The following is a 72089-nucleotide window of genomic DNA, read 5'->3' on the forward strand; positions in this document are numbered from 1 at the left end:
ATCAGGTCATCTAAGTCAATCGAACGGCTCGGATCGCCACCGAGAGATAGAAACGAAAAATTGCAATGCTCATGCAGGTTACACCAGCCCCGTCGCAAACGTCGGACCCGAACCCCGCATGGACATGTCCGGTAAGAACTTCCAGTCACTCATGCCAACAAGGTAACATCACCAACCCTCGCTTTTGTTTCCATTATATCATACATTCATTCCATATATTCAAGCATTAGCTATGCAATTGCTGCATCTCAACGCTTCGTGTCGCGTCACGAAGCGGTAGTCGCCTCATTCGATATGAGCGGCAACTAACTGAGGTTCAAAGGCCGGCCCACGAAGGGCTCAAGGTTGCCTCACACCAAACAGAGCCAGGGCAGAAAAACCAAGATGAGCCCCAGTGGCCTTGCCCGACCCCGCTAAGAAGCGAACAGGGATGTCTTGACCTTTCTCGTTTGATTCTAACCTCGAGCTAAACCCATAGAATCTCCATCGAGGAGAGGCCAATGGGCCACCTGAGCCTATCAAACGGCTCAGGCATCTATCGGGAGATGGGTTAAGAAGTAATGGAATGCCACATGAGGGTTGTACCGACTCCATCAGCGAATGACGGACCTAGATTCTACACAATCATGCCCGTTAGCGAGATCATTGAGCGCGACACTCAAGCCATCGAGGCAAGCATTGTTAGCTTAGCCCCTCTGGTTGCAAAAACTGAGGATGGGGTGACGCGTGAAACACGGCTGACCCCTATCAGACCCCAAGGGGCTCAGGGGCTCATGCCGCCCGATCCTAGATCAAGAGACCGAGGTTTGAAGGCTAACCCGCGAAGGGGCCGAGGCCTCCTCACGTCGAACAAGAGCCAGGGGAGGAAATGCAGATGAGCCCCAGCGACCTTCGCCCAACCCGTATAGAGGCGGTTAGGGTCATCTCAACCTTCAAGTTCAATCTAGCCTCTAGCCAAGCCCATAGAATCCCCATTGAGGGGAATCTATTGGAAGGTGGGTTAAGGAGCAACAGAATGCCACCCGAGGGCTTTGCCGACCCTATCACGGGCGACGGGACTGGATTTTGTTCGAACATCCCCATTAGCGAGCTCATCAAATGCGTCACTCGAGCCATCAAGGCAAGTGACGTCGCCTCAACCCCTCCAGTTGCAAAAACCGCAGACGAGGCGACAGTCACAAAAATGAGCCAACCATTGACCGAATCCTCGCCACGCGTGGGGGCTCAGGGAAGGCCGGACTTGCAATGAGACTGAACACATGGTCATAGAATGATATCTAAATCCTAAGGAAGGGGTACATGCGAATACAAGAGTAGTTCCGCTATCCTCTTTTTGGTCTCCAGTGACATCCGACCCCTGCAACCACAAGGGGTTGGACCTCACTCGGGGGCTGATAAAAGTATAAATACCTCCTTTTTCAAAACAGTCGCTGCGTTGGACCTCTTCCTCACGTTATGCGGTAAGGTTTGTGGGAACAAATAACCGAGCATGCCTGGTAAGACTACAAAAAACCCATGCCCCGACGGCTATGGTAACTTTGCTCACTTGCATAATCAAAATTCCCCTCTTATACACCTCGGGCCCTATGGCCTTAACAAACAGAAGGGTCGGATTGCATGAGCACCTTTTTTTTGAATGCACAAGGGGAAGAAAGCAAGTTCAATCAAACAAAATGAAATTGTGAATTTATTTAACAAAACAAAGTTGTGAATCTATTTTCAAAAGATGAAAGTGTCGACACTTGTCCACATATTACAAATAAATGTCCATCAGACTCATTTGACTAACTACCCCCTCTCCATGAGAACCATATCTTCAATCTTGCTCACTAGGGTTTCCGCAAAAGGAGTCACCGTCGCTTCTATGTCATCCAGCACGAAGGGTTGATAACTAGGCGCAAAACCGAGGCTCATTGCCTCAAAATCGATGTTGTCATCATAATGCGAGCGGCGATGGCAAATGCTTGGGTGGTCCCTAAGCGAAGAGCTTCCTTCTCTAGCTGGTGCACCCGTGCCATGATATCTGCGGCATGGGCCACGAGCGAGTTGGTCCCCTCCGCCTGCACCACCTGCAGGTTGTAGTAGACTACGCTAGGAGCAACCTTCAGGATATCGAGCTTGTCGCTCTCCGCTTGAAGAAGACTCCTCGCCTCGGTGAGATCCTTAGCTAGTCCGGTAGCAGCACCCTCAGCCTCTAGCTTCTAGGCTCTCGCGGTCTCCAGCTCGGCTTGGAGGGTGCTGATCCTCTATTGCGCCTCGTTGCTCTCTTAGACGGCCCGGGCGCGCTCCCCGTAGGCCACGCTATGCTCCAAGAGGAGCCTCTCTGCAGTATGGCATAGCTTGTCTCACTCCATGCGTAGCCAGGCGACCATCTCAGCGTCTAGTTTTGCCCTCTGCTCTAGGGCCATGGACCTCTCCTCGACTACTAGCCTAAGATCCCGCTCCTTCTCGGCCTCGACTAGGTGGTCGATGATCTGCTGGTAGGCCTCGGCGTCCCACTGGAGCAGCTCATCCCACTCCTGCACTCTAGCGGCCTCCTCCTGATCTCGTTGTGCCCTCTCCGTCAGTTCATCAAAAGACTTCTCGCCCGCCGCCAAAGATCGTCCGCCTCCACGGCAAAGGGAGTCATCTCGGCCACCATCTGGCAAAGCTGGGTGGTCATGTCCCTATGTAGCCATGCCTCATTGATGAGGTAGTCCCAATCCTCCTTGTGTTCATGAAGGAATTAGGATTTCTCCTGGCTATGAGCAATAAGAGACTGAAAAAAGGCGGTGGTTAGAAAACAAAAATAGATGAAGAAAAAAGAGATCGAGAGGAAAGACCAAGTGAATACCCGACCGGTAGGAACAATTACGTCTCGAAGGGTGCCACTAGCCTAATTTAGAGCTTCCAGCGTGGCCATGAACCCCTCGCTGAGCTTCTCCCGCTCTATGCCCTCGGCGGCATCGTCGAGGGTGAAAAGATCCGACGATGGGTCCCACGAACTCACCCACCAGAGCGGGGGCTCATCCCGCATGGGCAGGTGGTAGCCCTCCAATGGCAGGACCAGGGACAACTCCCTACCAGTCTCCTTGGCAACCGATGCAGTGTCCGAGGGTCCCTGGGCCATGACCCCCTCGGTCCCACCCATGACGGGTGTCGTCTCTAAGGCCACCGGTGGCACGGGACGTGCCGCTGCATCGAGCACCTCCACCATAGCTTCTAGCTGTGACCCATTCATCATAGCCACCATGACCTCTGCCTCTGTCAGTGGGACCTCGTCCGACTGCGATGCGCCTGCCGTGGTCGAAGCAACGGGTGAGGCCGACAGCTCCACCCGGCCCGACGTCGGCAGCGGCATCTCTTCTATCGCCAGTTGAGCAGTGACCTCCGAGGGTGCCTCCTCTACCTCACCGATAGCTTGACCTGCCAAGGACACGAGCACCACTACAGGTAGCGCTAGACCAGCCGATGAGGCTATGATGTCGGCTCCGCTCTCGCCCAAAACGGGAGCGACATTAGGTGGCGACCCCAAGTTCCATGCTCCACCTCATCGAGGCGGGACCATTTTGAGCCCGTCCCTGACTCCCAGGCCAAGGGGCTTGCCTCCCTCATATCTGGGGGCACGGCGATGGAGCCACCCCCTCTCTCGGTGCCGTGGGCACGGCGGTGGATCCGCCCGCTCCCGCCGGCTCTTGGGGCGTGGCCATAGATCCGCCTGCCCCTGATGGTGCTAATGATGGGTCGGTGGTCTGACCCACCTCCTCTAGCCTCATGGCCTCACCTTCCCCTGCGTGGAATGGGAAGGGTCCCTGCATTGACGAGTGGGTGCCTGTCAGTGCATCCACGCTTCCTAGGTCATCCCACTCAATGTCGGCGACTACCTCATCATATTCCTCATCGTCGTCGTCATCGTTGTCATTGTCTGTCTCCTCTCCTCGCTCCTGTGCTTGCTATTTTTGCTGCTTCTTCCTCCTCTCGACCTCCTTCATCTTCTTCTGCAACTTGGCCGCGGTGCGATTTGTCGTCGCCATGAGCGGTTCCTTCGGCAGCAGAGCCGCGTGGTCCATAAGGACGAGCCTCTTTGGCTGGTCCCGCTATCTCAATGTCAGCAGCAAGAAGTCAGGAGATCAATTAAAAAGGAGGCATGGGGAAAGAGAACTTATGAAGTCGATGTACCACGGTTTCGGCCGCATTGGGGGGGTGCCCCGGCACCGAATACACAAAATCAAGAATGACGCCGGCGTCATCCTTCGAAGGCTCCATCACCTCCTTGATGCGTTGTGTGTCACTTCGGAGGGGAGAGTGCTTCATCGACAAGCGTCGTCCCCTCAAGTGATGCCCGAGCGCTATTAGGTATAGGGGAAGCGCGCGACTCATCAGTAGCGACACCCTCAGCGTGTGGTAGGCGCCAATGATCCCTGACCCCTTCACGCCCCTCTCCTTCAGAATTTGGAGGGCGGTGAGATGGTCCTAGATTTTCTTCTTATCTTTATCTGGGACCCCACATCCTCCATGATTCCAAGAACTCTTCGATGAGGCGTCCGGTGAACGCTGGCAAGGGGGCGGCTACGTGTTCTTGATGTAGAACCAATGCAAATGCCACCCCTTGTTGGAGGTTGATAGACGCATTGACGGGTACTCGTTGACCCGATTGTTGCGGAGCGAGATGCTAGCGCATCCCATCAGCATGCTCAGCTCTCGCTTCTTCTCCTGCTTCTTCAAGAGGGAGACGGCAAAGAGATGCCACCACAGGTCGAAGTGGGGACTAATCCCCAAGAACCCCTCACATAGGGCGACAAACGCTGCAATGTGCTGGACCCCATTGGGAGTAAGGTGCTGCAGCTGCACCTTGTAGTAATTCAGCAGCCCCCGAAGAAACTTATGGGTGGGGGTGGTGAATCCCCGCTCGTGAAAGTGAACAAAGGACACAACATAGCCATCAGGAGGTGATGGCGCATCCTCATTGCCAGGCAGCCGCCACTCATCGGTGGTGGTCCACATGCAAAGAAGGCCGTGACAAAGAAGGCCCTTTGGCGCTGGACGGTGACATCGGATCTGCACCACTGCTCCATTAGATGATGGGGGTGGTTGGATGCAAGCTTGACGGTGGCTACGATGCGGGTGTGGGAGGCTCAGTCGATTGGTGGCAGAGGTTGTAGATGCAAAGGCGAGGAGGCAAAGTACAAAACCCTGGGGGCAAACCCCTTGGTTTTATAGGGGTGACGGATGCGAGGAAGGCAACCATCTACCTAGATCTCCACGCCTGCCACGATACACCACCTCGTCACGTCACGAGATATGCGTCCACAATCCTTATTCTTTCCCACTAAAGTCGCGCTGGACGTTTTGCCTTCTCGAGTAGACCAGGACTCTTTTCCTGTAGAGGGGATATGGGTCAAAAAGCGTTTTCTCCGGCCTGCCTAGGCCCAGGAGTTCGAGAGCTAGCCTAATGATTTCAACGGCCGTCCCAATGAGGGATGGGCCCATGAACGGCCAAAACTTAGGCACACGAGCCTCAAGGGAGTCTCGATCCATAATCGAGTCCCAACCGGGCTGACCCTAGACAAATCCCCGTGAACAGGATACTAGGGTTCCCTTTAAACTATCCAGTTGTTGAAACACCGAATCTCACAGCCATACCCGCGAGGGGTCTGAATTATCCCCTGGGAGATTCTATCTGAATCACCGGGGGCTACACCCGATGGGTGCGCTCGTGCGCACCCTCTGGCGAATCAAAATACCCCTGGGCGATTCTATCTGAATCACCGGGGCTACACCCGATGGGTGCGCTCGCACGCACCCTCTAGCAAATCGAAATACCCCCGGACGATTCTATCTGAATCACCTGAGGGATCGAGGGCTACACCCATCGAGTGCGCCTGCGTGCACCATCTAGCAAGTCAAATCACCCCCCGGGCGATTCTATCCGAATCACCCAGGGGCTCGGGGGCTATTGTCGAGGACCTAATACTGGGGTACCTAATGTGGTGGAGCTAATAACCATCAAACATTGATGCTTCTAAACAGACAAGAACACAGCTACATTTCTTGCCCGAACGACTAAAGATTGGCTCCGCCTCGCTCGACGTCTGGGAGCAAGCTCCGCATCGCCTAATGTCCCGGGCTGACTCCGCCTCGCCTAACATCTGGGAGCAAGGTCCACCTTGCCCGATGTCCGAGGGCAAGGCTCCGCCTCGCATGATGCCCTGGGCTGACTCCGCCTCACGTCGACGCCTCGTTCTGGCTCCGCCTCGCCCAACGTCTGAGGGCAGGCTCCGCCTCACCCAATGTCTGGGGGCAAGCTCCGCCTCACCCGACGTCCGAGGCTGGCTCGGCCTCTTCTGATGTCCGAGGGCTAGGCTCTGCCTCACCCGACCCCCGAGGCTTGGGCTCCGCTTCGCTCGACGATCGAGGGTAGGCTCCGCTTTGCCCGAAGACCGAGGGCTGGCTCCGCCTCACCCAACGTCTATGTCGTGCTCCTTCATAATGATGAGCACATGGTAAGACAGGACACTCAATCAACCGCAGTACCGAGGACCATACCCTATACGCCTGCAAGCAAGTACCATCAAGATATGATGGGACGGGCGCTTTAAGCCCTTCTAGGCATGATAGAGCCCGAACAGTGTTGTAGGCGCTAACTTTCATCTTACAGTGTTGCGGGTGCCGCCATTAGCCCTTGGTCGCGGATCCTGACATAAGCATACGACAACCACTACAATCTAGGAGGAATCTCACATCATCTATAGAAATGGACGTATGGTCACTTCCCCGTCTGCTCCCCGTAGGGTCATGGCTCGGCACCCTAGCACACCACACCATCCGCCATAGTAGGATGGGACGTAACCACTTGCTGAACAAAGCCAGAGCATGGCCCTATCAGGATCAACAAACATGCTATCCCTAGCACCATCTGCCATGTCAGTAGGGCAGGCTCAAGGGAAAAGGAAGACCCAGCACCTTCGAAGGACCTTCTCTACCTCTGGTTTTTTTCTCTTTCTCCCATCTGTAATCCCTACTCCCCCTTGGTTTATAAGAGGGAGGGCAAGGCACCCCACTAAGGGGACGGATCAATCATACACACAACACACACCTGAGCAGCAACCGAGCTCTTGGCATCCTTTCGACCTTTCCATCAGAGACTTGGGACCTGTCTCTCTCTCGACCCTTTGTACCCCCTACTACGAACCTTTTTTAGTGCTAATAACACGAGCAGCAGCAAACTGGACGTAGGGACATTCTGCCTGAACCAGTATAAACCTTGTGTCCTTTAGCACACCATCTGGTCCTAACGTGCAACAAATACAAATGTACTAGTTGATGTTTACTCGAAACACTGACAGTAGCGTTGTTATTGAGCATTGTTAGTGAGCTTAGGAGCTTTGTGCTTTTTGCTTCACTAGTTTGTGTAGGAGCTCTCCCGATTGCCAAAGTACTAGTTGCATAGGTTTGTGTGATCTTGCTACTAGAATTGATTATGTGAGCTCTAACTAGCCTGATATTTTTGTTGCCTAACTAGGATATTTGTAAGGTGCTAAAGAACTTAGATAGAGTAATGTAATCTTGACTAGACCGATAGTTTAAATTCCGCATTTGTTTTGGTTAGCCGGCATGATTATTTTTAAAAAGGACTATTCAACCCTTTAGTCCGCCGTCTCGACCCTACAGCTACTGTCATAGAACCATCCAATTTATAAGAGCACAAGTACAATAGCAATCACCGAAGCGATCAAACCATCATACTTGAGCCCATATAAACCCGGTAGTCCAACAAAATCACGAAGGATCTCAAACAACCAACATACAAACTAAGATCATAGAGATTCAACACAACCCATCACATGTTACATCATCACAGTTCATAAATATGTCTCATACATCAAAGTTCGAATAATTATTACAAACCGAGTTTGAAAGTAGCGGAAGCAAAGTAGTTTAACATCAACATCACACATAGTTTAATACAAAGCCAGTGTCATAGTCATCTCCAACCAAAAGCACAAAGGTGAGAAGAAATACAGAATGACCATTGCCCATGGTCCTAGTCCTCATCCACTAGCAGGAGCAAGGCAGTTCTTGCAGTAGCCATGATACATAACGTTATCTGCAACAATGGGAATAAAACCCTAAGTATGAGAAGGTACTCAGCTAGACTTACTCCGTCCAACTAATATACTAAGACACCAAGGAGTAATGCAAGGCTTTATAAGTAGAGCTGGTAGACATTATTTGCAGAAATAAGCATAAGTTATCCAACATATCCTTTAATTGTGAATCACCAGTTATTAATCCTATCTCATACTAGATTAGCAACTATCCTATGCCAAACATGTTGGTACCATTAAGTCATCACAATAATAACCATATCTAGTTGAGTTCTTGCATAATCTCATAACCAACATTTCCATCAATTACTACGATGAAAGGAACTCAAGTCAAGTTCTCACTATCCAGGAGAGACGGCGATTCGAATTGATTCCTACCTAGCTGGGGAATTATTCCTAACACACATCCCAAGCATACCGCACGAAGGTAGCCTTAGGTCACCTTTGGTACAACTCAGGAACCAAATTCGGGGGTACGACCAGCGCCGCACAATCAGAGAACCACTCTGCCAAGGGTGATCGGGACTCTAACCCACCCTTGGGCTTATGCCAATGGCTCTCCGCACATCCTTACTACCATCCAGAGTGCGCACTTTTACCGCTCAGTGGTCCATGGCCTGAATTGAGCTACTCGGCTTCGTGGTCGGAACGACTTATCTGGCCAACTATGTGAGAGGCTACGTTCAACATGACAAGATGACCTCCAACGTCCGGTCCTTAAATGACACAGACGGAATCACTACAATACCACATATAAGACTCTGCCCGGTCTCCATTTATTCCACAATACTAGGTTATGTTCCACGATAGCACAATATAGCCAACCGTGATTAAGTTATCACCTATAGCTCGCAGGTGACAGGAAATTCACCTGACTTCTACCGGTCTAAGCATAGCTAAGCATGATAAATGTTCCTAGACCTAAATAGGATTCATGGTAGATATTTTTGGTCAAGGAAAGGTATATGCAGCAATTGTTTCCAAACAACTCCTGTCACGTAATGCATCAATACGAATAACTTTAAGGTGACATTAATAAAGTAGGGAGGACTTATAATGCTCTGGGGCTTGCCTTTCTCGAACGTTGAAGGCTGGTGATCCAGGCACTCGGGAAGGTGATCAACTTCAGGCTCTCCTTCTCCGGGAACCTCCTGGTGCTACACTTCCTGATGCTCCTCCTGCGGATCGACGTCGAGCTCCACTAGCGTGATCTCCTCGGTGGCACCTATTGCATGCATATGCATAAGTCCTATGAATGCATAAGAAGGATCACTGGAGGATGTGATAGAGGAATGTATGTGCTACAACAATGATGTTAAGTAGCAAAATGATAACAATGCTAACTCCTTACTAACTGAGTAGGTGCATATCTCTTCTCTATCTACTTACAAATTTCACCCAATGCAATATCTAAGCTACACATGACAGTTACAAGTTTACATCATAACTGAAGTTCTACTTATCCAAATGCTGTGATCTTGGACTTTCTGGAAAGATTATAAAATTTTCTACAACTCTTATTTAATCACCAAAAGCTAATTCACACTCTATCCTAACCAAAACAGGAAATCAATCCAGTGCTGTCCAGAAATTCCAGAGAGCAAGCATTTCGGGAGACTAACTTTAAACAGCTATAACTCCTAAACCCTTTGGCCTATTGCCCTGAAATTTTAACACAAGGTAGATGAAGAAGTTCTCTACAACTTTGTTATTAACCATTTCTACAGCAAACATCAGTTTTGCCCTATGCAACATACCAAACCACATAATCTGTCCGAAACCCTTCTAACTCGAATTATAAAGCAACTAATATTTCTACTAGCATATAAGCATTCCAAATTTGACAACACCAAGTATACCAACAGTTAAAGAACATCAAATACACTCAAGAAAACATAATGGTCAAGCCCAAACTATTTATTTAAATGCCTTTATTCAATTTAATTTAGATACTTAGGTGAAATAACAAACATATACCAAATGTGCACCTAATAAATTCTCAGAAAATTACAGTGGACTTCTAAGTGCTACCAATAGATTACTAGTAAAAGTTTCATGCCATTTGACCATGTATAACATCCTTTACAAAAATGACAATCTAGCAATGCCTATTTTAGTGAAAATAGTAAACCCTACTAGAAAAGTGTCAAATAATAGATTATATATTTTCCTAGCATTCTATTAGTGCCATACTACTGTACAAAAATTGCATATCAATATGTTACATATTTTTATCCCTACAATTTTCCTCAGAAAATGCCATTTATTACTAGATAAATAGAAACACCCTACTCCAAACAAGTTTACAGCAAGTTTAATATTTTTCCTAGCTAGAGCATATCAACACAAGACCAACAAAATTGGAATCACAATTTTATCACTTTTCTAGCTCAAGATATCTATTTTACAAGTTTACTAACATTCAAAAAGCATTTATTTAAATACATTTTAATCACCAAGAAAAATACAAGAAACTGATACATTTCATATTTTTATAAAAAACTACACTTACTAAGGAACACAACAAAATTTGGTTCCCCAAAATTGGACCTCTAAAACTCCACTTATGGTTTTCCAAAGTAGGCATTCAAATCTGAATAAATGAACTATCTTTCTAATCCACAGTCACTGACAGACGGGGTCCACGCATCAGACGGGCCCACGCGTCAGTGACCGAAAAACAGGGGAGGCGGCAGCTGCTCGACGCGGATCGGCCGAAGTTCGCCGACGGCAAGCTTTTTCAGCGACGGCACCAACACAACAGTGACCACCATGACCTTCCGCACCTATTGAGCTAACTAACTAGACCAATCACCAGAGCTAACGACGACGGTGACGTCAATGGCGGCACGGCGGTGCGGATCAACGTGAGACGCTGGAGGTGACCGTGATAGTTCGATCTACTGCTACATAGAGCTCCTACATACTACGGCGAAGCTAACGCACCCACTGTCACAGCTAGAGGTGGTCGGAGACATCCCGGCCACGGCGTCGTGGCACGGCGGCGAAACTCCAGCGAGGCTGTGCGTGGTGCTGAGACCTTACCAAGCATGGATAGCGAGCAATGTAGGCGCGGTGGTGCGGTAGGAGTACGATGACGCTGCTGTGGTGGCGAAGGAATGATGCAGTGTGAGCTTGTGCTGGCAATGGTGTCGGTGGAGCTGCTGCGCTGCTGCAGAAAGGCGAAGAGGAGGCAGGAAATGGAAATGCGAACGCAGAGGGGTCACGGGCTAGTGCGGGCGGGTGAAGGCGTGCAACAGCCTGACGTGGCCTGGCCAGTCAGGCCAGCGGCGACGCATGGTGCCATGTGACTTTCAAACTCTGAACTGGTCGGTTCACTGTAGACGCGATCAGTTAAGCCATAGAGCGACACTCGAGCCTGACAGCGCAAGTTGGTGACGCTCGATATCCTAAACCGTGAAAGCAATAGCGCAAACAATCTAAATCAAAGTTATAGTCCTTCATACCGTCTACAATTTCTATTAAAGGATCGAGTTCTAATTCACAACCAATACCGAGTAATATCAATCTCAAAGTTTGAGCCAGCGCAACTGTAACAGGCTGAAGAGACTTAGAAATTTTCTAAGTGTTGGAATCAGTGAAATGTTGATTTTTGTGAGCTCAAAAAGACCAAGCTATGCACTTAATTAGGCTCATGACCCAAAAATAAAGTTGTTCATCTACTCAAACACTACACTTTGCTTAAAGGTTCACTGCCATGCAAAGAATCTATGACATAATTCAAACTAGGTCAAACATAGCACTTTAAAAAGATGTCATACACCATATGAATGACTTAGAGACTAAACTAGACTTAGTCATGAATACCAAAGTGGTTCCTTATGCTATTCTAAACATGTTGAAAGAATTCCCAAGGTTTCACACACATTTCATACTTTTGTTCCATGAAAACCCTAACTTAAGTAAGGTAATTAAGTAATACACATGAAATATAAGCTAACAAAGGTATAGCAATTGAAATGCTCATGCACATGCATGCTCATGGATGCTTATGATCATGCAATGTCAAGGTTAAATGCATGCTTAACACCCAGGGTGTTGCAACCCTTCCCCCCTAAAAGAAATTTTGTCCCAAGATTGCAGACCTACCATTCCTTGTAGAAACTCAGATAAACCTCATGAAGATAGTCCTCACATTCCCACGTAGCATCTTGCTCACTATGATTATTCCAAACCACCTTGTAGAACTTAGTGACTTTGCTACGGGTCACTCTTTCCATTTCTTCAAGCACTCGAATGGGTCTTTCTTCATAGGTCAAATCCGACTGAATCTTGATACTAGTAGGTTCAATAGCTTCTTTGGGCACACTGAAGACATTTCTTGAGTTGGGAGACATGAAAAACACTAAATATTGCTTTCATTTCTAGAGGTAACTGGAGTTGGTAGGCTACTGGTCCTTTTTGTGCAATGATCTTGTATGGTCCAATATACCTAGGAGCAAGTTTTCGCTTAACTCCAAACCTTTGTACTCTCCTCATTGGGGATACCTTTAGATACACATAATCTCCAACATGGAATATAATAGGACTTCTCCTCTTATCTGCATAACTCTTTTGTCTTGATTGAGCGAGCTTCTATATGTTGTTGAATGATTTGAACTCGTTCTTCAGCTTCTTTGACAAAGTCAATTCCATAATATCTTCTTTCACCAGGCTCAATCCAATTTAGAGGGGTCCTACACTTGCGACCATATAAAGCTTCAAATGGAGCCATCTTGATACTCTCTTGATAACTATTATTGTAGGAGAATTCAACCAAAGGTAACCAATCCTCCCATGAACCCTTGGAAGAAATCACACATGCTCTCAACATATCTTCCAAGATTTGATTTACACGCTTAGTTTGACCTGTGGTCTGAGGGTGATAAGCAGAGCTGCGAATCAATGTGGTACCTAAGTACTTGTGCAGATGTTCCCAAAAATGATTAACAAATTGGGGTCCTCGATCTAATACAATACTCTTAGGTACACCATGCAATCTGACCATTTGTTTAATGTATAAATTTGCATATTGATGAGGTCGATACTGGACATTGATAGAAATAAAATGTGCAGACTTGGTAAGATGGTCAACAATTACCCATATAGAATCATGACCCTTTTGGGTATTCGGAAGTCTGACAATGAAATTCATACTAATGTCATCCCATTTCCAACTTGGAATGGATAGTGGCTGAAGTAACCCTGCTGGTTTCATATGAATGGCCTTAACTCGGCAACAGTTATCACATCTTGCCACATATGCCACAATTTCTTTCTTCATTTTAGTCCACCAAAACCTAGTCTTCAAATCTTGGTACATCTTGCTGCTACCCAGATGAATGGATAGCTTGGAAGAATGAGCTTCCTCTAGGATTTGGTTCCTCAACTCTCCTATCTTTTGGCACTACAAGTCGATCTTTAAACCATAGAACACTCATTCTCATCCAATCGAAAATGCTTGCTCTCTTCTTCTTTCATCTTTCTCTTGATATGGAATATACCAACATCAGTCTTTTGCAGCTCAATGATCTTGACTCTAGAGAACAACTAACTATGATACTAGTGTAGGACTGCCGGATGCAATAAGTTGAAACCATCTTCCAACAAAGAATTACCATGATACTTGCTGACTTAAGGCATCGAGCAACTACATTGGCCTTTCCCGGATGATAATGCACTTCTAGTTGTAGTCCTTGATTAACTTCTAACCATCTTCGTTGCCTCATGTTCAACTCAGGTTGAGTGAAGATGTACTTAAGGCTCTTGTGATCAGTGTAGATATGGCAAACATTACCAAGCAAGATAATGTCTCCAAATCTTCAAGCATGGACAACTGCTGCAAGCTCTAAATCATGTGTTGGATAGTTGACTTCATGCTTTCTCAACTGGCGCGAGGCATAAGCAATGACTCGGCCTTCCTGCATTAAAACACATCCTAAACCGGTACCTGAGGCATCACAAAATACATCAAATGGTTTCTCAATGTCAGGCTAGTGCTAACACAGGAGCAGTAGTTAGCAAAGTCCGCAAAGTGTGAAAAGCTGCTTCACACTCCGGTGTCCATACAAACTTCTCATCCTTCTGAAGTAACCTTGTCATAGGCTTGGATATCTTGGAGAAATCTAGGGATAAATCGACGATAATATCCAGCTAAACCAAGAAAACTTCGAACTTCATGAACTGAGGTTGGGGCTTTCCAATCCATCACTTCTTGCACTTTGGATGGGTCTATAGAAATTCCATCCTCAGATAATACGTGACCTAAGAAAGGCACCTTCTTCAACCAAAACTCACATTTACTAAACTTTGCATACAACTTATGCTCTCTGAGTCTTGACAATACCACTCTCAAGTGCTCTTCATGTGCTTCTGCCGTCTCAGAATAAATCAAGATATCATCGATGAACACAACCACAAACTTGTCAAGTTCAGGCATGAACACCGAGTTCATCAAATACATGAAGTAGGCAGGAGCATTGGTCAATCCAAAGGACATGACTAAATACTCATAAAGGCCATACCTAGTGGAAAAAGCTCATCTTAGGTACGTCTTCCGGCCTAATCTTGATTTGGTGATAACCTGACCTCAAATCAATCTTAGAGAACACTTTTGCTTTTGACAATTGATCAAACAAGATATCAATGCGAGGCAAAGGATACTTGTTCTTGATGGTAACAGCATTAAGTGGTTGATAGTCCACACACATCCGTAAAGACTTGTCCTTCTTTTTCATGAATATGGCTGGACAACCCCAAGGTGACGAACTGGGGCGAATAAGACCCTTCTCTAAAAGTTCATGCAATTGAATCTTCAATTCAGCTAACTCATTGGGAGGCATTCTATATGGTCTTCGAGAAATAGGTGCGGTACCAGGTAACAATTCTATCTTGAACTCTATCTCTCTGTCCGGTGGTAACCCTGGCAATTCCTCAGGAAAGACATCCAGAAATTCACATACTACTAGAATATCAGCAAGGGTCACAGGCTGTATAGCATTGGCCACATTATGGAGATCAAACTCCCTAGGAAGGGGTACTAGAAAAGCCTCATTATTCTTGGGATCCCTCAACATAATAGGTTCTAGTCGAGGTATCAATAAGAACACCATGGTTCTTCATCCAATTCATCCCCAAGATCACATCAATACCCAATCCCGGTAATATCACTAAGTTTGCAGTATATTCCCGTTTACTTATTTGGATGCGTACATCTCTAACTATCTGATTGGTAGAAATGTTACTCCCAGCAGCACTTATACAATAACCACCCTTGTCTACTACAACTATTTTCTGATCATACTTGGATGCAAATGTTGGACTCATGAAAGAATGCGAAGCTCTAAAATCAAATAAAACAACGGCAGGATGATGATTCACAAGAAACATACCAGCCGTGACTACTTCACTAGAGGGAATCTCTTCCATGGTGGTATAGTGCACATGTCCCTAACGTCCATTAGAATTGTCCTGCTTCGGGTTGTTGTTCTTCTTGGGATTAGGACAATTTCTTGCCCAATGGCCAGTCTTGTTACAATTCCAGCATGGCATACTGTTAGGTGGAACGTTGGAGCTACCTTATCTAGTGCTACCCTTAGGTAGGACAATGGAGTAGGCCTTGGGATAAACCTTCTGGTTCTGACTAGGCCGCGCCTTCGTTTGAGGTGGCCTATACTTTGGAGCGGGAGGCGGAACTAGGGTCTCACATTGGTAGGAGCTTTGGACTGAGATACTCCTGCTTTAAAAGCTCGCTTGCAATTCTTGGATGTTGTATAGATGTTGTTCTGATTCTCTTGGGTTAGTGCATCACTAACAAACTCATTGAATGTAGCACTTTGTTGTTAGCTAGCGTCTTCATCAGCTTCAGGCTAAGTCCTCGCTTGAAACTAGCAATCTTTTTGGCATCTGTATCCACAAACTCTATGGCATACCTTGATAGATTGTTAAAGGCATGCAGATACTCAGTTAAACTTTTAGTACCCTACGTCAGCCTCATGAATTCTGTATGCTTCATACTCATCAGACCTGGGGGAATATAATGTCCCCTAAATGCAACCTTGAATTGATTCCAGGTGATTTGTGCATCTTCAGGCAAAGTGGATCGATGATGACTCCACCATATGCCCGCAGGTTCATGCAGCTGGTGCGATGCATATTCTGTCTTTAGGTGCTCGGTCAGCCTCAAAAGACAGAACTTCTATTGAATTGTATTTAGCCACTCATCTGACTGCAATAGTTCTTCAGCTTCCTTAAAGACAGGAGGCTTGGTGTCGAGGAAGTCCTTAAAAGTGCTGAACTGGTTAGGTTCAGGTCCTTGCTGCTGATCTCTTCCACGTCCTTGTCCAGCATTCTGCGTGAGACCACGCAGCACTTCACCCATGGAACGTTGAGTCTCCATGAGCTGAGCCATCATCTCAACTGGGGTAGGATGCGGTGGTGGGGGAAGATCCTCATGGCCATTGCCACGGCCATCACTACCACTTGCATCATCACCAAAAGTTCCCCTACGAGTGCGCGTCATCTGCGAAATTGCAACAACAAGTGATTATTGGATGATGTCAAGAGATTGCAGAAGAATTATATAATCATGCCATACTGTAATTACTAGAGAGAATAGTAAATTCATACAATAACACAGAGGCACAATAATTCAATTCCACAACATAACATCACCAAATGATCGCTTATCGTGCTCGCAACGCGTTCCATACATGCCAAATTTTTATGTCAAACACAACTAGAAATCCATTAAATAGTGCAATTGTCACAAGTAGTACATGCTTAGTTCCAATACATCACAAGGGTACATCATGCGATTGAGACCTACGTTACGAGTCTGTTACATAATGATCGAGAATAAAGAGCTAAGACATCAAGCTCGCACTACTATAGCTAAACTACTCTAGGGAGTGGTCGCTGTCGACGTCAGACACACCATCACCATGGTCGTCCTCCCAAGGCTCCACCTCTTCCTCTTCAGGATCCTCTTCTTCAGCATCCATCTCTATGCCATCATCTTCAGCAATCAACACATTAGGCTCTTCTTCCACCGCTAGGGGCTGGAGGAATAATTGGGTTGATTATGCCATTGAGGCGATGAACATCAATCTGAAGCTCCTCGATCTGGCGAACGAGCTCCTGCTCCCTTTGCTCAAACTCTAGTGGCCTGCCTAGCAGCCTAGAATATTGTCCTGATCCTAGCTGCCTCTCTATTTTTCAGCAAGACGAATAACCTCGTCCCTCTCAGCACGGACGCCATGTAATTCATCCTGCGCTGCATCTCTTTCTCTCACTGCAAGGTCAAACTGCCTCCGCAAGCTTCTAAGGCCTATCTGTGAAGTTATCAATCTCATGTTGAGCTGCCCGGAGTGCCCTTCGGTGCCTGCGCACACGTGCTCTCATCCTACGCTATGCGGCCTGTGCTCTTTGGAGCTCTAGCATGCAGTTGACAGTAGCTATCTTGGCGTGAATAAAACATCCTCATGACTGCATACATAGCACTCATTGCCAGCACTGCTACTTCTAGCTCTTTCATCCCTGTCTCTGACTAAAGCATTACCACCTGGCTGGGTCCAAGTAGTTGTGATCGATCAACACGGGGAAAAGATCCAACTAGTCCATTCACAAGTTCATCCCCAAATTCCTTACAAATCTCACTTAGAACCTCAAATGCTGCCACTTGGGCACCTTCCCATGGGGTCTGTCCATCTGACTCAACACACCACCCCTGCCACTGAGGATTAGTCCTCATGGGCTGCGACAGTGACTCGTACATCATACCACCTCTGTCCTTTGGTTACCACTTCTCTCCAAAAGTATTGAGGCGGTTTCGCATATCTGACAGAGTTCAGCACTCACACAGTAAGGTGGGAGTCCCAAACAGTGCTAGAAAGGTGTCACTAGCAACCGGGGCTCCAGGGGCTACCATCTGTAACAAAGGTTACACTTGAGTGAGACAACGCGAGGATAGCTACGAGTTACATAACGATAAGGTCAATTAAGGGGGAAATAATGCAGGAACATGAATGAATGGTGTATCATGATGTATGCTCGTTCCGTACGTCCTCACAAACATAGAAAATAATTCCTAATGACATACGCGGTGGCATACATACGTTCGCTCGATATAATCGTAGCTAAACGAACTACATGTTTCATTGTTAGTGTACCTGCAGACAATTCATTTCAGCCCAACCCAATAAATATAAGTACAGAAATGTAAATCTAGGCTCTAGGTTGCAACTAAATATTTCCATATATGTATATCCATAGATATATTTCTGTATCAAAGCTACCCGATGATAATTTATACCCACAATTAAATACACACCATATACACATGCAAGCATGCATACATAGTCGTATCAAAACTAACTCTCCCCGACCGCACGCTCACATCTTGTGGTCATGCCACTCATCAACTTACCTTCTTACCTTGACGTAGAGGCATTTGATCCATACATTACCATTCAAGTGAATGGCATCCATACAATAGCACGCCGTATGGACGATGAAAGTAAAAACCCCCATGTTAGTACTTAAATAGCCACCTAAAAGTCCTTAACTGGGCATAAAGGAGATGACCACTGGCACACTTTAGATTTTTATAACACAAAACCTTTGTTTTTAAATACACATATGACAAGTTTTAATGTTGAATCCTTGCTCTGATACCAGCTGTCATAGAACCGTCCAATTTATAAGAGCACAAGTACAATAGCAATCACCGAAGCGATCAAACCGTCATACTTGAGCCCATATAAACCCGGTAGTCCAATGAAATCATGAAGGATCTCAAACAACCAACATACAAACCAAGATCGTAGAGATTCAACACAACCCATCACATGTTACATCACAGTTCACAAATATTTCTCATACATCAGAGTTCGAATAATTATTACAAACCAAGTTTGAAAGTAGCGGAAGCAAAGTAGTTTAACATCAACATCACACATAGTTTAATACAAAGCCAGTGTCATAGTCATCTCCAACCAAAAGCACAAAGGGTGAGATGATATACAGAATGACCATTGCCCATGGTCCTAGTCCTCATCCACTACAGGAGCAAGGCAGTTCTTGCAGTAGCCATGATACATAACGTTATCTGCAACAATGGGAATAAAACCCTAAGTACAAGAAGGTACTCAGCTAGACTTACCCATCCAACTAATATACTAAGACACCAAGGAGTATGCAAGGCTTTATAAGTAGAGCTGGTAGACATTATTTGCAGAAAAAGCATAAGTTATCCAACATATCTTTAATTGTGAATCACCAGTTATTAATCCTATCTCATACTAGATTAGCAACTATCCTATGCCAAACATGTTGGTACCATTAAGTCATCACAATAATAACCATATCCAGTTGAGTTCTTGCATAATCTCATAACCAACATTTCCATCAATTACTACGATGAAGGAACTCAAGTCAAGTTCTTACTATCCGGGAGAGACGGCGATTCGAATCGATTCCTACCCAGCTGGGAAATTATTCCTAACACACACCCAAGCATACCGCGCGAAGGTAGCCTTAGGTCACCTTTGGTACAACTCAGGAACCAAATTCGTGGGTACGACCAGTGCCGCACATCAGAGAACCACTCTACCAAGGGTGATTGGGACTCTAACCCGCCCTTGGGCTTACGCCAATGGCTCTTCGCACATCCTTACTACCATCTAGAGTGCTCACTTTTACCAATCGTGGTCTTGGCCTGAATTGAGCTACTCAGATTCGCGGTCGGAACAACTTATCCAGGCCAACTATGTGAGAGGCTGCGTTCAACATGACAAGATGACCTCCAACGTCTGGTCCTTAAACGACACAGATGGAATCACTACAATACCACATATAAGACTCCGCCCGGTCTCCATTTATTCCACAATACCAGGTTATGTTCCACGATAGCACAATATAGCCAACCGTGATTAAGTTATCACCTATAGCTCGCAGGTGATAGAAAATCACCCCACTTCTACCGGTCTAAGCATAGCTAAGCATGATAAACGTTCCTGGACTTAAATAGGATTCATGGTAGATATTTCTGATCAAGGAAGGTATTATGTAGCAATTGTTTCCAAACAACTCCTGTCACGTAATGCAGCAACATAATAACTTTAAGTGACATTAATAAAATAGGGAGACTTATAATGCTCCGGGGCTTGCCTTTCACGAACATTGAAGGCTGGTGATCCGGGCACTCGGGAAGGTGATCAACTTTAGGCTCTCCTTCTCCGGGAACCTCCTGGTGCTGCACTTCCTGATGCTCCTCCTATGGATCGACGTCGAGCTCCACTAGTGTGATCTCCTCGGTGGCACCTATTGCATGCATATGCATAAGTAAGTCCCATGAATGCATAAGAAGGATCATGGAGGATGTGATAGAGGAATGTATGTGCTACAACAATGATGTTAAGTAGCAAAATTATAACAATGCTAACTCCTTACTAATGAGTAGGTGCATATCTCTTCTCTATCTACTTACAAATTTCACACAATGCAATATCTAAGCTACACATGACAGTTACAAGTTTAGCATCATAACTGAAGTTCTACTTATCCAAATGCTATGATCCTTGACTTTCTGGAAAGGCTTATAAAATTTCCTACAACTCTTATTTAATCACCAAAAACTAATTCACACTCTATCCTAACCAAAACAGAAATCTATCCAGTGCTGTCCAGAAATTCCAGAGAACAAGCATTTCGGGAGACTAACTTTAAACAGCTATAACTCCTAAACCCTTTGTCCTATTGCCCTAAAATTTTAACACAAGATATATGAATAAGTTCCCTACAACTTTGTTATTAACCATTTCTACAGAAAACATCATTTTCCCTATGCAACATAACAAACCACAGAATCTATCTGAAAACCCTTCTAACTCGAATTATAAAGCAACAATATTTCTACTACATGTAAGCATTCCAAATTTGACAACACCAAGTCTACCAACAGTTCAAGAATATCAATTACACTCAAGAAAACATAATGGTAAAGCCCAAACTATTTATTTAAATGCTTTTATTAATTTATTTAGATAATTAGGTTAAATAATAAACCTAGACCAAATTTGCATAATAAATTCTCATGAAAATTACAGTGACCTCCCAGTACTACCAAAAGACTACTGTAAAAGTTTCATACCATTTGACTATGTATAACATCCTTTACAAAAATGACAAGCTAGCAATGCCTATTTTAGTGAAAATAGTAAACCCTATAGAAAAGTGTCAAGCAATAGATTATATATTTTTCCTAGCATCATATAGTTCCATACTACTGTACAAAAATTTCATATCAATATGTTATATATTTTTATCCCTAACAATTTTCCTCAGAAAATACCATTTATTACTAGATAAGTAGAAACACCCTACTCCAATACAAGTTTACAGTAAATTTAATATTTTTCCTAGCTAGAGCATGTCAACACAAGACCAACAAAATTAGAATCACAATTTTATCACTTTTCTAGCTCAAGATATCTATTTTACAAGTTTACTAACATTCAAAAAGCATTTATTTAAATACATTTTAATCACCAAGAAAAATATAAGAAACTGTACATTTCATATTTTTATAAAAAACTACACTTACTAAGGAACACAACAAAATTTGGTTCCCCAAAATTGGACCTCTAAAACTCCGCTTATGGTTTTCCAAAGTAGGCATTCAAATCTAAATAAATGAACTATCTTTCTAATCCACAGTCGCTGACGGACGGGGTCCACGCATCAGACGGGCCTGTGCGTTAGTGACCGAAAAATAGGGGAGGCGGCGCTGCTCGATGCGGATCGGCCAGAGTTCGCCGACAGCGAGCTTTTCCGGTGACGGCACCGACACAACAGTGACCACCATGACCTTCCACACCTATTGAGCTAACTAACTCGACCAATCGCCGGAGCTAACGACGACGGTGGCTTCAATGGTGGCACGGTGGTGCGGATCAACGGTGAGTCGCCGAAGGTGACCGTGATAGTTCGATCTACTGCTACGTAGAGCTCCTACATACTACGGCGAAGCTAACACACCCACTGTCACAGCTAGAGGCGGTCGGAGACGTCTCGGCCATGACGTCGTGGCACGGCGACGAAACTCCGGTGAGGTCGTGCGCGGCGCTGAGACCTTACCAAGCGCGGATAGCGAGCAATGCAGGCGCGGTGGTGCGGTAGGAGTACGACGACGCTGCTGTGGTGGCGAAGGAACGACGCGGTGCGAGCTTGTGCCGGCAATGGCGTCGGCAGAGCTGCTGTGGCTGCTGCACTGCTGCAGGAAGGCGAAGAGGAGGCAGGAAATGGAAATGCGGGCGCAGAGGGGTCACGGGTGAGTGCGGGCGGGTGAAGGCGTGCAACGGCCCGACGTGGCCTGGCCGGTCAGGCCGGCGGCGACGCGCGGCGCCACGCGGCTTTTAAACTCTGAAACCGGTCGGATCACTGTAGACGCGATCAGTTAAGCCATCAGAGCGACACCCGAGCCTGACAGCGTAAGTTGGTGACGCTCGATATCCTAAACCGTGAAGCAATAGCGCAAACAATCTAAATCAAAGTTGTAGCCCTTCATACCGTCTACAATTTCTATTAAAGGATCGAGTTCTAATTCACAACCAATACTGAGTAATATCATCTCAAAGTTGAGCAAGCGAAACTGTAACACGCTAAAGACTTAGAAATTTTGTAAGTGTTGGAAATCAGTGAAATGTTAATTTTTGTGAGCTCAAAAAGACCAAGCTATGCACTTAATTAGCTCATGACCCAAAAATAAAAGTTGTTCATCTACTCAAACACTACAACTTTGCTTAAAGGTTCACTGCCATGCAAAGACTCTATGACATAATTCAAACTAGGTCAAACATAGCACTTTAAAAAGATGTCATACACCATATCAATGACTTAGAGACTAAACTACACTTAGTCATGAATACCAAAGTGGTTCCTTATGCTATTCTAAACATGTTTAAAACATTCCCAAGGTCCCACACACCTGTCATACTTTGGTTCCATGAAAACCCTAACTTAAGTAAGGTAATTAAGTAGTACATATGAAATATAAGCTAACAAAGGTATAGCAATTGAGATGCTCATGCACATGCATGCTCATGGATGCTTATGATCCTGCAATGTCAAGGTTAAATGCATGCTTAACACCCAGGGTGTTACAGCTGTCACCAAACCCGTCGGGCGCAGCCACGGGAAGGCACGGCCGTCGAGTCTCGCAGCTTTCTGCGCGACGTGACTGCATGCGGATGCCACGGGGAAGAAGATGCGCCATGGAAAAAAATCCCGTGACAAAAAATAGAAAAAAATAAGCAGAGGTCATTATAGTTATTTTATTTATTTGGTCTATCATGTGATTCTGTTCTGTCAAACACGTTTTTTAAAACAGCTTAGCTTCACCTAGAAAGTGAATTGTGAACCTATTTTGAAAAAAAAAGTAAGAGCTTTATTGGTGAAGCTTATGCTAAACGAGGCCTAAATAGTCTAGATTTTAAAGAGATTTTATTAATTCTTAGATTTTGGGAATCCTGAAATCTAATAAAACTATTATAATTCCTTTTTATTCTGATCATCAGGATCCAATCAAACGGCACCGTAGGACTTCTAGCAGCTTCCTTGGGTAAAGAGAACGCCGAGAAAACATTCCGCAGACCAAGGGTCACCGGAGCACCCGACTCGAGACGCCGTGCGCCGATTCCGAGACGGCGAAGGGGTCAGCCAGCCATCCATCAACGTTCAACGGGCGTTGGCCTGGGCCGGAAACTTTTGGGCGAGAAAAGCCAAAAGCCGCGGCTAATTAATCCGCCACCCACCAATGGAAGACCTCTTGTAATCCCCACCGCACCTCACAGTCTCCCGCGGACCCACACTCCCGCTCCGCTGCTCTCAGTCCCAGGCCCAGCCGACCAGCCCAGCGCGCGGTGGCAGCGCGCACACGGCAATGCGGAAGGACGCTGCCGCCGCCGGCATTGCGCCGGGTTCGGCGCCCGCACTACTCTGCTTCGACCTCAAGCCCTTCCTCGCTGCGCTCACCGTGCTCACGCTCCTCGCCGCCGCCTGGCAGCTCCGCCCGTACCACTCCCTCCTCGCTTCCCCATTCTCCGCCGCGTGCCCGCAACCCACCGCCGGCGCCTCGCTCCCCCGCGCGCTCGCCGTCCACGCCAAGAAGGCCTCCTCCGCCGCCACCAACTCCACCGCTTCCTCCTCGCCGCCGCCGCCCGGCCCCGAGCGGCGGGAGTTCCGCGCCGTGGGCAGCGCGGCGGCGCTGTTCGTGCAGATGGGCGCGTACCGCGGGGGGCCCTACACCTTCGCGGTCGTCGGGCTCGCGTCCAAGCCCACGCACGTCTACGGCAAGCCCTGGTTCCGCTGCGAGTGGGAGCCCAACGGCGCGTCCTCCTCGCCGCCGATGCGCGCGGCCAAGACGTACCACATGCTCCCGGACTGGGGCTACGGCCGCGTCTACACCGTCGTCGTCGTCAACTGCACGTTCCCGCGCGTCCCCAACGCCGACAACGCTGGCGGCAGGCTCATCCTATACGCGCACTACGGGCCGTCGCGGTCCCCGGCCTCCCGCCACGAGCGGATCGTCGCGCTGGAGGAAAGCCCCGGCGCCTACGACGCCGCCGCGTTCCGGGGGACGCCGCCGCACAGGTACGACTACCTCTACTGCGGCTCCTCGCTGTACGGCAACCTCAGCGCGGCGCGGGTGCGGGAGTGGATGGCGTACCACGCGCGCTTCTTCGGCGCCCGCTCCCACTTCGTGTTCCACGACGCCGGCGGCGTCAGCCCCGACGTGCGCGCCGCGCTCGAGCCGTGGGTGCGCGCCGGCCGGGCCACGCTGCAGAACGTGCGCGCGCAGGCCGAGTACGACGGGTGGTACTACAACCAGTTCCTCGTCGTCAATGACTGCCTGCACCGGTACCGGCACTCGGCCAAGTGGACCTTCTTCTTCGATGTCGACGAGTACATCTTCCTGCCCGACGGCCGCACGCTCGAGGATGTACTCGCCGAGCTTGAACCGTACACGCAGTTCACCATCGAACAGAACCCAATGTCGAGCAAGTTGTGCGTCGATAATCCGGAGGCCGACTATTCCAAGTAGGTGACTCCTTATTTCCCCCAAACCGATCTGAATTTGAATTGCCGAACTATTCCAAGTATGGAATTGCAATGTAGGAGTAGCTTCTTGTGTAGAGTAACACTGGTTGACTAAAAGGCCCAATTGTTTGTGGGTTTGCTTCTAAAGTTGCTGCCTTCTTGCAATGCCACTCTCATAGAAGCAATATAGAAGTGGATTTATGCAATGCAGCTTCATTTTCCCTGTCTAGTTTATGTTTTTCAGATGTCCAGAGAATAGACAAGTCAGATTACATGATTAGGAGTCACCAATTCAGTAATCTAGTCACATTTCGATTGGCAATTGCTGCTTACAATGCAATCTTAGTTTCATGAGGCCGTTTTATTGCTCAAAGAAGTGATGGAATTGATTCTTCTTCACCTCAAACTTGTGCAGCCAATTGGGATTTGAGAAGCTGGTTTTCCGGAACTCGATCACTGGGGTGAGGAGAGACAGGAAGTACGCGATTCAGGCCAAGAACGCATACGCCACGGGTGTTCATATGTCTGAGAACGTCATCGGCAACACCACGCACAAGACGGAGCACCTCATCCGATACTACCACTACCACAACACCATCAACGTCCTCGGTGAGGTGTGCCGCGAGTTCGTCTCCATTCCGCCAAAGGGTGGCCTAACATGGTCCGAGAAGACACCCTGGTACTACGACGACAGCATGAAGCGCGTCGCCGATGCCGTGCGTGAGTTCGAGAGGGAGACCATCGGCGATGTGCGGCTATGACTGACCTGACCACAGAGATAAAAGAGCTGATCTCCAAGTACAGTGTGTATTGCTGTGAGCCATTCAGGAGGGGCTTGGCGACTGCATTACTGTCTTCCGGATGTTATGAAGCAGACGTTAACTGTGGTTTGGGGCTATCTGAGCTGACAGAGATGCAACGAAAGCGAAGCTGCAACCTCAAGGGGAAAATGGCAGATTGTGTGCCGGTGATGGCCCTGTGACTCTGATATGAGGCGAAGGTGAGGGTTCTTGTAAACAGATAGTATGTCATCAGTGTAAATTCCATTGTTTTATTGCTCAAATATACACATTGTATTCTCTTCTCGAAGTTTCAGCAATGTAGAAACCATTCAGAACCGTGCTGCATCAATGTAGATATGATTATTTACGGCATTATATTTTATTGGAACCATAAGATGGAGAGCCTAAGATGTCCGCTGTTTTTTTTCTTTCTGGCGGCTCATTTTGGAATAATAATCTGGAGTAGTAGAGGCCTAGCCTTGTTTAGCTGGCGAAAATTTTTGGAAAACGGTACAGTAGCACTTTCGTTGTTATTTAGTAATTAGTGTCCAATTATAGTCTAATTAGGCTTAAAAGATTCGTCTCGTGAATTTCGTATAAACTGTGTAATTAGTTTTATTTTTTATGTATATTTAATGTGTCATGCATGCGTTCAAAGATTCGATGTGAAGAGAAATCTTGAAAAATTTTGCAAACTAAACAGGCACTAGATGGTTTTGGAATTCTTGGAGCCATAAAGGCCTGCAGCTAGGAGAGCCTAGGAATGCAGAGAGAAAAAAGAAAAAGTAGGGACCGGAGGGTGGGCACGGCGTCATGGACTGTAGCGTTGTATGATTGGGCAAGGTTGGTTTTTGCTGGTCCATTGCAAGAGGCCGTGGTACGCAGAGCTGCTGCTGCTGCCTTCCTTGTCATGGCATTCCTAGTGTTTGCTTAGTTTCTAAAAAGTTTTCCAAAAAGTGCTACAGTAGTTATCACATTGAATCGTGCGATACGTGCATGAAACATTAAATGTAGACGAAAAAAAACTAATTGCACAGTTTGATTGAAAATTACGAGATGAACGTTTTGAACCTAATTAGTCCATAATTAAACACTAATTACTAAATAAAAACGAAAATATTACGGTAGCTAAATTTTCAAAATTCGTGAACTAAACACAGCCGTACATGTTCCTTCCTGCTCGTTGCGTGGTGGGCCAAATGCCCCATGCCACATTTGTTGGCGCGTTAAGGGTGACTAAGGGTCTCCATAAGATCAACTCAAGGCACTGTGTCATTTCGGTTCGATGTCACGTCATCATTTTTGCGGTGGATTATTAATTGGTTAGTGTCCTATCAATCACCTGTAGATTCTTCAAAGTTGTTGAATTTGGCTCCATTCGCGTGTCCTTAAATCCGGCTTAATCTGTTTATTTTTTCATCCAAAACAGTATTTTTCTCTCACAAATTCCTTCAGTATTTCTCCAAACCATTCAGATTCCTTTTCTGTTCAGATTTAGGATCATTTCTTCTTTTTCAAGATTGGAAAATAATTTTTTTTTTAGGAAAGATTGGATATTAATTAGTACTCCGTACTCTGAATATGGCAAGAGGCACGTACTCCGTACTCTGAAAGAGCTGGTGAGAGTGACACGTACTCCGTACTCTGAATATGGCAAGAGGTAATCCCCACAATTACTAGCACAACTGTTTTTATTCTTGCAGAAGCAGGGACAGTTGCGTGCTTGTAAACTCCCGTTTTAGATTTCTGAAGAGCAACGTTTGGTTCCGGACTGGAAAATGGGAGATTCTTCAGAAATCTCCTGCTGTAAACTCATGTTCTATAAACAATATGTAATCCAGCAGGACATTCTTCTGTGCTAGGTCTACATAGTCATATTCGTTTAGCTAAAATTTGGCTTATACTGTGAGAAAAAAATACTGGTCGTTGAAAAATAAGATACGCCGGTCATAACTGTACGATTAAAGTAGGACGCCCACCCGGTGCGCTGGATTCGGTTCCAGGCAGGCTCCCAGGCCCAGGCTTCCAGCACATGAAGAGAAGAGACCTGTCTATCCATCCACACGCAAAAAAGGAGCGAACGTTCGGCACAGACTGAAAAATAAACTAAAATACTGTTTCAGCTAATTATTATAAGAGAAAAATATTATTCTGAAAACACTGTTCACGTAAACAGTGAAAGTGTGACTGCGCTGGCCAGCGCAGGCCCAGCCGGCCAGCCAGCCGAACGCAGCATTGGTGATCCGTGGCCCGTGGCCCGTGGGGATCCACGGACGCCGGGAGCCGTTGTGGACTCACAGCGCGCCGGGAACTTGACAGTGTTTTTTCTGACTCTCCGAAAAAACACAGAGTTTTTACGCTTGCGTACGAGCGTGGCCAGGAGCACTCCAGACTTTCAGAGAGTCAGAACAAGTGTTTCAGAGGATTGAGGTCCCGGGACCCGGGAGCTGCACAGTTGCTGCTTGTCAGTCATCTGTGCACCTCGTTACATAAGGGCATGATGTGGTGCTACAGTTGCTTCTTAACCTTGGCAACGTGGTTTCAGGGTTGGTACAGGGATGCATATGACTGGACGAAATTGTTAGGAGCTGCCAACAACAAATGCGTACTCCTCGGCAAGAAAGATCATGTGGAACCCGTATCTGCTTCCCTAGATCGGGGCTCTATGATAAGAGCTTTTTTTTCTGGATCGGACATCTTGCCCGTATTTCATTAAGAAGAAGATTTAGAAGTCATACAAACGAACAGACCTAGAACGCGTACGCGGGCGAGGGGCCAGCACACAACCACCAGGGGCAGCCCTAAACTACCAGGTTTACATTGATCAATTACATATTTATCTGTTGTCGCCACCACAAAGGGCAAAGTGCCGCTAAAGAGATAGACGACGTAGAAACTATGTTTCTAGGCGGGGCGAACGGGCCTGCGAGCCCGCTCCTTCATGCCCGGGAAGAGCACCTCCATGGCTTCCCTGGTCGTCGGCGAAAGCGGGAGCTTGAACGCCGTCTAGAACTCGTCAAACGAGGCCTCGTTGGGCAGCTGTGTCTCCACTTTGACACCAATGCGTCTCATCATTACCTTGCGTGCATGTGCCTCCGGCTCTTTGCAGCGAGGCGGGCGCTTCTCTTCGGGGGCAGGCCGCCCGCGCCTTCTCCGCCCTTGTCACATGAGCACGCGGCGGTGCGGAGCGTAGTGGCTGCAGCAAAGTCTTCTTGAAGATGTTGATGAAGCCATCAACAGGCAACGTATGTGGTTCCTCAGTTCCCCCGGTGACAACGGGTGAAGCTGCATCGGCCTGTTCACCGTCTGGCACGTCCAGGAAGTCATGGGCCAGGGGTGTTATGCAGCCACGTGACAGCGAGCTGCGGCCCAAGATGTACTCCTCCGGCCCAGAGAGGCAAAGATCCTCCTCATGAGCCAGCCCGCTGAAGAAAGTCGCAGCATCCGCACGGTAGTCCCGAGCACCAAACAGAAAGTCCAGCCCATCAGCCGGCCCATCCGGAACGAAGGCATTGTGGCCTGAGAGCAGCTCCATTTTCAAATCTAGGGCGGACCCCATGAATCCGCGATGAGGCGTCCGCTGACAGCTTTCCAGGGCGTGCACAGCAGCGCCTCGACGAGCAATGAGGCGAGAGGGAGGAGTGAACTTCCTCCACGGCACCCGCGTCGACACGCGTCCTCAGCGTGGCGGGTTTCGCGCTGACGCTCCCACCGCGGCGCGCGGCGCCTGGAAAGGGCAAGTCACATCACCAACGATAACTGACTACCTCGACTGACGTGCCCGAAAGGCCGGCCCCGACCCAGGCCCAAGCCGCGGCTCATCGGCGCCGCCGAACCTAGTTGTCCGCGGCCTTGCGCCGCCGCCGCCCCTGGTGGCGAAGCCTGGATGGTAACCATCGTGCTCCTCCTCCGGCTCCGGCACCGCCATAATCATCTCATCCGGCACAAGATCGGGATGAGCACCCCAGGCTGCCACGAAAAGTTCGCGCTCGTCGTCCGGATCGGCCAGAGCGTCGGAGTTGGCAATATCCACCTTGGCACTGGAGGAAGCCAAGATGGCCTGCTCCGTCGCCGCAGACCTTGCATGGGAGGGGATGCCCTTCATCCCGACGAGGACACGATAACGGAATGCGCCTGCTCCACCTTCACCACCGAAGCGCGAAGGGAGCACCCGCCGGCGATGGGGTGCGCAGCACCAGCTCGAGGTCTTCATGATTGGTGAACCGAACGATGAAATCATCCGGTCTAGTCCGCCGCACCGAAACACGATCGTCTGTAATACCGAAGTGTTCGCGGAGGTGGTCGAGCATCATCGCCGGGGAGACCGCCGGCCGAGTGCCCACAACAAGGGCCAGCAAGGCAAGCGCCAAGGCGTCTTCCGCCGCCTGTAGCTCCGGTGTCCGGGGCACCTCGACGAGTTGCAGTAACGGCGTCCTGGCCCGCGTCCTGGGCGACGTTGGAGGCGCCTGCACACGGCGGAGAAGTGAGCGTGGGACGCCACGCTGGCGCTCCGACGAGTCAGGCGGCGGGTTGCCATCCCCGCCAGCCACCACGCCAACCGCATCGTCGACGTCCGCCACGAGGCCCTGCTGCGGCGGAGCGGACGGCTCCCCACCCACAGGCTCATCAACCACTGGCTCCGGGGACGGAGGATCGCATACCGGCGGGACGGATGGCTCCCGTCCGGTGGATGCCGAACGCCCGGAGACGGTGTCCGCCGACAACGCGCCACGGGTGTAGGAACAGCACCGCGGAGCGCCCCAACCAAGGCTGGAAGTCCGCGCAGGAGAGCGGCCACACTTGCCCTCAGGGCGACCCGTCACCGGCGGCAGTGGGCAGTCCCTCTCGTGATGGCCCTCGCGCTCGCAGTTGTGTTGGGGTTTAGTCCCACATCGTGTATCGATGGTAGGGGAGCATAACATATAAGGCGGAAGAACCCTCACCTATAAGGCTAGTCTTTTGGGTTGGAAAGACCCAAATGTCTTATATGTTGTAGCTCCGGTGGACCTAGGGCCTGTGGAAGCGTAGGCTCGTGGTAACGAGCCGGGCCGGCTGCAAGCCAGCTCCAAGATCGTGAACTCAGTGGTCACCACCGGTTCCAACAATTGGTATCAGAGCCTATGGTCAGAAAAAAAATAAACCCGATAAAAAAATCTCGAGCGTCACATATGGCGGGGGCACCCCGATGTGTGACTAAGGGGGAGATTGTTGGGGTTTAGTTCCACATCGTGTAGCGATGGTGTGGGAGCACAACATATAAGACAGGAGAAGCCCCCACCTATCAGGCTAGTCTTTGGGGTTGAGTAAGGCCCAAAGACCTTATATGTTGTAGCTTCGGTGGACCTGGGACCTATAGGAGCGTAGGCTCGTGGTAACGAGCCGGGCCGGCTGTAAGCCAGCTCCAAGATTATGAACTCCCACAAGCCGGGCCGGCTGTAAGCCAGCTCCAAGATTGTGAACTCGGTGGTCACCACTGGTTCCAACAATTGGTATCGTGAGCCCATTGTCAGAAAAGCTAAACCCGATAAAAAATCTCGAGCGTCACATATGGCGGGGCACCCCGATGTGTGACTACGGGGGATATTATTGGGGTTTAGTCCCACATCATGTAGCGATGGTAGGGGAGCATAACATATAAGGCGGGAGAACCCTCACCTATAAGGCTAGTCTTTTGGGTTGAAAAGGCCCAAAGGCCTTATATGTTGTAGCTCTGGTGGACCTAGGGCCTGTGGGAGCGCAGGCTCGTGGTAACGAGCCGGGCCGGCTGCAAGCCAACTCTAAGATCGTGAACTCGGTGGTCACCACCGGTTCCAACAAGTTGAAGCAACGTGAAGGGAACGTGCAGTCTGCCCTGACATGATCCGTGGCAAGGCAGTTGAAACATTTACCGACCAGCGCAGCAGGAACCAGACGCCGCGGAACAGCGATGCGCCGCCAGCGCCGGCGGCTCTGGACCTGGCGGAACCCGTCAGCGTCCGGCTCGACCGACTTGCGCGCCGGGTGCACAACGACAGAGGCGAGCCTTCTCGGCGGCGACGGAACCCGTGTCACATCGGGCCGGGCATCAGCCATGAAACTCCCGCGCCGAGCTGGACACCGGCGGCGGCGACGTTGCCGGCGCGGATGCTAGACAGCCTTCCCTCGCCCATCAACAGGGGCCTCGTCATCCTCCTCGAACGAGGCCTCGGAGTAAGTGAAGGGAAGCCTCTCCTTGGACCACCCCCCCCCCTCCCCCAAAGGGCTCCATTGGGGTCTGCCCGTGCTCCGAGCGGCTTCCTCGTCCTCGACCTCATCCGCCCATGAGCGGCGAGAGCAGGAGGCAGGCTCCATGGTGGAGATGGTCGGTGTGGTCGGAGTGACCGACGGCGAGGGCTTTGGTGGACGCCGGGGCCGGAGTGGCCACCGGTGGGAGGAAGCGGGGGGCTCAGCCACTCACTTCAGTTTGTGCCGGCGACGGCGAGGGCTTTGGTGGACGCCGGAGCCGGACTAGCCACCGGCGGGAGGGAGCAGGGGGCTCAGCCACTCACTTTAGTATCTGCACTTATCCCTAGTCACACACGTACTCACGCTCGCCTTTGCTTCGATTGCAGCCACCCAGCTCCACTCCTGGTCTTCTGCGCACGGACGACGCCTGCCTCGCCCATCACCAACTGGATTTTTTTAATATTTTTTAAAACTATTTTTAAATCGCCTATTCGTATGGCGCGGTGAATTAAAGCTCTTTGGCACGGCTCATCCAAAACGGCTTCACCGGTGAAGCCAAAGCCGGTGAAGCCAGAAAAACTGGCTTTTCCCGGCTTCTAGTTCATTTTAACTCCGGCTTACAAAATGGCTTCACGCTACCGTGCCTCGATTTGCGTAAAAAAGATGAAGCCGAAGCCGACATAAGCCGTGCCAAAAAGGCCTCCTAGTTTGCCGCGCCATGGCGTGGCAGGGGCGATGACATGGCCGCTGAACGCTGATGTGGCTGGGCTCCTGCGCCGCTGAGAATGGCGCGGCAATGCTCCCGCCGGCCACAGCACGAAGGACGAGGCGGCTGCGCAGGCGCCGCCCGCGTTCGTCGTCGGGCCCAGGGGCAGGGAGCTGCTGCTCCCGCCGCCGTCCTCCAACTACGAGGCGTGGGACCTCTCCGACAGCGAGTCCGCGCCGGCCTCCTCCTGGGCCACGCTCCCCAACAGGTACGCCGCGCCGCCCGGCCCTTCGTTCCCTGCTCCTCCTCCGCCGCCGTCGGGGGACCAGGCAGCAGCTAGTAACAATGCTCCCTCTTTCCTCTGTTCCTGCAGGGCGCTGCTGTGCCGGTCTCTGCCGCAGGACGTCGGCCGGTGCACGTGCGTCATCGTCAGGGAGGCGGCCACTGGCGCCAGAGGCGTCGCGCTCTACTCCCTCTACACTACACCAACGTGAGCTGTCCTCCGAGCTGCATTGTTTGAAATCTGAAAGGAGATGTCAGAGCAATCCGAGGTTAATTTGTGTTTGTGGAATGGCGCAGGAGGGGCAGGGGCGGCAGGACCGCAAGCTAGCGGTGGCGCGGCACCGGAGGAGGAGGGGCAGGTCCGAGTTCATCGTGGCGCAGAACCAGGACGGCATCTTCTGCACCTCCGACAACAACTTCCTCGGCACGGTGGGCGCCAACCTGGTCGGATCCAAGTACCAAATCTGGGGCCAGGTACGTCCACACCTCAAATCATGCTTCTTCCTGAATCCTGATTGCGTTGAGCACTTGATGAGCAAATGTTCATGGCTGTCAGGGGAGCCGAGCGGACGAGCTGAAGAACCAGTCGAAACGGCTTCTTGGCGTTGTCGCGTAAGATCCGACCGACCTCAAAATCCATCAGGAATCAGATGCTCCCTTCCGGAATGCTTCTTGACCCAGAGTTTTTGGTTCCTTCAGGTTTGCCCCCACCATCACCATGCTCACCGGGAGTTTCAGAAGCATGAGGGCATGGATCCCCAAGAACCAGTCCATGCAGCTCAAGACCAACAATTCTGCTCAGGTAAGTTCAGATGAAAAAAAAAATTCAACATTCAGCGAGCTAGTTTGGAGTCAGGCAGATGGTTCTTATTGACTATGGAAGTTTGCAGATTCAGCATGTCAGTGGGCTCCCAAAGGATTGGCAGGAGAAGAAAAGCAGATGATTGTTGATGTAAGGAGTTCATGACAGCTTGCCCTGTTCGTTTGGGCTGATTTGGCTTACAACACATGGTTGAAAAGTATTGTTGGTTGGTTTGGTGTGAGAGAAAAATACTGTTCGTTGGCTGATAAGCCATGGCTTATAAGCCAAATACGACCGAACGGTGCTTGTTTGATGCGTATTCCTCGGAGTGGTATCTCAACTCTCAAGAGGCAAGGTGATGATTGTTTGCAGTGTTCGGCTGGCATTTTTTGGCTGGCTGGTTGGTTACAGTTTTCAGCCGAAGCAGTGTTTTTCTCTCACAACATTCCAGCATAAACAGTATTTTCCAGCATGAACCCTAAGAATTTAAGTCCAGCCGAACACTGCCGTTGATTTGTGTTGTTATGGTTCCGTGTGCCTCTTCACGACAGATGACAAAGCGCTACGAACTGGACTTCAGAGAGAGGGCAGGAAGGATGGGGTACAAGGTGCAAACATCGGTCAAGAATTTTCAGATGACTTTGGAGGTAACATTTCATTTGTCTGGTTCATACGTATCAAAGATCACAGCAGTCATAAGATACATGTAACTTTGCTTGGCAGGAAAACGAGAGGCAGACAGTGTTGCGGCTTGGTAGGAGATAATTGGAATTTTGCCATTATAAAACGTGGGCTTCGCTCGTTTGCCGTCCCGTAAAAGGGATTCGTTCGTTTGCCATTATAAAACTAGACACACACGCTATAATGCCCTTTCAATATTTTTTTTGCCAAATGTAATCATTTTTTTCGTGGGCTCTTTTCTTTCATGTTTTGCCCCTGCTCACCAGCATCCTTATCCAATCCATTCGATCTCATTCGTTCTCACAGGACATACACTCGCCAGCACCCCGCCGACATCGCCACGGCACGGATCGACGGCGTGAAGTGATGCATCGGGTGCGGTGTATCCTTGTAAGGCCAACGGAGGAAGAGGAGAGGCGAATGGTGGCCTGTGTGGGTAGATTGGGCGAGCTCGAGCTGGCTCGGCTATGGCGGCGGTGGCGGATGTGGGCGCTGGAGCAGGCGAGAGAGCTCGGGGAGGGGCGGTGTGGCGGCAGCGTGCCTCTGCGGTGTCAAGGGTGGCTTTTATAGGTCGAGGAGGGGAGGGAAGGGGCAAGGACCCGAGCTCGGGGCATGCCATCCGTGGCGGCCTTGACCCAGCACATGCGAGACTAGCGGAAGGGAGCGGCTGCGTCTAGCGAGGGTGGAGCGGGGACTCGGTGATGGAGTTGGACCGGGGAGTCGGAAGGGGTCCGTGCGGCTTGCTCGGTCCCTGCGCGGCTATGGCGGAGACGACGGGGATGAGTCGGAGGAGGGGGATGACAAGACAGGCCCACTCGTCAACGGGCGGTGAGCAGGGGCAAAATGGGAAAGAAAAGAGGCCGCGAAAAAAAATTAAATTTGGCAAAAAAAAATACTCAAAGGGCATTCCAACGAGTGTGTCCAGTTTTATAATGGCAAATGAGCGAATCCCTTTTGCGGAATGGCAAACGAGCGAAGCCCAAGTTTTATAATGGCAAAATTCCAATTATCTCGCTTGGTAGGGTTGGGAAATCCAAGTACATAATGGATTTTAGGTAACAAAAAAAGCCTCACCCAAATTACTCCAGTGCTTTCGGTTCAATTGCGAGATCAGTTTCATCTCAGAAAAATGTGTTCTGCAGATACCCGCTGACCGGCTACCAAGCGTTCTGCATTTGCCTGGCATCGATCGACGCAAAGCTGTGCTGCACCCTGTGAAATGGGAGCCATGCGAGGGAGTGTTTGTTTTTTACCTTTAGTAGCTGATGTAATCTAAGCGGTTCTGTACTTCCAGTCTTCCAGCTTCTCACCTTGAGAAGGCGATTGAATAAAAGATCATGCTAATACGCGATTATCCTTTTGCAACTTGAGTGTTACTTAATCGGTCAAGCAATGTTTTATAATAGAAATAGCAAACAAGTCTAGTTACACCAAACTGTCGGCGTTTATACACTTGCCAGCCTTGGCACACTCGACCTATCTGCAGTTCTGCACTCATCATCCACACATGCGGGCAGCTTGTTGCAAACACATCGTCAATTCGTCATCCTCCCTTTTGGTGGTAGTTGATCCTTGTACTTCCGCCAAGCCATACTTGTGTTGTACTTGCATCCTATGCATACAGAAGCAGAACTGATGTACTGGCACAGCAGCGCCCTGCAGGAACAGAGGAAAGAGGGAGCATTGTTACTGGCTGCTGCCTGGTCCCCCGGCGACGGCGGCAGCGGAGGAGGGAACGAAGGGCCGGGCGGCGCGGCGTACCTGTTGGGGAGCGTGGCCCAGGAGGAGACCGGCGCGGACTCGCTGTCGGAGAGCTCCCACGCCTCGTAGTTGGAGGACAGCGGGGGGGAGCAGCAGCTCCCTGCCCCTGGGCCCGACGACGAACGCGGGCGGCGCCTGCGCAGCCGCCTCGACCGCCTCGTCCTTCATGCTGTGGCCGGCGGGAGCATTGCCGCGCCATTCTCGGTGGCGCGTCAGTGCCGCATATCCGCAACAAGGGAGATGGATTGTTAGCAACAAGGGAGGATTGGAATCAGATGAACTGGAATTGGGGATCGGCGGCCAGCATAGGATAGATTTCAGACGGAAGAGTACTTGGGGAATATTACAAAAGTGATTACAAGTTCTTTGATAAGGAGCGCTGGAGTGGCCGCCCACACGACTATCGTGAAGGGCAGATATAACTTGCTGCTGGAGAGCCGAATTGGAACCGAGCCAAATACGGTTTTTATAGCGAATTAGGCCTTGCTGCAGGGAGAAAGGAGGCCTGGCAGAGTTGTCTACTGCAAGTTGAGCCAGTAATGCAGAAGCTTCAGGATCAGACTAATACCATTCTTGAATGGAAGATAACCACCGAAAGGAAGGAGCAGAAAGCGCCAGTAGTGTTTCACTGTGTTGGCATCGAGAAAGTGCATCAGCCACCCCATGGTCAATACCCCGGCGATACACAACTTTGTAGCGAAGGTTTTTCTGGCTCTCGCCACGGCGACGCCACGGCTCCGGCGTGTATGGCGTCCGCCATAGCGCCGTGGCGCCGATTGGCATCCTGTGGCGCCTTTGTGCGCTGTGGCGGGCGCAATAGATGGTGAGGGTGAGGGTGAGGCCGTGAGGGTACCTGTATAGGCCGAGTGGCCGATTGGAGCCCTCCGAGACCGAGCCCGAGACGCAATCGCAAGCAGCCCTCCGAGCCGCCGCCACCGTCGGCCGCCGGGACGGTCGCCCTCCGCCCGCCCCCGTGCTCGCGACCAGCTAGCCGTCGCCGTGGAAGGACACCGCGAGCCCGCCGTCGGTGGAGGGTTCCTGCACTGCGCCGCCGTGGCCGCCCCTGCGCACCACGGATCCGCGCTGCTCGGGGAGGGAGAAGAGGCAGCTGAGCTAGATCTGGCCTCGCCGCCGCCGGATCCGGCCTCCACACGCGCCGATGCCACCGGTCAGAGAGGGAGAAGAGGGAGCTGGCTCCAGTCGAAGAGAGGGAGAGTACGGGGGAGGGAGAGGGGCACGGTCCTGTGCGCCGTCGCTGGGGGAGAGGGGGAGTCGCTCGGGGAGAAGGGGAGAGGGAGTCGTGCTCGGGCGCAGTCGCTCGGAGGAGAGGGAGTCGCGCTTGAGCGCCGTCGCGGAGTGAGGAGAGGAGAGAGGGTGGAGTCTCTAGGGTTTCTGATTTCGTTTATATATTGATGATGGTAGTGGGCTGGTGTGGGCTAGCGGGCTAGGCCTGATTTACCGAGGCGATTGAGTTAGGATGCATGGGATGACTTTTGAGAGATGAGAGATTTGGAAGTTTGAGAGATGAGAGAGTTCTATGTCTTTTGTGCTACATTTACATTGCTATTTTGATTTGCTAATATTGTAGACTTGTCGATGTTTCACCACCGATAGCCTGCCACGGGGATACCCGAGGCAGTATGTTCGGGCTTCAGCGTATGCGGAACTCGACGGTGAACGCGAGAGACAGTCGATTTATCCTGGTTCAGGCCCTCGACTATAGTCGAGTAATAGCCCTACGTCCAGCCGGCGTTAGCCTCTGCGTTGGATTGATTGTAAGGTGTTGTGTACAAAAAATTGTCCTCTCTTAGGAGCCCTGCCCTCCTTTATATAGTTAGGAGGCCAGAGTCCTAATCGGTTTACAATGAGATTTCCTAGTAGGATTACTGAATAGTACTACTACTAAGATTACATGGGAAGAATCCTAGTTGGACTAGATCTTCTCTCTCTCCCTTGCAGGGTATCCTGTGGGTCCTGCATCGCAAGCCCCCGAGCACTTCATGGTTGAGCTCCGAAAGTCTTGTTTTGCTCCTTCAAGTCTTGTTGAGTAGGAACAAATGTCATCCGAGTGCTTTCTGGAGTGAAACCTTGTAGCGCTTCTTGGAGTGGTGAGTGCTTTTTTGAAGAAAAAGTACATCCATCTGGTTGTAGCCCCTGAGCCTCTTGCTATTTGGAACAAGGAGCTGGAGGATCTTGTCTTGAAGTTGCTCTGTTTGTTCGTTGAAGTTTTATCGAAAAGAACTCAAATATGGCTCGTTCCGGGTTCTTTTTGTCGGAATGTCTTGAAGTGGTCTGCGTTGAGGAAGTCTTTTGGTAACGTGCGCTTTTTCGAAGAAAAAGTGCACTCACTGAGTGTAGCCCCCGAGCCTCTTGCTATTTGGAACAAAAAGTTGGAGGGTCTTGAATCTTTATGTTATTTGAAAATTTGTGTTCTGAAGTAGTCCCTGAGAGTTGGATTATGTCATCATTTGAGTAGTTTTGTGGCATCTTTCCGAAGCAGCCCTTTAGTCTTGGATTAAACCATCGTCCGAGTAGTTTCGCAGCATGCAGCTTCCGAGCGTATATCCTTGTTGTTTTGTTTAGGAAGAACTCGGACGCGAGGTTTTGGCGTATTCTTTGATGGTCTGCTGTTGTCAGATGTAGTTGTATGGTGGTAGTTGAGTGTAAATGCCTTTTGTTCACGGGTTGTATTGTACTGGTATATTCTTCCGAGTATGCCCGTCTTCGAGTACTGTTCCCTCTTGCTTGAGTCATCCATTATTGAGTCGTGTCTTTTCACTGTGTCCTTGGTTAGTCTTATTTGGTTGGTACTCCTAGTCCATGTGCGCCGCTCCTTTGATCTATAAATACTGTCCTGGAGTGCTTGTTTTCATCCATTGGACATTCTGTTGAAACCTTCGTGGTCATGAACATGGTAGTTTGTGAAGTAGAGCAGCCCCGAGCATATTTTGTAGTTCCTGTGTGTCTTGTCGTAGCTGGAGGAAGTCTTGTGATAGGGATTAGAGGTAGGCTAATCCCGCGACAGCATTGTGCCAGGATGTACGTGGCGGTAGTTGGAGGAAGTCTTGTGATGTGGGTTTCGTTCCTTCATCTGGCAGTTCTGGGTTGATCCTCGTCGCCTGTCTTGAGACTGTCCGGTGCAGATCAACACCATATCCAGCATCACATCGGTCTTGGGTAGACAGATGCCCGCCGGCCTTCTCTGCTCCATGTTGTCTTGCCGTGCTGCCGATTTCTGCCTTGGGTGCACTGTGTCCGTCCTTTGAAGAAAATAGTGTAGCCGATGGCAGTTTGTCCTTCCGAGTAGCAATTTGGGACACGTAGTCGTTCCAGAGCCTAGCCGTGTCCGTGTTCCTCTTTGCTACTTTGCTTTTCGTGGTGCCGAGTTCGTTGGGTCTTGTAAGATTTGTAATCTTCTATTTTTGAAATCGCTTGTAATGGAACGAATCTTGTCTTCTGAGTTGTCATTTACTTTTTTGTTGTGATCCCTGTCATTCATGAGATTACCGAGTTCTTTCCTAAATAATCGGGTTCTTTTGTTCCTTGCGAGGTAGTTCTTTCTTTCTTCCTGGTTTGACGAGTTGTTCTTGTGGCGATCTGATAACCCTGCCGTGGTGCTGGACGGATAAGTCTGAAATCTGCCCGTTGGTTTGTACCGTTGTGTGGATTTGTGCCCTCCGTCGTTTTAGCTACGTTGGTAAATGGACCGTTGCGTTCTCACACTGTATTTTAACGGGCCTTGTGGGCTGTTCTTATTACTGAGAAATCTATTTAAAGACCTTTTATCTTCCTTTCCTTTGCTGCACAGCTTTTGCCTTTAAACCCTAGCTTTCAGAAATCTGCCACCGTCATCGTCGCTGTCACCCGAGCTCCACCATCCTAGCTTCTTCTTCCCCAGTGCCTTTTTGCTTCCGCTAGTTCATGGGAAAAAAGAAAACCGCAAGCAAGTCCCAGGCGACCTTCGTGGACGAGGAGTCATCCCTTTCTTTGATCGAAAACCAGGAATTCATGGCCATGAGGGCTGCTCAAAAGGTTTGGCCGGCCCCAACAACAAGCGAAGATCAGCCGCGCGAGCTCGTCAGCGACGGCTTGATCCCCATCGCTGAATGGAGAGTTCCGGGCGAGCATCGGGTTCCAGCTCCGGGTCCTGGTGAGATTGTCCTCTTCGTTTCCTTTGTCCGCGCCGGACTTTGCCTTCCTGCTTCCGCCTTCCTTCATCAGTTTCTTGGTTATTTTGGGGTTAGTCTGAACCATCTAACCCCTAATGTCATTCTCCATCTTTCCGTTTTCGTTCATCTTTGTGAAGCTTTCCTTGGAATCCCTCCTTCTCTATCTCTTTTTCACTTTTTCTTCCGTCTGAAACCCCAACCCCGCCGCGAAGAAACCAGCGTTCTTGACGGTTGTAGGATTCAGTTTCGCCAGGGTCTTAAGATTAAGTTTTTTGACTATGACCTGGTCAATTCTATAAAAGATTGGCGTGCCGAGTGGTTTTACACTGCCAATTTGATCCCTTCCCTTGTCGTCCACTCTGGATCTGGTCCTGTGGTGAATAACCGATGGGACTGTAACAGAACCGACCAATTATACGAATTTAAGTAAGAAAAACCATCCACCAGAGCAGACGATTGAACAAACTTAAGCCCGTATAACCCGGTAGTCCGTGAAATCACGAAGGATTTCAAACCAACTCGTGTCCCAGCCATGATCGTAATAAGTTTAGCGGTCACCATCACATATTACATAAAAGTTTGCATCACGGATACATCAGAGTTTCAACATAGTTATTACAAAACCAGTTCGAATAAAAGTAGCGGAAGTCATTTGTTCAAACCACACACACACTCACGCGGAGTTTAAATATAGTGCCAGCGAATGATCATTTCCAACAAAAGCATCAGATGAGACGTAAGGAATGACCATGCCCATGGTCCTAAGCATCACCCATTGCAGGATACAGGCAGTTGATACAGTAGCCGTAATACATCTGCCCATCTGCAACAAGTGGGAATAAAACCCTGAGTACGAGAAGGTACTCAGCCAGACTTACCCGACATAACCGAAAATAAATGACACCAAGGATTATGAAGGGCTTTATAGTAGGGTAGCTGACTCATTTGCAAAAAGAAGCATTTTTAGCCTTTCAAGAACTTTTCGAGAAGCATTATTGCCAAGTTAATTATTATTAACCTGCCGACTAGATTTGCACCTATACTAGAGTAAACATGTGATTAAGCAGATAATGATAACCAATGATCATTAAACAACTTCCATACTGTCATATTCGTTATAACTGTCCAAGTGTTCCATAACATTTACTACGATGAAGTAACTCAAGTCAAGTGCTCACTATCCAGGAGCGATGGCGATTCGAATCGATTCCTAACCAGCTGGTGATTTATTCCTTACACAAACCTCACTCACCCGCTAAAGTGAGATATTGATCACCGAGTCAACTTTCCAGGAATATCGAGTTTGCCAGGAACCACATGTACCCGGGGGCCGACCGACTGCACTTTGGCCTTATCATCCCGCCCCCGTGTCCTACCACACCTGCTCCGGCACAGTGCGTTGCGGGCAATCCACTCGGCCCGAAAAATCTCCCAGCTTCGCAGTCGGAAGGTACTTTATCCGGCCAGCTAAATGTAAGGCATGCGTTCAACATGACTCGAGGCCCAACAACGGTTGGTCCTTAATCGACACAGACGGAAACACTACAGTCCAAAACTCTGCAAGTCTCCGTCCGGTCTCAACTTCATTTAACACTTAGTTATACCATGACTTCATAGTCATCCAAGCAGATCCAGATAACCACCTATAGCTCGTAGGTGACAGGAAATCACCTGACTTCTACCGGTCTAAGCCAGCTAAGCATTGACTCGACTGCGGATACCAGGGTAACAAGGATATAGTATAACAAAGGTAAGCAAGGTATAATGCAGCAACGGTTGCAAACAACTCCTGAACGTAATGCATCAATTAAAGTAAAGCATTTAATTAAATCATTGCAAACCGGGAGAAAAATGCTCCGGGGCTTGCCTCTCTCAAAGGAGCTCGGACGGTGATCGGGGCACTCCGGAAGTTCCTCAACGTCCTCCTCGTCGGCTTCTGGCACTTCCTGCTGCTGCACCTCGAGCTGCTCCTCGGGTTCCTCGGGTATGACGACTGGGTTCTCGGTTTGCGATCCTGTATGATGCATGCGCGTAAGTGATTATGCAAACGGTGCATCGAAGGAGATGAATGCAATAGCTATGTTGAAATGCAAGGTAGTCAACATCATCCAAGAAACTATACTTCAAGCACATGTCATCTACTGCATTCTCTTCTACTACTAATATGTTAAGTTAACCTATCTTATGAAATGCTTCAAAGATACACCAAAGCTTTACTAATTTCTTCATCACACTTAAAGCAACACTTGCTTAAACTCTAATTAATAATAGGTTTGAATAGCAACCTATATTTCTGATGCTCCTAAAAATCTGAGAAAATTACAGTAGCATAATACTACCCTAAACAGACTACCATAAAAATTTCATGGCATTTGGATAAGTAAACTATCCTACACAAAAATGACAAGCTATAGCATAAAAATGAGCATGAAATTACTTTGTACTATGAAAAGTGTCAAACAACAGAATTAATATTTTTCCTAGGTTCTTCATAGCATATAATGACTGTCCAAAAATTTTCACATGCATGTTTTATACAAAGTTTGCTCTTTAGCAAAAATAACAAAAATCAGCCATTAAAGGCACTTAAACTACACCTCAAAATTTTTCCCACAGCACATGCATGAAACATATTTTTCCTAGGAAGTACATGACATAAGAAGGTGAACAAACTTGAAATCATATTTTTCTGAAGACTATATATTTTTCAAGTTATCAGCAATATCCATGATTAAATAAAATCCTACAGAAAAGTATCCCAAAATTGACATGCAATAATTTTCCCAAGTAGATCTGGTGATAAGGAACCTAGCAAAATTTGTTTCAACAAATTTGGAGCTAAAATGAGTGCACAAACATTTTCCAAAGTCTTTAACAAAAATCTGAAAAAGCATTTCTTAATTCCTTTTAAAAGTCAGCCGACAAAATACTGGGTGCACCCGGTGCTGTACACCCAGAGTGACTGCCATGCGGGACCCGTGGTCAATCCGGACCCACGTGTCAGCCGGAGCCGAGACAGGGCTGCTGTTGACCGGCCGGCTCTCGCCGACGGCGAGGTCCCCGGCGAAACGGAGGGCACCAACGTGTTCCTCATGACAAACCCGCGTCGGATAGAGGTGAAAAGGGAGGGGCGGTGCATGGGAGAGAGGCTCGTCGACGGCAATGGCGGAGCGGCGGTGCGGGTTGTCGCCGGTGGAGCATCTCCGGCCACGGCAAGGTGAAAGGAGGCGCGTGGGAGACTCAACGTTGCCGTGCGGTGCTTTTGCGCGCGAAGGAAAGGTGGGAAGAGGAGCGGAGAGGGGGAGTCCACGGGAGCGGAGCTCACCTACGAGCTCGGCTCGGAGTGGACTGACGAGGCGAAGGGACGCGGGTGAAACAAATAAGCCAGCTGCGGGGCGCGTGGCGTCTTCGTGGCGGCGATGGCCTGACCGGTGGGGGCAGCGATGGCGTACGGCCACCACTTGGCCGCCGTGGCCTGACGATGTCGGCCAGCTGGCCGGCCTGAACCATCCATCAGAGACCGTCGAGACCGACTGACAGCGCGTTTTCGTTGCTTCCAAACTCCAAAACGGTGACGAGTTAGCAATTTCTCCTTGAAGCAAAGTTGCAGATCTACAATAGGGCTACATTTGTTCTATAGAAATCCTAAGCTAATTCGCAAAGGACAGAGAGTAATTTCATGCCAAAGTCGTGTTCACGAAACTGAAAACTGAAGTTTATACTTAGAAAATTTCTAAGTGTTGAAACCAACCCAAATTCTGACTTGTGGGACCATTTTGAGCATGTTGTGCACATTTTCATGACTTGGTCACAAAATACTTTTTGTTCCTCATATAATTTGCTACAACCTTGTTTTAGGTTGCTCAGATATGCAAACATTCTAAGTGGTACTTTTTGCACAGTCAAACCAAAAAGTCCTAGGGTCAAAACAAGTCAAACCATGATTTGAAATCTTAATTGGGCAAAATGATCAACATGAACATTGTTCCTAATGACTTTCTAAGCATAGCTAAAATGTTTAACAATATAATTAGCCATACCACACATTGGTCATACAAAAATCAAGCACTAAAGGTACTGAAACGATGAAAAATAACTGAAATGATACTTTTGTTTTAAAGTCATGTTTCCCATGTTTCAAGTGATATATGCTCATGAATGGATGAATGATGCTCATGAATATGAAATGCAAGTGCAATTAGGCAAGAATAACACCAGGGGTGTTACAGCCCTCCCCCCTTATAAAAATCTCGTCCCGAGATTTGGGTTACGAACCATTTGTTATAAAAATCTTCATAAGCTTTTTATAGATACTCTCCTGTTTCCCAAGTTGCATCTCCCTCATCATGGTGATCCCATTGTATCTTGTATGTTTTCACCACACTATTCCGAGTAGCACGTTCCTTAGTGTCTAACACTCGGACTGGTTGTTCGCGATACACCAAATCTGATTTGAGTTGGATACCTCGAGGTTCTATTCTTTCCTCCGAAACACGCAAACATTTCTTGAGATGTGATACATAGAAAACTGGGAAAACGGTACTCATTGTTTTAGGTAACTCTAACTTGTAGGCTACCGGACCTCTTTGTTCCAAGATCTTGTATGGTCCTACGAATCTTGCGGCAAGCTTTCTTCGGATTCCAAACCTTTTCTTCTTCATTGGCGTGACTTTCAGATAAACATAGTCACCAACTTCAAACGCAAGGGGTCTCCTTCTTTTGTCTGCATAACTTTTCTGACGTGATTGGGCCGCTTTCATATTCTGCTGAATAATATGAACTTTCTTCTCGGCTTCTTCTACAAAGTCAATGCCATAATACCTTCTATCTCCAGGTTCGACCCAATTCAATGGTGTTCTACATTTTCTGCCATATAAAGCTTCGAATGGGGCCATCTTGATGCTATCTTGATAACTATTGTTATAAGAAAACTCAGCTAACGGTAACCATGATTCCCATGATCCTTTAGAAGACAATACACAGGCTCTTAACATATCCTCCAAAACAGCATTCACTCGTTCAGTCTGACCATCTGTCTGAGGATGATAAGCGGTACTGCGAATCAAACTAGTTCCTAAGCCTTTGTGTAAATGTTCCCAAAAGTGAGCCGTGAACTGTGAGCCTCTATCAGACACTATGGTCTTTGGTATACCATGCAATCTCACAATTTCTGCGATATACTTCTCGGCATATTGAGGTGGTCGATAATCTGTTTTGACCGGCAAGAAATGAGCGGTCTTGGTAAGACGATCCACAATTACCCAAATCGAATCATGTCCTTTTTGAGTAGTGGGCAAACCCGTGATAAAATCCATACTGATATCGTCCCACTTCCAACTAGGGACTGATAAGGGTTGCAACATACCGGCAGGTTTCATGTGAATGGCTTTCACTCGACAACATGTGTCACATCTGGCAACATATGCTGTAATTTCTTTCTTCATTTTGGTCCACCAATAGCGAGATCTTAGTTCTTGATACATCTTACTACTTCTGGGATGGATAGATAGCTTAGAAAGGTGAGCTTCATCCATGAGTTTATTCCTAAGCTCTCGATCCTTGGGAACCACAAGACGGTCGTCAAACCACAACACGTCCTGTTCATCCACTTTAAAGTGTTGAGACGGCTTTTCTTTTATTTTCTCTTTGATGTGGAATATCCCCTTGTCAGTTTTCTGACCTTCTATTATCTTACTCTCCAACGAGCAACTAATCTGAATACTATGTAACACAGCAGAATGCATTAGATCGAATCCATCTTCAAGTAATGGCTGCACATTCAAGTAATGTGACTTTCTGCTCAAAGCATCTGCCACTACATTGGCTTTACCAGGATGATATTGCACATTCAAGTTGTAATCCTTGATCAATTCCAACCATCTACGCTGTCTCATGTTTAGCTCTGGTTGGGTAAAGATATACTTAAGACTCTTGTGATCCGTGAAAATATTGCACACATTACCAAGTAGGTAATGTCTCCAAATTTTTAGGGCGTGCACAACTGCAGCAAGTTCAAGATCATGTGTTGGATAGTTGACCTCGTGCTTTCTCAATTGACGTGATGCATAAGCTATGACTCTCCTTTCTTGCATAAGTACATAGCCTAATCCAGTTTTCGATGCGTCGCAAAACACATCAAATGGTTTCTCAATATCTGGTTGTGCTAGAACAGGAGCAGTGGTCAACAGTTTCCGCAAAGTGTGGAAAGCTGCTTCACACTCCTCTGTCCACACAAACTTGTGATCCTTCTGTAGGAGGCTCGTCATCGGTTTGGCGATCTTCGAGAAATCTGGTATAAAGCGACGGTAATAACCCGCTAGTCCTAAGAAACTTCTAATCTCAGGAACTGTGGTCGGTGCTTTCCAATTCATAACTTCTTGCACCTTACTTGGATCGACTGAAACTCCATTCTCTGACAGAATGTGACCAAGAAAAGGAACTTCCTTCAACCAGAATTCGCATTTGCTAAACTTGGCATACAATTGATGGTCTCTAAGTCTGGTCAAGACAGTTCTCAGATGCTCTTCATGATCTTTTTCATTCTCGGAGTACACCAGAATGTCATCGATAAACACTACCACAAACTTATCCAATTCTGGCATGAAAACTGTATTCATCAAGAACATAAAATATGCAGGAGCATTTGTCAAGCCAAAAGACATGACAAGATACTCATACAACCCGTATCTGGTGGAAAATGCAGTTTTCGGTATATCCTGTGGCCTAATCTTAATCTGATGATAACCGGATCTCAAATCTATTTTTGAGAACACCTTGGCCTTGGATAATTGGTCAAACAGAACATCAATATGTGGCAAGGGATATTTATTCTTGATGGTCACAGCGTTGAGTGGCCTATAATCTACGCACATTCTCAACGTGCCCTCTTTCTTTTTCTTCACAAACAAAGCGGGACATCCCCACTCAGACTTGCTTAGCCGAATAAACCCCTTTTTTGACAAATCTTCTAATTGCTTCTTTAGCTCAGCTAACTCATCTGGAGGCATCCGATAGGGTCTCCTTGAAATCGGAGCCGTTCCGGGGACTAACTCAACTCCAAACTCAATCTCCCTATCTGGCGGAAGACCAGGTAGCTCATCTGGGAATACATCCGGAAATTCACACACTACCGGAATCTGATGAATAGGAATAACTTCCATAGCACATGTAACACTTATAAGGTCTGTTCTCCGAGGCAATGGTACTTGGAAAGTACCCTCACCTAGTGGATCCTTAAGGGTCAGTACTCGACTTCCAGTATCTATGACTGCTCCCCAATCCTTCATCCAATTCATCCCTATAATGACATCCAAGACTAACCCAGGCATAACTATCAGGTTCACTCGGAACTTCCGGATACCTAATTCAAGGGTTGCCCCTCGAACCATCCGGTTGGTCAAAACATCAGCCCCTACTGAACTTATACGGTAACCATAACCCAATTCTGTGCATAGTTGTTCATGTTTCTGTGCAAATGCTTGACTCATAAAAGAATGCGATGATCCAGAATCAAATAGAACAACTACAGGGTTTTCGTTGACAGGAAACTTACCAGCAGTGACGGGCTCTCCCTCTGGAATTTCATCCACTGTTGTACTGTGCACTCTAGCATTATAAGTCTACTGCTTCTTCTTGGGCGGGTACGGACAAAACTTCGAGAAATGACCGGGTTGATCACAGTTATAGCAGGGTCCTCTTATTGTCCCGGTAGATCCCACAGCTCCCTTGGAACTGCCTTGTACCGCAGTTGCGGCTGCTTTGTTGGGCTGTACTACCATCTTGTACGGCTTTTGAGGTCCACGGACATTCTGGCTTCTTGGCTGAGGTGGCCTGAATCGAGCGCCAGGTGCCGATGGGCGATATGGAGGACGACCTCCCATAGGTGCTCTAGCTTGAGACGGCCCACCTTCAAAGGCTCTCTTGCGTGTCTTGGCGGCGGTGCTGGCGTTGTTATTCTTCTCCTGCTTCAGACAGTCGCTGATGAAGTCGTTGAATCTGACGCGGTTGTTGGTACCAACATGCTTCATCATTTTTGGATTGAGACCCCTCTTAAAACTGGCTATCCTTTTAGCATCTGTGTCAACCATGTCGGGAGCATAGCGACACAAGTTGTTGAAGGCATGTAGGTATTGTGTCACGGTTTTGGTGCCCTGGTTCAATGCCAGAAACTCTCCCAACTTCATTTCGGTCAGCCCTGGTGGAATATAGACTCCACGGAAGGCCTCAGCAAACTCTCTCCAAGAAATCTGAGCATTTGGAGGGAAGGTGGTGCGATGGTGCTTCCACCATATTCCCGCCGGTCCCTGCAATTGAAGTGCAGCATATTCCGTTTTCAGCACCTCAGTCATCCTCAACACACGGAATTTATCTTCCATCGTGTTGATCCATTCCTCAGCATCGAGTGGCTCTGTTGCTTCCTTGAATACGGGTGGCCTGGTGTCCATGAAATCTTTGAAGCTGCTATATTGGTTTACTCCCATGCCACCGCCTTGATTGTTACCACGTTGCACGTTGTTGGCGATGGTGCGCAGAAAATCTTCCATGTTCTTCTGAGATTGTTCCGCGTTGCGCTGACTCCCGAGCAGCTGTGCGAGAAACATCTCGGGGGTAAACGGGGGAGGAGGTGGCAAATGCGGTTCATGGGGAGGCTCATTGTTGTTGCCATGGTTTCCACCACCACCACCAGTCCCCGTACCGTTAGCACCGGGCTCAGCGGCCTCATACGTGGTTCGGCGAGTGTTTGTCATCTGCATATTTCAGCAACAAGTAACGATTGAGTGAAGCTGTAATAATTGCGAGTGAAGGAAAAATTATGCCGTACTGAATTTACTGGAGAGAATAAATTCATGCAATAAAACAGAGGCACAACAATCGCATCCCAATTAAAACAACAGCACTTAATCAAATTACTTCAACGACAAACATCGCGTCCATACAATCGCATTGCCAGCATACATACACTGGACTTTTTATGCATTCAGATATCGCATTCGAGAATCAAGTTTCAACCACATACCAAGTCTCATACGTTCGAAACAACATACGATGGATTACATGCCAACAAAAGAAAGGTCATCGCGATAGGACCTAGATACTAGCGCAAAGCAACTAGCCTACTCCTCGGGGCCATCGTCGAGATCGGAGACGTCACCATCGCCTCCAGGTGAAACTACAGGCTCGTTCTGGTTGTCGTCGTCGATGTCCATGCCAGCGGCATTCGGTGGAGCATATGGGCCAACCCCATTGTAGAGCGCGTGAAACTCCTCGTGCAGGTTGCCGTTGTATTCCTCTAGCTCATCGACTCTCTGCAACAGAAGGTTTCTTGCGTTCCAGGCTTCATTCCTTTCCTGAACCAACTGTCCAATCATGCGGTCTGCATTGTTGTTGGCTTGAGTCAACGTATGCACCCGCTGCATAGCTCTATCACCTCTCTCAACCGCCTGATCTCGCTGTAAGTTCATATCAGCCAACTGCTCCTGCAAGCTAGCTATAGCTCGTGCCTGTCTCTTCTTCTGCTTCTTCCCTTTGAGCTTATCCTCACTACGCAAGCCAGTCAAAGTCCAGTAGGTACTCTCGAGACCTTCATATGCTCTGATGGCGGCGAACATAGCACTCATCGCCTGGTTGTCGCTAGCCTGTCCTTCAGCTGGACCTCTGACCAATGCACTTCCTTGAGGCTGAACCCAAATGGCATCGCGAGGATCATCCCTAGGAAAAGTACCAGCTAGAGCTGCAGCAAGCTCACTAGGAAATCGGCTCATAATGTCCCTGATGACACGAAAAGCTGCTCCCTCTGCACCCTCAGCTGGAGTGCGACCCTCAAACTCCAAATGCCAACCATCCCAATCTGGAGCATCACCGAGAGCAGGAACCGTGATCTCCACCACTGCAAGTCCATCATCTGCCAGCTGGCTCTCATTCCAAGAGTACACCGGCTCTTGACCCTCTGGGTACCCCACATCATGGAGCACTCTCCAAAGCAAGGTTGGCATACCAAATTCGCTCAAGAAGGTGTCCATGGTGCGGTGCTCCCTCAGGGCCAATGGACGTCGAGGTGCTCTTCCTCCGGTGGACTTACGGGCGGTCTGCTTTGTGCGGGCCATCTGTAGCAAAAGTTCTCTTATTACCTCGGGGAAACATATTTTTGGTGATACAACTTTTATCAAAATGAGATAATCAATTTATAAGGGGAGGAATGCATGAGATGAATGAGATGCACAAGTAACATGATGTATGTACGTGTCGTACGTTCTCACAAACTTAGGAAATAAATAATTTCTAACGACGAATTCGGTGGCATACAACGATCTCTCAATACGTAGCTAATACGTTCTACACGATAGCGTTGTTATGTACCTGCAGAAGATTCATTTCAGCCCAATTCCCAATGAATGCATAAAAGCAGTAAAATTTTTATCTACACGCTCTACATGAATCCCCATATACGTGTACAACGGTAGTAACTACCCGAACCATCGTCCTATTGACGGCATCGCCTCCATGGACGGAAGACCCATACATGAGATACCTTTGTAAAACAGGCGTAGAACATGTAATTACTCCAGCATCATATAAGCATTCACCCTAGATCGGCGGTGTATCCGATCATGCTCTCACAACTCACACTTACCGAGGCGTAGAGGCAAATGATCCATTCATTACCACTCAACCAAGTGGCACTCATACAATAACACGCCGTATGAGCGACGAAAGAGAAATATGACGCAAGAACCCAAGTCAGTACTTAATTAAGCCACCTAAAGTCCTTAACTGGGCATAAAGGATATGATCACTGGCACACTTTATAGTTTTAAAATCACGTTTTCCAAATGCCTTTTTGTTTTAAATACACTTGTGAACAGTAACACGCTAAACCATGCTCTGATGCCAGCTGTAACAGAACCGACCAATTATACGAATTTAAGTAAGAAAAACCATCCACCAGAGCAGACGATTGAACAAACTTAAGCCCGTATAACCCGGTAGTCCGTGAAATCACGAAGGATTTCAAACCAACTCGTGTCCCAGCCATGATCGTAATAAGTTTAGCGGTCACCATCACATATTACATAAAAGTTTGCATCACGGATACATCAGAGTTTCAACATAGTTATTACAAAACCAGTTCGAATAAAAGTAGCGGAAGTCATTTGTTCAAACCACACACACACTCACGCGGAGTTTAAATATAGTGCCAGCGAATGATCATTTCCAACAAAAGCATCAGATGAGACGTAAGGAATGACCATGCCCATGGTCCTAAGCATCACCCATTGCAGGATACAGGCAGTTGATACAGTAGCCGTAATACATCTGCCCATCTGCAATAAGTGGGAATAAAACCCTGAGTACGAGAAGGTACTCAGCCAGACTTACCCGACATAACCAAAAATAAATGACACCAAGGATTATGAAGGGCTTTATAGTAGGGTAGCTGACTCATTTGCAAAAAGAAGCATTTTTAGCCTTTCAAGAACTTTTCGAGAAGCATTATTGCCAAGTTAATTATTATTAACCTGCCGACTAGATTTGCACCTATACTAGAGTAAACATGTGATTAAGCAGATAATGATAACCAATGATCATTAAACAACTTCCATACTGTCATATTCGTTATAACTATCCAAGTGTTCCATAACATTTACTACGATGAAGTAACTCAAGTCAAGTGCTCACTATCCAGGAGCGATGGCGATTCGAATCGATTCCTAACCAGCTGGTGATTTATTCCTTACACAAACCTCACTCACCCGCTAAAGTGAGATATTGATCACCGAGTCAACTTTCCAGGAATCTCGAGTTTGCCAGGAACCACATGTACCCGGGGGCCGACCGACTGCACTTTGGCCTTATCATCTCGCCCCCGTGTCCTACCACACCTGCTCCGGCACAGTGCGTTGCGGGCAATCCACTCGGCCCGAAAAATCTCCCAGCTTCGCAGTCGGAAGGTACTTTATCCGGCCAGCTAAATGTAAGGCATGCGTTCAACATGACTCGAGGCCCAACAACGGTCGGTCCTTAATCGACACAGACAGAAACACTACAGTCCAAAACTCTGCAAGTCTCCGTCCGGTCTCAACTTCATTTAACACTTAGTTATACCATGACTTCATAGTCATCCAAGCAGATCCAGATAACCACCTATAGCTCGCAGGTGACAGGAAATCACCTGACTTCTACCGGTCTAAGCCAGCTAAGCATTGACTCGACTGCGGATACCAGGGTAACAAGGATATAGTATAACAAAGGTAAGCAAGGTATAATGCAGCAACGGTTGCAAACAACTCCTGAACGTAATGCATCAATTAAAGTAAAGCATTTAATTAAATCATTGCAAACCGGGAGAAAAATGCTCCGGGGCTTGCCTCTCTCGAAGGAGCTCGGACGGTGATCGGGGCACTCCGGAAGTTCCTCAACGTCCTCCTCGTCGGCTTCTGGCACTTCCTGCTGCTGCACCTCGAGCTGCTCCTCGGGTTCCTCGGGTATGACGACTGGGTTCTCGGTTTGCGATCCTGTATGATGCATGCGCGTAAGTGATTATGCAAACGGTGCATCGAAGGAGATGAATGCAATAGCTATGTTGAAATGCAAGGTAGTCAACATCATCCAAGAAACTATACTTCAAGCACATGTCATCTACTGCATTCTCTTCTACTACTAATATGTTAAGTTAACCTATCTTATGAAATACTTCAAAGATACACCAAAGCTTTACTAATTTCTTCATCACACTTAAAGCAACACTTGCTTAAACTCTAATTAATAATAGGTTTGAATAGCAACCTATATTTCTGATGCTCCTAAAAATCTGAGAAAATTACAGTAGCATAATACTACCCTAAACAGACTACCATAAAAATTTCATGGCATTTGGATAAGTAAACTATCCTACACAAAAATGACAAGCTATAGCATAAAAATGAGCATGAAATTACTTTGTACTATGAAAAGTGTCAAACAACAGAATTAATATTTTTCCTAGGTTCTTCATAGCATATAATGACTGTCCAAAAATTTTCACATGCATGTTTTATACAAAGTTTGCTCTTTAGCAAAAATAACAAAAATCAGCCATTAAAGGCACTTGAACTACACCTCAAAATTTTTCCCACAGCACATGCATGAAACATATTTTTCCTAGGAAGTACATGACATAAGAAGATGAACAAACTTGAAATCATATTTTTCTGAAGACTACAGATTTTTCTACATATTTTTCAAGTTATCAGCAATATCCATGATTAAATAAAATCCTACAGAAAAGTATCCCAAAATTGACATGCAATAATTTTCCCAAGTAGATCTGGTGATAAGGAACCTAGCAAAATTTGTTTCAACAAATTTGGAGCTAAAATGAGTGCACAAACATTTTCCAAAGTCTTTAACAAAAATCTGAAAAAGCATTTCTTAATTCCTTTTAAAAGTCAGCCGACAAAATACTGGGTGCACCCGGTGCTGTACACCCAGAGTGACTGCCATGCGGGACCCGTGGTCAATCCGGACCCACGCGTCAGCCGGAGCCGAGACAGGGCTGCCGTTGACCGGCCGGCTCTCGCCGACGGCGAGGTCCCCGGCGAAACGGAGGGCACCAACGTGTTCCTCATGACAAACCGCGTCGGATAGAGGTGAAAAGGGAGGGGCGGTGCATGGGAGAGAGGCTCGTCGACGGCAATGGCGGAGCGGCGGTGCGGGTTGTCGCCGGTGGAGCATCTCCGGCCACGGCAAGGTGAAAGGAGGCGCGTGGGAGACTCAACGTTGCCGTGCGGTGCTTTTGCGCACGAAGGAAAGGTGGGAAGAGGAGCGGAGAGGGGGAGTCCACGGGAGCGGAGCTCACCCGCGAGCTCAGCTCGGAGTGGACTGACGAGGCGAAGGGACGCGGGTGAAACAAATAAGCCAGCTGCGGGGCGCGTGGCGTCTTCGTGGCGGCGATGGCCTGACCGGTGGGGGCAGCGACGGCGTACGGCCACCACTTGGCCGCCGCGGCCTGACGATGTCGGCCAGCTGGCCGGCCTGAACCGTCCATCAGAGACCGTCGAGACCGACTGACAGCGCGTTTTCGTTGCTTCCAAACTCCAAAACGGTGACGAGTTAGCAATTTCTCCTTGAAGCAAAGTTGCAGATCTACAATAGGGCTATATTTGTTCTATAGAAATCCTAAGCTAATTCGCAAAGGACAGAGAGTAATTTCATGCCAAAGTCGTGTTCACGAAACTGAAAACTGAAGTTTATACTTAGAAAATTTCTAAGTGTTGAAACCAACCCAAATTCTGACTTGTGGGACCATTTTGAGCATGTTGTGCACATTTTCATGACTTGGTCACAAAATACTTTTTGTTCCTCATATAATTTGCTACAACCCTGTTTTAGGTTGCTCAGACATGCAAACATTCTAAGTGGTACTTTTTGCACAGTCAAACCAAAAAGTCCTAGGGTCAAAACAAGTCAAACCATGATTTGAAATCTTAATTGGGCAAAATGATCAACATGAACATTGTTCCTAATGACTTTCTAAGCATAGCTAAAATGTTTAACAATATAATTAGCCATACCACACATTGGTCATACAAAAATCAAGCACTAAAGGTACTGAAACGATGAAAAATAACTGAAATGATACTTTTGTTTCAAAGTCATGTTTCCCATGTTTCAAGTGATATATGCTCATGAATGGATGAATGATGCTCATGAATATGAAATGCAAGTGCAATTAGGCAAGAATAACACCAGGGGTGTTATAGGGACAAGAAACTTGAGTCACCTGCTAAGATTCAAGTGATCCAGCCGCTCCTTGATAGGATTAGTATGCTGAAACAACAGGGTTTAACCGGCTTCGGTATTGTTTCGAGCTTTCTTTGTCGCCGAGTTCAGCCTTTGAAAGAGCGGGAGCACCTTGGCTTCGAGTATTCTAGGGCCGAGGATCCTTCACGCATGGTCCCAGCTCTTGAGCTGACCGGTGAGGAGGTACTCGAGCGTCTCCAGAAGATGCTGAAAGGAGTGAGCGTTATTCCTCCTGCTGTTTTCGAGTTCTCTGCCAACAACCCGCCCCCAGCTGTGAGTTGTCTATCTCTTTGTTTGGGTACTTTATGCACTCTCGCTGCATCCATTTTTGCTTAGCTTTTCCTTGTCTTGGTGTTTTATCCTTTTTCGCAGGAGCTTGGGCGGAACTTTGTCGACCCAATCCCTCTTGACGTTCTCCCCGCCGTGGCAGAGATTGGGGAAAAACTTGCTGGAAATTCTGCAACTAGTAAGTCCCAAACCTGTACAGCCCTTCCTGGGGTTTCTTCCAGATTTGTTGATGTATATGAAGAATATGTTCCTCGTCTAGTCCCTCGCGGTCCTCGTAGTGTCCCGAAGAGGGGGCGAACGGATGGGTCTTCATCTGGCCTGCCTGTCTCCAAAAAGCCTCGCAAACCAAGTACTCCCTCAGGTACTCCAGTTGTTGCTAGCATGCTCTTAGGTGAGCACATTTAATACTCTTTGTTCCTTTGTTTTCCTGTTTCTCTCTTGAACCGAGTACTTTTTATTCTTTTTCAGTAGGTGCTCTGGTTTCCTTGGCTGAGGAAGAGGAGGATGATGAAGTACCCCTCATCATGCGGCGGTGAGTTGTTTTTCATATTCCTGTTGCATTGAATTTCTCTTCTTTGTCTTGACTTTTAGTCTTGAACTTTTTTGAAGTAGTCGAACGTCGGGTATGAGTTCTTCTGAGGCTCCCGCGCTGACTTCTTCTGAAGCTCCAGTGTCGAGTTCTTTGGTAGCCTCGGTACCTAGCTCTACCGCTCCTCCAGTGCGGGGTTCTTCCGCGGCTCCAGCCCTGGCTTCTTCCGTGGCTTCGTTGTCTGCTATCCCGCTCCAGTCACCGGGTGGCGGGGATGTTTTCGCCGTCGTGGTTCCCCATGTGAGGCCTTCTTTTGGTTTCGCGAAGAAGAAAGTGGTTGGGTGAGTAGATTCTGGCTTCATCTTTTTTGCTTTTATCTTCCTTCTTCTGGTTCTCACCGGTGCTTTCTTTTATCAATTTTCAGTGTTTCGTCTTCTTTCGTTTCTTCATCGACTTCTTCTCAGCCTTCCTCCGTGCCATCGAGTTCCGAGCCCCAGGACTCACAACATACTGTTGATGAAGTTGCTGCGGGGGCTCCGGAGCTGCCTGGTGAAGCTGCGGACTTGGCCGCCCCGGAGGTGATCGTAGCCGTCACGCCAGGTCCTTCTGAGGGTTTGGCTCTAGCTTCCCTGGAGGTTGCTTTGGTCATTCCTTCTTCGTCCCAGCCGGCCTCTCCTTCCCCTTCTCTTGCTTCCGGCGGTCCTTCTTTTTCCGGTGACGTGGTGCAACAGTTCGATGCCACCCATCGGTTATCGGAGCTGACCGCAGCCTGGGGGAGCTTGTCGACCCTCGCAACTTCTTTTGGTGAAAAACTCCAGGTAAGTTTTACTGCCACTCCTCTTTTGCATGCTCGTTTTTCTTCTGTCCTTACGCCTTGATTTCTCTTTGTCTCTTTTTGCTCAGTCTTTCTCTCATGATCATTCTGGCTTCTTTTTCTCATCTGAAAATGAGAGAAAGTTGTCTTCTGAGGTGAACGCTCTGAAAGCCGATCTTGACCTCCTTCGGGCTGAGTTGGAGATGGAGCGTCAAATGCACCAAAAGGAAGAGAAGATCTTTTGTGCCCGGGTGGTAGAGATGGAGAAGCAGAGGGACGCCGCGGTGGAATCTGCGAAGAAAGAATGCAAAGGTGCCACGGGTTCTGCTTGTTTCTTCTTGTATTTTGACTCCTTTTTCGCTGACTTGTTTTTCGGTGTCTTATCTAGCTCTCCGAGCTGAAAAGCAGAAGCTCTCGGAGAGTATCGATGAAATGAAGGCTCTTGTCCGCTCTAGTCATAACAAGGCTGAGGAGGTAATTACTCATGCTGAGGAAGAACTCGCCCTTGCTAAGCTGATTAGGCGTGGAGCTGACAGAGATCTTGTGCAGGCCCAAAGAACTATTGAAGACTTGTCCGGGAAGCTGGCGACGGCTACTGAAAATTGGAACGTTTTGTGGAAATCTTTTCGTTCAGTAGCTGATGTTCTCCGGACTCCAGCGGATGACGGGCAATCTTGGGCTCAGTTCATTTCTCGGATTCCGGCTCGTTTCCAAGAGTTCGCGAAGAAATGCGCTCAAGTATGTACCAAGAATGTGCTGGCCTAGGTCCGGGTTCTTGCTCCAGAGGCGCCTCTGTCCAAGATAGCGGAGGAAGCTGATAGTCAAGAATACCTTGATGCCGTTGAGAGGATGGAGCCTGAGGTCGAAGATTTAGCTAGTAGGGTTGTAGACAGTCTTAATATTGATATTTCCCTTCCTGATGACAATGCCTGATCCAATTGACCAGCCTCTTGTAATATTATACTCCTCTTTAAATGAAGATTCTTTGTTTTTGTTGATGTATTCTTTGCTCGGGTGTGGTTGGAGTCACTTGACTTGCTGAGTACTTTGTCCCGTTTTCGTCTCTGCTCTGAAAACAACTCTGTGCGTTATCCTGACGAAATCCCTCGATTTGTCGAGTACTTTTCTTCTCTTCCTCTTTCGTGACCCATCGAGTGCTTTGTCCGCGTTATGCCTTGTTAGATGTAGATCTTTATGTTGACAACCTTTCGTCTGCGCTATGTAAAACGACTCGGCATGGAATGTTGCTTTGACAAACTTCGGCATCCGAGTGCTTTTTTGAGTGGACGACTCGACATGGAATGTTGCTTTGACAAACTTTGGCATCCAAGTGCTTTTTTGAGTGGCGCTTGTGTTTTTCTAAGAAAAAAGTATTCCTATCTGGATGTAGCCCCCGAGACTCTTGCTTTTCGGAACGAAGAGCTGGAGGGTCTTTTGAAGCTCAATTTCGGTCGACTAGTTTTAGGTGTTAGCTTTTAGCTACCCTCGTCGGCGGGCTCAAGCGTCTTTTCAGCTATTTTGCTCTCGGCCGGGATGCTCAGGCATGTTTTCAGCCATTTTGCTTTTTGTTTCGGGTGTTAGCTTTTAGCTACCCTCATCGGCGGGCTCAAGCGTCTTTTCAGCTATTTTGCTCTTGGCCGGGATGCTCAGGCATGTTTTCAGCCATTTTTCTTTTTGTCTCGGGTGTTAGCTTTTAGCTACCCTCATCGGCGGGCTCAAGCGTGTTTTCAGCTATTTTGCTCTCGGCCGGGATGCTCAGGCATGTTTTCAGCCATTTTGCTTTTTGTCTCGGGTGTTAGCTTTTAGCTACCCTCATCGGCGGGCTCAAGCGTGTTTTCAGCTATTTTGCTCTCGGCCGGGATGCTCAGGCATATTTTCAGCCATTTTGTTTTTTGTTTCGGGTGTTAGCTTTTAGCTACCCTCATCGGCGGGCTCAAGCGTCTTTTCAGCTATTTTGCTCTCGGCCGGGATGCTCAGGCATGTTTTTAGCCATTTTGCTTTTTGTTTCGTGAAAATAACTCGTTGAAAGTCATGACAAGACATGTTGTGGATGATTATCATCTTTATTGATCATGAATATAAACTGATACATATGTTGTCGAAGAATATTGTCCCTTGTCGATTGTGAATGTTGGTCCCTTGTGGCTTGCATATCTGTTTTTTCTTGAGTTGTTTTTACGCGTAGAATCTTCTTAGCTGGCTGATGTGCCACGTATTGCTGACTTCTCTTCCGTCTTTGGTTATTAACTTGTATGTGCCTGGTCCGGTGACTTTTGCGACAATGAACGGTCCTTCCCACGGACTGAGTAGCTTATGTCGTCCGTCAGTCTTTTGTATCCTTCTTAGCACTAAGTCTCCAACTTGTAATGATCGAGGATGGGTACTCTTGTTGTAGTGTCGTCTTAAACCTTGTAGGTATCTGGTTGACTGGAGGGTAGCGTTTACTCTGACTTCTTCTGAGTTGTCGAGTTCTAATCTTCTTGTGTGTTCTGCTTCTCTTTCATCGTATTGTTCTATCTTTGGTGATGTCCAGATCAAGTCGGCAGGTAGTACGGCTTCTGACCCGTAAACCAGGAAGAAGGGTGAGTAGCCTGTTGCTCTGCTTATTTGAGTTCGTAGCCCCCATACTACTTTAGGTAATTCTTCAATCCATTTGGACCCATAGTCCACTAGTTCTTCGTATAACCTTGGTTTTAATCCGGCTAGTATGAGTCCATTAACCCTTTCTACTTGTCCGTTGGCTTCTGGATGTGCAACAGATGCGTAGTCTATGCTGAAACCACAGTCTTGTGCCTAGCTTTTGAATTCTATAGCTGTGAAGGGAGAGCCTAGATCTGTGATGATTCGATTGGGCATGCCGAAGCGGTGCATAATGTCTTGGATGAACTCGACTGCTTTGGCTGCGCTGTATTTCGCGAGTGGTTTGTATTCAATCCACTTGGTGAACTTATCGATTGCTACAAAGATGTACTCGAAGCCGCCTTTTGCTTTCTTCAGAGGTCCTACTTGATCCAGCCCCCAGTAGGAAAAAGGCCAAGCGGGTGGGATGCAGATAAGATTGTGAGCTGGCACATGGGCTTGTCTTGCAAACATTTGGCAACCTTTGCATTTTTTGACAAGTTCTTCTGCATCTTTCAAAGCGGTTGGTCAGTAGAATCCGGTGTGAAATGCTTTGCCAACCAGTGTCCTTGAAGCGGCATGATTTCCACAGCAACCTGAGTATATTTCATCTAGGATCTCTTTGCCTTCTTCAAATGAGACACATTTTAGGAGTAATCCTGATGATGCTGCTCTTCTGTAAAGTCTATCTCCTACTAGAACGTAGTTTTTGCTTCTGCGAACAACTTGGGTGGCTTCTGCTTTATCTGCTGGCAATTTATTTTCTTTGATATAGTCGATGAAAACTTGGCTCCATTAAGTGTTGATTACCAAGATCTGAACGCCTTTAGCCTGAATTTCATGGGTTGTTTCACCGGGTTGTTTGATAGAGGGAGCTGATAGCTCTTCTATGAATACGCCGGGTGGAACCTTCGCTCTGTCTGATCCGAGCTTGGCGAGGACATCTGCTGCAATGTTGGAATCGCGCAGGACGTGTAGAATTTCTAATCCTTGGAAATATTTTTCAAGTTTCCGTATTTCAGCACAGTAAGCACCCATGTTTTCTTTGGTGCAATCCCAATCTTTGTTGACTTGGTTGATGACTACTGCAGAATCGCCGTATACGAGTAATCTTTTTATTCCGAGGGTAATTGCCACTCGTAACCCGTGGATGAGGGCTTCATATTCTGCTTTGTTATTTGTAGCTTGCCACAATATCTGAAGGACGTATTTGAGTTGTTTTCCTTCTGGAGAAATGACGAGGACGCCTGCGCCGGCTTCGCCTAGTTTGAGTGACCCATCAAAGTACATCTTTTAGTGATTAAGTATTGTATCTGATAAAGGCTGTTGAATCTCTATCCACTCGGCCACAAAATCGGCAAGGGCTTGAGATTTGATTGCTTTCCGCGGGGTAAAATCGATGTTAAGAGCTCTGAGTTCAACTGCCCACTTTGATATACGTCCCGTTGCATCTTGGTTGTGTAAGATATCTCCGAGTAGGAAGTCTGTCACCACGGTAATCTTGTGGCTTTCGAAATAGTGGCGGAGCTTGCGTGAGGTGATAAGTAGAGCGTAGAGTAGTTTTTGTACATGCGGGTACCGGATTTTTGATTCAGATAATACTTCGCTGATGTAGTATACGGGTCGTTGTACTTTATACACACGTCCTTCTTCTTCTCTTTCTATGACTATTGTCGTGCTGACCACAGCAGTAGTCGCCGCAATGTATAGCATCATATCTTCATCTTTCCTTGGGGGTGTGAGAATTGGTGAGGATGTTAGGTATGCCTTAAGTTTCTTGAAAGCTTCATCGGCCTCTTTTGTCCACTCAAACTTTTATGTCTTCTTTAGTAGTTTAAAGAAAGGTAACCCCTTTTCGCCGAGTTTTGATATAAAACGGTTGAGGACCGCCATGCATCCTGTTAGTTTCTGCACATCTTTGATACTTCTAGGTGGGCCCATCTCTGTTATAGCTCGAATTTGCTTGGTGCTGGCTTCAATCCCGCGCTGACTGACCAAAAATCTGAGTAGTTGTCCTGAGGGAACTCCGAATACACATTTATTTGGGTTCAACTTCCATCTCCATCTCTTCAAGTTTTCAAAAGTTTGCTTTAAATCTTCAATCAGAGTGTCTGGGTTTTTTGTTTTCACCACTACATCATCTACGTATGCCTCCACATTTTCACCGATTTGATCCCCAAGGCAAGTTTGGATAGCTCTTTGGTATGTGGCACCAGCGTTCTTTAGTCCAAACGATATGGTCTTGTAACAGTAAGCACCGAACGGAGTAATGAAAGACGTCTTGCTCTGGTCTTGTTCTTTTAATGCGATCTGGTGATACCCTGAATAGCAATCGAGAAAGGATAATAGTGTAGACCCTGCTATTGAGTCGACTATCTGGTCAATGCGTGGTAGCCCGAACGGATCTTTTGGGCAATGTTTGTTGAGATCTGTGTAGTCGACGCACATACGCCACTCGTCCGTGTTCTTCTTCTGCACAAGGACCAGGTTAGCTAGCCAGTCTGGATGAAGGATTTCTCTGATGAATCCGGCTGCCATCAGTTTTGTGATTTCCTTTTTAATCGCTGCCTTTTTGTCGGGTGAGAATCGTCGTAGCCGTTGCTTTACAGGCTTGGAGCTTTCATTAACATCAATTCTGTGCTCAGCCAACTCTCTTGGGACACCTGGCATGTCGGTCGGCTTCCAAGCGAAGATATCTTTGTTGTCCCAAAGAAAGTTGGTGAGCGCGAGTTCCTATTTTGCCGAGAGGTGGGCACTGATGGTTGCTGTCTTGGAGGTATCGCCGGTGTCCAAGTCGATTTGCTTGACGTCGGCTTCTTTTGGTGGTGTGATGATGTTGGGCTTTTTAGCCGGTATTTCTAATTCTTCTTGGCTCATCTCCGCAGCAATTGTTGCTATTTCTTTTCTTCCATTGTCGGCTTGTGCTTTGGCTGCAATTTGGATTGCCTGAACGTCGCAGTCAAAAGCACGCTTCAAATCACTTCGAAGAGAAAGGATACCGTTGGGTCCTGACATCTTAAGCAATAAGTACGGATAATGTGGTATTGCCATGAATTTTGCCAGTGCTGGGCGTCCGAGGATTGCATGATATGACGAATCGAAGTCTGCGACCTCAAATTTGATAAACTCTGTTCGGTAGTTCGAAGGAGTTCCAAAAGTAACGGGTAAAGTAACTTGCCCGAGTGGCATGGCTGCTTTACCGGGTACTATTCCGTAAAAAGATGTGCTTGTTGGTGTAATCATCCCGGCGAGTTGTAGTCCCATCTTTCTTAGTGTTTCTGAAAAGATGATGTTGAGTCCAGCTCCCCCGTCGATTAGTACCTTGGTGATAGTCATACCGGCAATAGTTGGGTTTAGAACTAGTGGGTAGTGGCCTGCGTTCCCTACGCTAGTCCATTAGTCTTCTCTTGAAAATTGGATTGGATATTGTGACCAATTGAGATATCTTGGTGTAGCCGGTTCTGCTATCATGATAGTCCATAGTGCTAGTTTTTCTTGATGTTTGCTTCTGCAATTTGGAGCCCCTGAGAAGATCACTGCTACCGTTCCCCTGGGTTTTTGGAATCCTTTGTCCTCGTGGTTGTCTTCATCTTTTTTCTGATTGTCCTCTTTGGTGTTCTCCTTACTATCTTTTCTTGTGTATCGATCATTGAAAGTGTAGCAATTTCCGATGGTGTGTCTCCCATTAGGGTGCAATGGGCAACGTATGTTTTTAATGTCATCATATCTTCTGGGTTTGGAAAACTTCTTTGATTTGTCGGCCATTGCCACGGTATTGTCTGGTCTACGTTTTCTCTCTTGATGTCTGCTATTTCGATGATTTTGCTTGTCCGAGTTGTCCTGGTTGCTTCTATCCGGGAATCTCTCTCATGTTTTTTCTTCTGCAGTAATCATCTTTTCTACTGTTCGTCTGAACTCTTCATTGTTTCTCGGATTTTCTTTGCAGAAGTCTTGAAATTGCCACATAGCCATGATTCCGTGAGAGAAAGCTTCAATTACTTCTCGTTCGGTGATGTCATGCACTTGAGCCCGCAGTTCGCTGAATTGTCGATAGTAATTTCTGAGACTTTCGCCTCCCTTTTGCTTGAGTCCTTTCAGTTCTGCATGAGTGATCGGGTGTGTGATGATACCCGCGAAATTTTCACAGAAAGCTCTTTGCAAGTCTTCCCAAGTTCTGATCGACCCTGGGTTCAATTTTTCGAACCATTGGAGGGGCATCGTTTCCAGTGCCATGGGAAAGAACAGGGTCTTGATATCGTCGTCTCCTCCGGCTAGTTCAATTGATTGTGAATATATTCTGAGCCATTGCCTTGGTTCAGTTTTGCCATCGTATTTGGAGTGGTTAGATGGTTTGAACTTGTGAGGTAATCGTACCGATGCAAGCCTTTTCGCGAAACATGGGAATCTGTCATGTGTTCCGGCTTCTTTGAATTCGGATTCTACACCTCCTTCTGGCCAACTGTTGTTTTGATGGGAATAAGTCTATGAGGCTGTCTGGGTAGGCACCCTACTCCTGGTCTTCCTTGGTTGTTCAAATTGGTGGCCTTGATTATGTTCCTTCCTACTTTCTCCGTTATGGCTTCCACCTGGCCCAAGTCTTTCAAAAGCGGACTTCCTTTGATTTTGGTCTTCTTGCCTGTGGGTTGTTGATCTGGCGGATAGTCTTGATTGGGCTCTCTCTTCATGCGTTCTCGGGATCGCCGACCGGAAAAAGTCTTGGAGCTATTCATACTTCTCACCGGGATATGAAGTTGCCCTGAGTTCTTCTAATGCTTCTTGAATCTTATCGTAGGGCGTATTCGCCGTGCGTCTTCCTTCGACTTCTCGTTGTGATTTTCTTCTGTCGTATTCAGCCAACTCTGACTCATATCTGGTCCAGGCTTCCTTGCGCTGCCTAGCACGGTGTTGGCGCCCTTGCTTCAACTTGTTTTTCCTTTCTCTGGCTTGTTTCTGACTCTCGGTTTCTCTATCGTAGCCCTGGGCAAAGGGTGATATGTTGGATTCTGATTCATCTGATGACCTGACATCGGGTGCTTCTGGCGGATTTAATGGTGACCGAGGACGTCGAACCATGAGTACTTCTCGCGCGTGAGCCGTTCTGTTATTGGTGTTAGTTTTCATACTGTCGGAGTTGCTGATGACTTCAGTAGATGCCTCGGTGTCGCAGATCGAGTCTCCTTCTTGGTAAGGTAGAATAGATGTCGTTGTTGCCCCGACTAGTTGGGTTCCGCTATCTTCAGGAACGGGACCTGGCTAGTGGATGATACAGTCTTACGATGTTATCGTAAGCACGAGACCCTCCTGTGCTCCTACCAGTGGTATCCCAAGCATTGGATTGAAAGACCTTTCAATCTGTTCCTGATAGGTTTTTACTGTGTTGTCGAGCCCAAATGGAAAAGAACTCAACTTTTTGAAAGAACTCTGAGGGTAATCCGAGTTGTTTTGCGTTGCGCTCTGGGATCCTGCCAAAAAAGAACTCGGTTTCTTGAAAGTACTCGAATAAGACTTCACCTTGGACACGGAACTTGAATTCAGGTCGGATGCGCGTAGCTGTGAAATCTTATTCGAATCGGATATTATGAGCTGCGTGAATCTTCTGATGAGCTGATCCGTCGTAGTTGTCGAAATAGGAGATTCTTCATGATGATCCGGATCTTTGAGGAGATGGCTTTGAAGCTTGCCGTTGTTGTCCGCCTCGTAGATCCATGAGCCGAAGATGAAAGTTGATCCCGTCGGGAAGATCGTTTTGTCGAGGTCCATCGAGCTCTCGGATGCAAAGTCGCCGAAAGCCCCTACCTGGCGAGCCAGCTGTCGATGTTTCACCACCGATAGCCTGCCACGGGGATACCCGAGGCAGTATGTTCGGGCTTCAGCGTATGCGAAACTCGACGGTGAACACGAGAGACAGTCGATTTATCCTGGTTCAGGCCCTCGACTATAGTCGAGTAATAGCCCTACGTCCAGCCGGCGTTAGCCTCTGCGTTGGATTGATTGTAAGGTGTTGTGTACAAAAAATTGTCCTCTCTTAGGAGCCATGCCCTCCTTTATATAGTTAGGAGGCCAGAGTCCTAATCGGTTTACAATGAGATTTTCTAGTAGGATTACTGAATAGTACTACTACTAAGATTACATGGGAAGAATCCTAGTTGGACTAGATCTTCTCTCTCCCTTGTAGGGTATCCTGTGGGTCCCGCATCGACAAGACTATACCTTTTAAGCTACATTTGCATTACCATTTGTCAATATAATTTTCTAATATCCTAGACTATAACGTATGTATTCGCCACGCCGATGTGTGTATGGCGTCGCCACGCCGCGCGCCATAAACGTTGTAAAGTTGTGAAGGTGGTGGGTCGCCGCGCCTCGCCATGCCGCCGTAAAAACAATGGCGAAGGCCCAACAATTTATAGAAAACCTTTTGCTGCCATGGTGTATGGAGTCGTTGCTCATTGAGGTGAACTAAACTTTTCTGGTCAGTGTGAATGACGAACTCACTTTGCATCAAGTAGTGGCGCCAAGAGTCAACTGCCATCAATATTGCCAGATACTCCTTCTCGTAAGTAGATAACCTCTGATCGCGAGGACTGAGCGATTTGCTAATGAAGGCCAGCGGGTGGCCATGTTGTTGCAACACAGCACCCACTCCAGACCCAGAAGCATCCGCCTCCATGTGAAAGGGGCACCGAAAAGTCCGGAAGGGCTAAAACTGGAGCAGAGGACAGAGTTGTCTTTACGGCGGCAAATGCAGAAGCATGTACTGACGTCCAAATAAACAGTGTATTCTTTTTCAGCAAATCAGTCAGAGGCCGCGCAATGATTCCGAAGTGGCGAACAAATTTACGGTAATACCCTGCGAGGCCCAGAAAACCCCGAAGAGCGCGGACGTTGGTGGGAGTCAACCAATCTGTGATAGCTTGGACCTTGGCTGGGTCAGTGGCAACCCCAGCTTCACTAATGATGTGGTCGAGATAAGCTATGGACTGCTGAGCGAAAGTGCACTTGGACACCTTCCATTGATCAGCAGATAACCAGGAGAAAACCAACGCTAAGTGATGCAGATGGTCCTCAAATGAGCGACTGTAGACTAAGATATCGTCGAAGAATACAATCACAAAGCGGCGTAATCCTGGAGCCAAAGTAGTGTTCATGGTGCTTTGGAATGTGCTAGGAGCCCAGTAAGTCCGAATGCCATAACATTGAACTCATATTGTCCCAGATGAGTTTGAAAGGCAGTTTTGAACGACTCGCCAGGGTGCATAAGTATCTAATGAAAACCGGCTCTGAGATCGAGTTTGGAGAACCAACTGGAGTGAGCAAGCTCATCCATGAGCTGATTGAACACCGGGACAGGAAACTTGGATTTAGCTGTCAATGCATTTAGCTGTCGGAGATCCGTCTTTCTTCGTAACCAACAACACTGGAGAAGAAAATGAAATTGTACTTGGTTGAATGATACCCTGATCCAGCATCTCCTTAACTTGTTTCTCGATTTCGTCTTTCAAATTGGGTGAGTAATGATAATGTCTGACAAAGACTGGTTGAGCTCCTGGAAGCAAGGAAATTGAATGATTATAACTCCGGGAGGGAGGCAAGGAGGTTGGTGGCTCAAACAATGTAGCAAAAGAATCCACCAACTGTTGTATCTGTGGATGTAGCTGTTCAGTAGAGTCAGCAGGTAAACCTTCAGTTTCGGCCGACAATAACTGAAGACAAACTGAGGTAGGCTGGACGGCATCCATATCCTGTAATACTGCCTAATTGTCATTGTAAGGGATAGCCACCCATTTGTGCTCCCAATGAATTTGCATGGGGCTGAAAGCTTGAAGCCAGTCCATGCCGACGACAGCATCAAATGCTGACAGGTCCAACACTCTGAAATCGGAGCAGAAGTGATACTGTTCAACTGACCATGGCACTGACTGCAGTGTACGTGGGCTGTGCAAGAACCCCCTCTAGCAATCTGAACTTGAGCCTGCTGAGTAATTGACTTAAATTGATGTAACTGAGAAGCCACAGAGGAACTGATAAATGATGTCGAACTGCCTAAGTCAATCAGCATGACTGCCAGAATGCCCGCAATAAAGCCCTGAAAACGGATTGTCCGTGACACCGGAGAACTAGTGGAAGCAGCTTTGGAAAGAGCGAGGCACAACTGCTCGTCGGGTCCTGAGGTGGCTTCAGCCGCTGAGTGACATTCATTGTCAGAAAATGATTCCCAAAGAACCTCCACTGCATGTAGAACTTCAGGAGAACATGTATGGTCCTTGGACCATTTAACACCGCACTTGAAACACAATCCCAGAGCTCGCCTATAAGATTTGATGGCGGCCAGCTTAGAATCATCAGCTGGTGAAGTAGCTTGGGCGTGTGGAATGGCCTTGTCTTGACGAAGCGGCGGTGGAGGAAGTGGAAAAGCCTGGCGCGGGATGGTCGGAGCTTTCGATGATGAAGACCAATCACCAGCGCGCGGGTTCTTTGCAGGAACAACAGAGCCCGCCTCTTCCTGCAACATGGCAACAGTACACACAGTATCCAAGTCTTTGGGCCGCAAAATCAGCACAATTGCTTTGATATCGGCCCGAAGGCCATTGATAAAGCGCATGGTATAAAACATTGGATCAGTGGATTAGGAATAAGCCTTGAGTTGGTCAACTAGCTCAGTCAACTGCTTAGCATACTCAACAACAATAGAAGTTTGTTTGGCGTGGAACAACTGGCGAATGAGTAATTCTTTTTTATCGCGGTCGAAACGATCGTGGAGTAGGCGGCAAAAGCCCTCCCAATCCGAGAAGTCAAGCTCGAGTTCGATGGATTGAAACCAACGAGCTGCCGCTTTGTCAAGGTGTTGCTTAGCTACTCGAACCCAGACAGACAATGGCACATTATACATCTCAAAGTAGTCCGTGCAGAGGGAACGCCAGTGGTGCGGATTGTCGCCATCGAACCGTGGAAAGGACAACTTAGGCAGACGACTGGTGGCTAGTGGAGCAGTAGGGTTGGCGGCAACGGCAAAGACAGGTTAATTGGGTGGAGGCATGGGAGGAGGCATAGGCGGACGAGGAATATGCTAGGGCATGGGCAGAGGCGTAGGTTGTGGAGGGTTCGGTGGAGGCATGGGCAGAGGCGTAGGAGGTGGAGGAATCGGCGGAGGCATGGGATGGGGCAAGGGTGGAGGAGGACGGAATCGTGGCGGGGTACCAGGGTCAGGGTGCGGTGGTGGGGGCGGCGGAGGAAACACAAAACCAGGAGGATCGACGGGAGGAGGTTTGGTGAAAGGCTTATCCATGGCCGGGATATGCATCCAGGTCGTGACGACCCCGGAGGCCATATCCCGTGTAGTCGATGCAACGCCGGGCCCCTTGGGCGTTTTGTTGAGCCGGTGACCGCGGCAGCCGGAGATGGGTGAGGAAGCAGGCCGGCGCTGTGCGGCATAGTGTCGAACACCACGCGGTCACACTTGGCTCTTCTCCACGTGCAGCCGGACGTCGTCCAGGACTCCCTCCATGTCCGGACGCCACACAGCGAACTCCGTGGTCGCCTTCTCGAGCGCCGCCACCCGCGCGTCGCTGTTGTCGGTCTTGTGGGTGACGCGGATGGCCTCGAGATCGTTGAGGCGGTTGGAGTACTCTATGTCGCGGCCGACGTAGCTGGCCTCGAGGGAGGCGAGTCACTGCTCCAACGCGGCCGCAAAGTTGGCCACCGACGATGTCGCCGCCGCCTGGTGAGCCGTCAACAAATCGAAGCGCTCGTCAACAGCCGCCGCGCGATCCGCAGCTGCGCGGTCCCGGTGGGCGAAACGACGGTCGAGGTCGTCGAATCGTGTGTTCATGGTGTCCATGGCACCTCGGCGCCGCTGGAGACGGGTGTAGTGGGTATGGGATGAAGGGGTTTCCAGGATCGAACGAATCCGATACCAATTTGTTAGCAGCAAGGTGGAATTGGGATCAGATGAACTGGAATTGGGGATCGGCAGCAAGTATAGGATAGATTTCAGACGGAAGAGCACTTGGGGAATATTAAAAGTGATTACAAGTTCTTCGATAATCCCCTGAGTCTCTCCGTCACCGATACATATACGCTCAAGTGTCCTCTCTTCTCTCGCTACTTCGCATTGGACCACGATGGGCCGAAGAACCGTGGGTTGGGCTTCTTGGGTCGGCGCACTCCTGGGCTCGACGACTCGGGCGGCCCGTGCTGCTGCTGTGGGCCGTCGCCTGGGTTAGCAGTAGTGCTAACATGGTTGCGCTGAACCTGAAGGACGTATCCAACTCCGGGTGATGATACCACTGCATATGCATTGTTTGATGATTTAGAGTTACTGTATCACGATCACGATGCACCTTGTCACCCTGTTCCCTCCAATTTGGGATTTGGGAATGAGTAGCAAGCACGGGAAGGAAGGGCCATGCGTGGCGAAGCGATGATGTCCAGTACGTACCTCTCTGCTTTTTAGGGCACTATGGCATGCCGTAGGTAGTAAGGCGGTAGTAGGTTTGGTGAAAAAGCCATCCTTCCGGTTTCAGCCAAGACGACTCAGGTGACACGATCAACACTTAAATGATAACTAAAAGCTGCGTAAAACTAGTCTTACCGGCGGATCTAGATGAAAATATAGGAGAGGCTTAAGTTCATATGGCGACAAAGGCATCAAGCTCAGTTCAATGCTCCAGCATCGTCTTCGACCTCAGCTCAACGCTCAAGCTCCTCCTTTTCATCCTCCGATGACAAAAAGAAATTTAGAGAGGGCTCCACAGGCTCAGCCACGGTAGGGGCCCCCTGAGCCCCCCTGGCAGATCCGCCGCTGCTTACTAGGTCTCTGGTAAGCAGACTGATCCGTCCGCCGACGAGTTCACACGCATTTGTTCCATTTTCTTTGCAGACAACATGGTACTTGATCGCTAAGGAGAGCTCGCTTGTTCAAACAGTTTGGACTATCGCTATCCGGGGCAAGCAGATGCGCCGTCCATGTACTACTACTAGCCTAATTCAACCTGCGGAACCAATCTGGGCGCAGCACAAAATAGTCAGCCGTGACGCAATCACGCAATGCTGTTGATAATCTCGGCGGAAGAAAGTATCCGTCTTTTTTACCAAGCTATAGAGTAATTCAAAGTGGGCCACTCCACTGCACCACTAGTCTGCTACACAGATTCAGATTCAGAAATCAGACAGGCATCGTTGTCACTTGCACCACTAGTCGTGCCGGGCTCGCGCTTCCTTCCATGATTACGGCGTTGCCTAGGCGACCTGGATCACGACGACAGCAGCAAGTTCCCCAGCAAAGCTTTCTTTCTGGATAAATAAGCTGCTGCCTGCGAAAATTGATGGCCTTCTGTTTGACCTTATCTTTTTGCCCCGGCCCTTGAGATGAGGTTTTGTTTCCATTTGCTGAAGGAAGCTTGGTGGAGACGGTGACGAGGTGGCCAGTTGCCCGGCGTTGGCGGGTGAATTTTCTTTCCTCGCAGATGAAATCGAATGTGCAATGTGGTCGTTTTCACCATCGATGCTCGTTCATCGCCTACCATCCTTTTCAGAGGCGAAGAGCCAGTCCACCGCAAGTCGCAGTCACACGCCTCGCAGTGGGCTTTGCAAACTTGGATGGAGGTCTTGTTGGGCCTGAAAGGCGACACATTGCAGGCCCATCTGCGTCGCTGCCAGTCTCTTTCAGAGCCCAGCTAGCTAGAACTAGAAGGTGAAGTGAACCCGGGAAAAAGCAGCGAGCGATTTAACTCGGCGGTCACGACTAATCCGAGAGCAGATAGTGGCCGGCCGGCGGCGGATACGCGTTACTTTCCGGGAGTTAAACGGCTGCAAGTACCCTGCCCTGCCCTGGATTAAAAGGCGGATCGCATCACCGTCGCCGTCGCCGATCACACCCCACGCGGCGCGGCGCGCACCCTCCTGACGACGCTTCGTCGTCGCCAGGGCCTGACCCGACGGTTCATCGCTTTCTCCGTCCGCCCGGTACATGCCTGTCGATGAACAGGGCGATGGTCCTTTCCGTCCCATTTGTGTAGGGGGCAAAGTCATGCATCGCTGTAGTTCTCTTCATCAGTGCATAAGAGATGCATTACTATCTGATTTATGTGCCATTTACGTGTGGTGCGGTGTCAACTACTACAGAGTTTCTTCCGACCGATGAGGACCAGATCAGATATGTGTCCAAGCAGCAAGAATCTAGAGATGGATCGACGAATCGATGCAAATCACTGACTGCAGCTCCAGACACTTCAACTTGGAAGGAAGACAGCGTGCCGACCTTGATCTTTCGCCGATTATTCTACGCGCCGCGGAGGCATAGGAGAGGCGTCTACACGAGCCGATCAATCCAGCTACCAGAAACAAAGCACGGAACACAACAAGACGCACGCACAGATGATCGCTGTCCATCCTCATGACGTCAAGGGATATAGCAGTGGTCAGAAAGAGTTGGCTGGGCCAAAACAATACTACTACTCCTACAAAGAAACCAAATGAAAATTGCAGAGAT

At 48.1% G+C, this 72089-nt stretch overlaps 1 protein-coding gene, 1 long non-coding RNA gene and 2 pseudogenes across 2 annotated transcripts; 2 read left to right on the top strand and 2 right to left on the bottom strand.

The window, feature by feature from the left end:
- The first annotated feature begins 23902 nt into the window (after positions 1 to 23902).
- LOC136521713 (galactan beta-1,4-galactosyltransferase GALS1-like) lies at positions 23903 to 26345 on the top strand. Its single transcript, XM_066515477.1, has 2 exons — positions 23903 to 25184; positions 25600 to 26345. Exons 1-2 carry the CDS (start codon positions 24028 to 24030, stop codon positions 25943 to 25945), a joined length of 1503 nt encoding a protein of 500 aa, XP_066371574.1. The 5' UTR covers positions 23903 to 24027; the 3' UTR covers positions 25946 to 26345.
- Positions 26346 to 29135: 2790 nt separating this feature from the next.
- LOC136524302 (uncharacterized) lies at positions 29136 to 30888 on the bottom strand (annotated as a pseudogene).
- A 934-nt stretch (positions 30889 to 31822) lies between these two features.
- Positions 31823 to 35969, top strand: LOC136524303 (tubby-like protein 4; annotated as a pseudogene).
- A 49-nt stretch (positions 35970 to 36018) lies between these two features.
- Positions 36019 to 37098, bottom strand: LOC136521954 (uncharacterized). Its single transcript, XR_010775725.1, has 2 exons — positions 36403 to 37098; positions 36019 to 36297 (listed from the first exon to the last, which is right to left on the bottom strand). It is a non-coding gene; the product is annotated as an uncharacterized lncRNA (long non-coding RNA).
- Between the last annotated feature and the right edge of the window lie 34991 nt (positions 37099 to 72089).

Source organism: Miscanthus floridulus, chromosome 18, assembly GCF_019320115.1.
Source record: "Miscanthus floridulus cultivar M001 chromosome 18, ASM1932011v1, whole genome shotgun sequence".
NCBI lineage: Eukaryota > Viridiplantae > Streptophyta > Magnoliopsida > Poales > Poaceae > Miscanthus > Miscanthus floridulus.

What these genes read in the sequence shown, in the direction of transcription:
- LOC136521713 (XM_066515477.1), top strand. Translation starts at nt 24,028, where the DNA reads ATGCGGAAGGACGCTGCCGCCGCCGGCATTGCGCCGGGTTCGGCGCCC. An exon ending in CCGGAGGCCGACTATTCCAA is followed by an intron (nt 25,185 to 25,599) that starts GTAGGTGACTCC and finishes AAACTTGTGCAG; the next exon opens with CCAATTGGGATTTGAGAAGC.